This window comes from Danio aesculapii, chromosome 16 (assembly GCF_903798145.1).
Source record: "Danio aesculapii chromosome 16, fDanAes4.1, whole genome shotgun sequence".
Taxonomy (NCBI): Eukaryota; Metazoa; Chordata; class Actinopteri; order Cypriniformes; family Danionidae; genus Danio; species Danio aesculapii.
This window is the reverse complement of record NC_079450.1, coordinates 28,814,483-28,886,571: the sequence shown is the minus strand read 5'-3', so window position 1 is coordinate 28,886,571 and position 72,089 is coordinate 28,814,483. Positions and strand designations below refer to the sequence as shown.

Below are 72,089 nucleotides of genomic sequence, written 5' to 3'. Positions count from 1 at the left end.
TGAATTGTTTCCGTTTTCTCCTCTGAGGCAACAGAACAATTTATAGCATGTACACTAGGAAACAGTATGCATTTATTACATGCATAAAATAGTCATTAAACAGTAGTGCTATACATATTTTTTCAGTCATTTTCTTTTCGCCTTAGTCCCTTTATTAATCAGGGGCCGCCAGAGCAGAATGAACCGCCAACTTATCCAGCATATGTTTTACGCAGAAAATTCCCTTTCAGCCGCAACCCAGCACTAGGAAAGCTATATACAGTTGAAGTCAGAATTATTAGCCCCCTTTGATTTTTATTTTCTTTTTTAAATATTTCCCAAACAATGTTTAACAGAGCAAGGAAATTTTCACAGTATGTCTGATAATATTTTTTCTTCTGGAGAAAGTCTTGTTTTATTTCAGCTAGAATAAAAGCAGTTATACATTTTTTTAAAACCAGTTTAAGGTCAAAATTATTAGCCCCTTTAAGCTAATTTCTTTTCGATAGTCTACAGAGCAGCTGCTGTGGTGGTCTTGGAGGAGTGGAGAGCATGAGACTGATTGCTGTGACACTCCATGGACAAACGAGTCCCACTGACGTCCAGCTTCTCCAGCGCCTAGACTGCAGCTCTGCACAAGACGTTTGGCCATAGGAGAAATGGTCGTCCCCAACTGAGCCTGGTTTCTCTCAAGGTTTTTTAATTCTTTACTTTCGCCAATTGGTGAAGTTTTTTCCTCACAGTTGGCTTGTATGTTTCGGGATCTATAGAGCTGCGTATCGATGAATTTGCTCTTTAGTGTTGGGACTCTCAGCAGTGAATATTAAACCACACTGAACTGAGCTAAACTGAACTGAACTTAAACTCTGAAAACTAAGCTACACTGTTCCAATTTACTATGTCCTTTTATGTGAAGCTGCTTTTACACAATCTACATTGTAAAAGTGCTATACAAATAAAGATGAATGAATAATATTTTACTAGACATTTTTCAAGACACTTCTATACAGCTTAAATTGACATTTAAAGGCTTAACTAGGTTAATTAGGTTAACTAGGCAGGTTAGGGTAATTAGGCAAGTTATTTTATAATGATGATGGTTTGTTCTGTAGACAATCTGAGAAAAATATAGCTTAAAGGAGCTAATTATTTTGACCTTAAATGGGCGTTTAAAAAATTAAAAGCTTTCTCCAGAAGAAAAAATATTATCAGACATACCGTGAAAATTTCCTTGCTCTGTTAAACATCATTTGGGAAATATTTAAAAAAGAAGAAAAGAAAGGAAAAAAAAAATCAAAGGAGGCTAATAATTCTGAATTCAACTATATATATATATATATATATATATATATATATATATATATATATATATATATATATATATAATTTCCTCATGTGGACCAAAGTAATGTCCACACAAGGGAATTTACACAAATGGTACTATATTGTGATATATATCGTTATCAGGATATGAGATGACTTAAATTATGATATGAGATTGTCATATTGGCCAGCCATGTTAACCAGAATGCATATTATACAATACTGTTATCAGCAATACATACTTTAAACTTAAATTAATTTTGGTGAGTACTTTTGGACCAATCAACTAAGCTAATTAGAGCTGGCTCATGGGAAACTAGTTTCAAGTGTGATGTTGATCATGTCTTGATTCTGTTTCCAAGTCCCATGATTTCTGAGATGTGGAAAAAAAAACTAGTCGAATCACTAAATCCTGTCATAAAAAGGGATTTTTATGGAATGGAACAGAATGGAATTTTGGCACATTTTGGATGAACAGATCAAAAGTAAGCCTGTACTCCAAAACACACCCCATGTGCACAAGTGTCTGTGAATATTTAACAAAGCATAATTTAATGTCTGCATGTTACATGTCTGTGTGTTTATAGTGATTTATAGTGGTTTTCAGTGTCTGCAGTCTCATTATTTGTAGTTTTCAAGCATTTTGTCATTTTATATGAAATAATCTATCATCATATCATGCGTTTTTGAAAATGTAATTACTAAAATCACATTTAAACATTAAAATTGAGTCAAAAAAAATCTATGAAAAAGAATTCCACAAAAATTTGTCAATAAAATGGATCTCACAGGGGTCAATATTTCCTTTCTCCTCCTTACTTCCCTGTCTAGAAAAAGGTTTCCAATAAAATAAAGGCAAATCCTAAATAAATTGGGCAATGTTTACATGAGCACATACAGTCCTGTTGTCCGGTGTTCTGATGATTTGTCAGATTTTCCTAGCTCCCATTCAAAAAGGTAACACAGTTTGATGACATTTGCTACCAATCAGACTGTGCTATAAGCGTAAATTTTGATGAAGGGTGGTATGATATGAGGCTTTAATATCGCCCTAACCTACCTCAATGCCTAACCTCAACACCATTCAAATACAGTGTTGATAGCCTAATTTGAAAGGTAGAATAAAATGTCAGGACACCGGCATCTTGTTTTAATTTGTCAAGCTTCCATGCACGCTTGTGAATGACATCACATTTTCACAAAATTGCATTTTTCTCATTAATAAGAAGACAAGTACTGTACAGTTTTCAAAATGCAAAAGTTGAAACCTGTTGACAAGCTGGCATTTGTACACCTGAAATGCTGTTGCTTGTAATCCTTCATGGTCAAAATACAAAAGTTTTCAATTTCTAGTTGAAAACAGGGTCATGAAAGCAACCCGTCAATTTTCATTTAGCATTTGGTGTTTTAATTAAGGGCGACGCAGTGGCGCAGTAGGTAGTGCTGTCGCCTCACAGCAAGAAGGTCGCTGATTCGAGCCTTAGAAGGGTCAGTTGCCGTTTCTGTGTGGAGTTTGCATGTTCTCCCTGCTTTCGCGTGGGTTTCCTCCGGGTGCTCTGGTTTTCCCCACAGTCTAAAAACATGTGGTACAGATGAATTGGGAGGGCTAAATTGTCCGTAGAGTATGAGTGTGGGTGGATGTTTCCCAGAGATGGGTTGCGGCTGGAAGGGCATCCGCTGCGTAAAACATGTGCTGGATAAGTTGCTAGTTCATTCCGCTGTGGCGACCCAGGATTAATAAAGGGACTAAGCCGAAAAGAAAATGAATGAATGAATGTTTTAATTAATAGTTTAAACCAGATTTGTTAGTTTTTTTTCTTTTTATGTTATGTTCCAGTTTATGTAACTTACTGTTTCAGTTAGCATATGTTTGTTTCAGCTAACTGAAACGGGGTAATGAATTTTGGGCTAGACTGTGTATATATTGTCTTGTCTTTGATCCCAATTGTAAGAGCAACAAATAATAACTTAACTTCTAGTTGATCATTTGGAAAAAGTTCAACTGCATCCCAATCATCACAAATACTGCAGAAGAACTATTGGAACCCACATGGACCAAGATTAAAATCAGTCAGATTTGGTGAAGGAAAAATCATGGTTTGCGGTTACATTCAGTATGGGAGTGTGCGAGAGATCTGCAGAGTGGATGGCAACATCAGCCAGCCTGAGGTATCAAGACATTTGTGCTGCCCATTACATTACAAACCACAGAAGAGGGCAAATTCTTTAGCAGGATAGCGCTCCTCATACTTCAGCCTCCACATCAAAGTTCCTGAAAGCAAAGAAGGTCAAAGTGCTTCAGGATTGGCTAGCCCAGTCACCAGACATGAACATTATTGAGCATGTCTGGGGTAAGATAAAGGAGGCATTGAAGATGAATCCAAAGAATCTTTATGAACTCTGTGAGTCCTGCAAGAATGCTGTTTTTGACATTCCAGATGACTTTATTAATAAATTATTTGAGTCATTGCAGAGATGTATGGATGCAGTCCTCCAAGCTCATGGGAGTCATACACAAAATTAATTATTTTCCTCTGCACCATGACTTTATATTCTATACTGTACTATTGTTTCTGTTAAGTGTCAAGACTTTTGTCTAAGCAAAGTCAGACCTTACTGTCCTAATTAAATAATTAAAAATAAAGGCACGATCACATTTTATTTTGATAAAATAAGCGTAATCTAGAGGCCTTTGACTTTCATATAAGCCACTTCTGATGCCAAATGATCAACTAGAAGTCAGATTATTATTTGTTGTTCCTAAAACTTGGATGGGTGACAAGACTTTTGTCAGGTAGTATATGACGGTATGCAAAAACTAAAATTTATGCAGTTTAGCAGATAACTACTAGCAGGTAGTTTACTATATGGACAGTAAATAGCTTAGGGAATCCGTCAGTACATTTACATAGAGCAGTACTCCGATTTTAATATGATTAAGACAATACTCTGATTAAGAGTCTACCACTTAAACAGCAATTGCTGATTACCTTAATCCAAATAAAGTCATAATCGTATTATAAAGTTATAACATAGTGAATGGTGCCATTTCAAAAAGCACACTTTATAGTGCCTGTAAAGTCCACAAGTTTCCAAAAGGTGTTCACCAGAATCCCTTTTGTGGCTGTACACACGTTCGCACAACCCACACATACAAAATCCGACATTTACCCAACAGTCTGTATGCCATTACATCACCAATGTGTGAAGCAAGCGATTAGGGAACCATTTGGGACACATCCAAAAAGCAAGTTAGTATTTGATTCTGAACACAGCAACATGCATCATTACACAAGATCCACTGTGAACTTGTGAGAGGTTAAAAGTCAAAAATGAGAGTGTGTAATAGTTTATTTGTAGCAGCATAGTAAAGATCTAAAAGAGAAGAACCCCTAATACATTCCTCACATTTTTAATTGGTGAAACAGCTCTTAAATACCAAGCTCTCCAGAGTCTCCAAACATCTCTCTCTCACACACACACACACACTCCAGCAAATATAAACAGACCTGCTCCATTTATTCAACTTGTAACAAACATTAAGTCCCTAATATGTATCTGTCGGCAGAGGAACGGAGCATGACTATATTGGTCTGAATGTAAACACTGAGTAGCCAATATTTAGAGTAGCCTGATCCATCACTGTTGCTTATAGTTATGCTGTATTTAAGAGATGACCTCATCTTTCTGTGACGATCCAAGAGGACTCATTTGAATCCAAACTTTGAATGAAATACCATTGCTGTGGTTAAAAATAAAAAAACTCAACAGCAGCGACACAGCTGCTATGACCTAAGGGATGATGAACATTCATAGTATTACCTGGATGATTTGAATACGTTTCTGTTGATAGTGCAGATAGGGCTCTGTTACGTAGGTTGTGGTGTGAGTTTGAGGATCAAAGCACGCTTCTGGCCACTTGACCTGGATATTCAACATAGACAGGCAAATAAATATAGATACTTCCAAATATAGATTCAGAAGTTATTAATGGAATCCTGTTTCCATCTTAAAAAATGTCTAAAAAATAGGTGTGTGTATAGGTAAAGTATGAAAAGCCTTAAAGCAAGTAAGAATTCAAGTTATTGTACTGATGCAGGTAAAAGTTTGAGATTAAAGCAAACCATAACTACAATAAATAAAGTAGCAATTGTGAGTGATATGTGATAAACTTTAATGATAAGATTCGCAATACAGATAACAATATTTTTAAAATGAATCCCATTCATGCAGATCACAAAACAAAAAGACTAAAAAAGTGACGCATGCCAATCCAATAGTTGCTGATATAACTTTGATATAAAAGAAACATCATATTTTTATAGTTTACAGACACAACAACATATCTTTTCAAAAAATTTGAAGCAGTTTTCAAAGGCCTCATAAACTTTTGTCATGTAAATCAATAGCCAAAATGCACAAAAGACCTTTAGTCATTTACTTTTATGAAATGTGTCATCTCACATTGCATATTATAAATAAAATAGAAGGTCATAAATTGAAGGTTTTTAATTTCAATATTTTTGAAATTGTATATATTAGTATTCAGTTGTTAGATGTAGAATTATAGTATATTAATACAATATAAATTCACATTACAAAAAGATTTCCAAAAAGGAGAAAAAAAAGTTATGATTCCATGATTGTTTACTCTGTGGTGGAAACATTCATCCATGAATATCAGCTCTGCTTAATGGAAGAATAATGGGAGTTCAGAGCAGATGAACAGATAAGTGGTTGCGTGGAGTTTTGCAACTAGACACAAGCTCACCCGACCATTTGTTAGAATTTTCCAGTTCACACTACACCTTTAGGTTAGTGGAATGCACCTGCTGCTCATATTTATTCCATTTTCCTTCTCTGACTACGTATAACATTTGATGCCTTATTGTAGGGCTGAACGATGCACATGATTGGTGGCAGACATATTAATGGCCAGGTCGTCAATGTAAATGAGAATTTGTTCTCAATTGACTTCCCTGGTTTAATAAAGGTTATTATTTATTTAATTTTTATGTGATATATATTGCTATTTGAAAACTATTTCACCAAATGACTCGAAAAGATATTGAATATGAACATGAATTTCAGAATGATTAGGAAATGGATTTTATAGAATCTGCATAATGCATAATACAAATTACAAGCAAGGAGAAGTCCACCAAGCAAAGATACACACTATATAAATAAACAGCACTTTAGTCAAATGGTATTCGGGTATAAAAATTACTAATCAAATGTAAAATACCTCTACGAAGTTTTGATTGACTTTTAGGCATCCTGCGATGTGACAATGGATGGGAACAATGCAATGTTGATGCTGAATCGATATATTGTGCAGCCCTACTTCACTGATCTAGTATGACAACAATCTATTTGTCTCCTTTCTTCACCTCTTTTTAACCTCTCAGCAGCATTGAGTGCACATGTGAGAAAGAGAGAGAGAGCATGTAACTGGATCTCTTTCTGGCTCTCTGGCTCGTACTCTCATCCATTTAGGAACTTCCATGACCATCAAAGTACTAAACCTGGGAAAAAGAACATTCTACCCTTGCTTTTCCATTTACACACCCATACAAACTTGAATACAAAAGCACATTGAATACAAGTGTTGATCTACTAACTCAATAGAAAAACAAACATTAGTTAAACCATAGCAGAATTTTGCACTCAAGTGATCTTAATTTTTGCTTTCTAGCCACTGCAAGAATAAAAATAAAAGTGCAAGTAAAGGATTTTGTAATAGAAGAACTATTTTGTCTTCCTCAAAGAACCCTTTAATGAACAGTTCTTAAAAAACATTTATATTTTACTGTAAAGAACATTTCAAAAGTACATTCTACCTTTTTGGAAAACAGTAGCGTTTACCATTTTTGAATCCATTCAGCTGATCTTCGTATCAGGAGGGAGCTCTTTTAGCTTAGCATACATCATCGAATCAGACTAGACCATTAGCACCTTGCTCAAAAACTTCAGAAACTCTTCTGTAGTTACATCATGTACTTATTTTCTAGGTCAATATGGCTAGAAACTACCACCAGATAGAATCTGCATAATATCATTGCACCTGGTGCACAGTACAGCAGAAAAGTTCCCTGATTATTACATTGTAATGAAAGTCAAGCTTTAAATAGGAAAAAATATCTAAACATTTTTCAAATTTTTGAAGGATAAGCTCATAATTTAAAGATTCAATAAAGCTAAGATAAAAGTGATCCCGTCAGAGCAGGAAAATTCAACTGTAAACTCAACTGCAGCAGATGCAATGATATTAAGCAGACTCTAACTGGTGGTACAGGCCTGTAGCCAGCCTGGTAAAAGAGGTGGTTCTTTTTTCTCGAAAAGTGGACCTCATTTAGGCTACTATTTAATTATGAGATTTTAATACTAAGACTTTAGTGACATTTTAAGCACTCCTTTAGCTGAAATAGATTGTCGGATGGTCATCATCACCAAAAAAATACATTTGAAAATTCATGGATAACAACAATAGCCAAAATAGTATTCAAATTCATTTTAATTTTGGTGCTTTTGGTGCTTTTTGGCGCTTCACACATTTTTTGTTCCAAGATTTAAAAAAAGTTACTTGTAAAATATTTTCTCTGTTTAAAAACAATACAGCAGTGAAAGATAACCTCACTTCATCAGATTGTATGTTTTCTTGCACAGCTGGATGTCATGAAAAATAAATGTTAGCATTGACCAAAACTGATTAGCTGAAGTCACACAGAAGCGACAACCGACTGAGGATTCCGCTTGGTCTTAAAACTTTTTTCAATAGGTAATTTTCTCTATTTACGATGGCATAGCAGTCAAAGTAGGACAAATGAGCTCATGTATGGGACAAATTCAGAAACTTTGTCAGTGAGGGGTGGGTCTTTCAAACCACCCAACCCCCCCTGGCTAAGGCCTGTGGTAGTTCCTAGCCATATTGACCTAAAAAATAACAACCTTTTACTTTTTATTGGTCTTGGTACATGATGTAACTACAAAAGAGTTTCTGAAGTTTTTGAGCAAAGTGCTAACGGTCTAATCTGATTCAATGATGTATGCTAAGCTAAGTTGAGAGTGCTGCATCCAGATACAAGGTTTAACTAAATGGATTCAAAAATAGTAAAACTCTACTGTTTAACTCAAGGGAGTTGTAAAATTTGCCTATTTTCAAAAAAAGTAGTGTTCCTTTAATGATCAGGAAAAACTTAGTTAGAAAGACTCTAAACAACTTGCAAAGTACTGTTCTGTGTCTGCTATAATAGGCAGTCTGCATGTGTGGAGAAGACAGTGCCATCTCTATCCTTAATCCATATACTTACTGCTATGCGCAGAATTGATTGAGTGTTTTCATATTGTCACACAAAAGAAACTCAATGGTTGTATCTATTGCTTGTACTGTTAAACATCACGGGCTCTTCATGATTATTTGGATGCTGTGTTGCTTTAATTAGTATTAGTCATTCCAAATAAATTAATCATAAGTGAAAGCATAATATTGTTCTACGCACACTGTCTGACCCATTAGCTATGCATTCAAGCATCCAATATAGACAAAGATTTTTCTCTGACCATTTACCCAGCATCGTCAATTCAACTTGCAACTTAATCCACCCATGGGCTGCACACTCGACTGGCCCACTGTGTTAAATTCATTCATCAGCTGCCAATCAAACCTGACCCTGACCACTGCGACTGGCCAGCAGCGTCTACACTAGCAACAGTCTGCAGGTATTTCACTTTACATGACTAAGGAAACTTAAATTGATAAATAGAAGGGAGATTGACTGCTATAGACAGTTCAATAAAAAGGCAATACATTTGCAGTCAATGAACATGAGATAATGTCTGCAGGCGAATACTGGGGAAAAGAGGTTAGAATGGAGTGAAAGTGAAGGAGTGTTGATAAAGGTGCTCATGCAAGATAGAGCAGCTCTTAGCTCCCTTATACCGTGTTCTAAACCACTGGAGCCAAATCCCAGACAAAAGCCCTACTGTTTTAAACTTCCTGTCCGTGCGTGTATCAGAGCGCCCAGGTTGCATAAGTGTGAGAGTTACACTTAAATTAAGCAGCTTCAAAAAGATATGAAGTGCAACTGACGTACAAAATCATTACTGAGTTTATCTAGTATTTAGATAAGCTTGGTTTGATTATATTTAGCCTATATCTAGTTATAGTTTAACACCTCTGTCAGTTTTCTATAAAAAAAAAAACCCTGCCATCGGCACGTGTTCATGGGCTGACCACAGGAGTGGTGATATGATTTGTCCTCTCAGCCAATCAGGCTGCAGGCTGCAGAATCTCAGGCAATAAGAGATGAGTTTGACTCTGCGTCTGACCTCAAACACCATAAAGGTCTTAAAACGTCACTCTGGCTGTAAGTAGAAGAGGACAACAGACGACTTGCATATACATAAAAGTGTGTCCTTAAATTGACCTGTGTTGAAACAAAAACCATACAGTACATACACACTACACTACACACAAACAAACAAGCATACATGCAGAGATGCCTCAGTAGGTGCTGTTCCCAATGGGTCACTATAAAAAAAACTATGTTTTACGCAGCGGATGCCCTTCCAGCTGCAACCCATCACTGGGAAACAGCCATACACTCTTATTCACACTCATACAATACAGACAATTTTAGCTTACCCAATTCACCCATACCGCATGTCTTGGACTTGTGCAATAAGGCAAAAATACAATCTCGATAATTTATCATTCATTAATTTTCTTTTCGGCTTAGTCACTTTATTAATTTGGGGTCACCACAGCAGAATGAACCACCAACTTATCCAGCATTTGTTTTACACATCAGATTCAGCATTTGTTTTACACATCACTTCTAGATTGCCATTTTTGCACAGTTTTGCTGTGTGATTGGCTCTTTAATCAATATAGAGAGTTAAAAGGTCCAGAACTCATCACAGATATTGACATAAATTTAGGGGTTTAACGAAATATAGTTTATCTGCCCTTACTACTTTGAGTATATGTCAAACATTTAAATATAACTTTTTCCACCTATCTCACAATTTATCCCACAACACCATTTGCGTTTCATAAAAAGCCAATATATTGAGAATTTGACCCTTCTAGAAAAACTAATTTTAGTAGCAAATTCTTAGAAGATTGTACACTCTCAGAAATAAAGGTACGTGAGCTGTCACTGGGGTGGTACCTTTACATAAGGTACAAATTTGTACCTAAAAGGTCCATATTAATAGCTCAGGGGTGCATATTAGCACCTATAAGGTACAAAAGTGTTCCTCTTACAAATTTGTAGGTACTAATATATACTTTTGAGGTACCAATATGGACCCTTCAAGTACAAATGTGTACCTTTTTAAAAGGTACCACTCAGTGACAGCTCGCATACCTTTATTTCTGAGAGTGTAAATGTCTGACAGAAAAGCAAATGAGTGGATGAAAACTTTAACAAGAAGCAACCCAACCTATATGTACCTTAAACAGATAGTAACATTTAAGGTGAGTGACTTTGCATTGAACTCATACATTTTACTTTACACAAAACGGCAGTGTCACTGGTGGCGTGTGCTTTCATTTGAGCTCCAGGAAAGCTTATGTACCATTTTTTCATCAAACAACCTGTAGTCTGGCTTCATCTCAAATGTATCTCTTATCTAAGTGCTTTGAATGAGTATTCAGTGCTGTAATGGAGTCAAATGGGGAAGTCCCACTCTCTCTAGAGTAAAGATCAGCTTGATTCACACTGTAACCACTGTACTGAACACTTGGCGGCCATCCAGCTCTCCGCTGATCCAGCATCATATCACTAAACACAGGAAACATCAGACAGTGTATTAGATTTTTTTGTCCTCTTTTAACCATGTAAATATGAAAGAGTTATGTGTTTGAAAGTGTTTGCAGATAGTATTCTCTGTATTATAAAGATAAAGCTAAAGCTTGACACATAAAGCTAAAATAAAGGGCCTACTGGTTCCCAAAACCTCCAGCAATCACAAGACAGAAGTAGTAACAGTGTGTGTGCGTGGGTCTTCCCACAAAACCCATCTATGACGTTAAGTTGTCAGTCTTATGTAGTGACAAATGTCAGGCCTGAAGGCTAAAAACTAGCTGATAATCAAGCATGCAAAGCAGTATGCTAAGTGTGCCGGCGTGGTCCTTAACCACTTTCATCTCTTGTGTGAAATCAGGAGAGAACTGCAGGTTTTGCTGTAATGTGGTTGACTGGTGAAAACAGGGAACAGTCATGGCGGAGTGGTGCTTAATGCGATTATTTATTATACAAAAATGTCTCTGTCCAAACATTTAGATAAGACCATCCCCATTCTACTCTCAAACCAGCACATCGGAATCATATCCTCTTAGAAACATACAAACACACATACACCCCCATACATTCACCCATCAGATCTATAAATAAAACTGTAAGACTAGCGACAGAGTTCACTCAACAGTCACCACCATTAGTGAACATGCTAACATACTAACTAGTTCTTGTCAGTGATATACAGTGATGTGAAAACGTATTTCAGATAAAAGAAACTGAAAAGAACTGATTTCTCTTTTTTCTTTTGCATATTTGTCACACTTTAATGTTGTTAACCCCCTCCTCCTCCTCCTTAAAACACTTAGAACTCTTAGAACATAACTTCAGTAAGTTTAATCTCTCTAGCCACACCCAGGCCTAATTACTGCCACACCTGTTCGCAATCAAGAAATTGAAAAATGAACCTTCCCATGAGTGGCCACCCAACAACTGACCCAAGCGACAACTTATCCAACCACTCACAAAAGACCCCACAACAACATTTTCACTTGCCTCAGTTAAGGTGAGTGTTCATGACTCCACCATAAGAAATAGGCTGAGCCAATATGGTTTGCATGGCAGAGTTCCAAGAGAAAAACCCTTACTGAGTAAAAAGAACACAAAGACTTGTCTGAGTTTTGCTAGAAAACCTTTTCAAAATCCACAAGACTCTTCTCACAAAATACTCTGTGGACTGACAAGACAAAAGTTTAACTCTTTGGAAGGTGTGTGTCCCATTATGAGTGGTGTAAAAGTAAACAAAACATCATACCAACAGTAAAATGTGGTGGTGTGATGATCTGGGGCTGTTTTGGTGCTTCAGGACCTCGAAGACTAGCTGTGATGAATCGAACCATGGATTCTGCTGTGTAACAAAATATCCTGAAGGACAATGTTCAGCGATCTGTAAGTGACCTCAAGCTAAAACGAACTAGGGTTCTGCAGCAGGACAATGATCCAAAGCACACCAGCAAGTCTACTTCTGAATGGCTGAAGAAAAACAAAATGAAGACTTTGAAGTGGCCTAGTTAAAGTCCTTACTTGAATCCACTTGTGATGCTGTGGCATGACCTTAAAAAGGTGGTTCCTGCTCAAAAACCCTTATACGTGCCTGAATGACTTCAACTCTACAAAGATGAGTGGGCTAAAATTCCTCCACAGTGCTGTAACCGACCTATTGAAAGTTATATAAAACGCTTGCTTGCAGGTATTGCTGTTAAGAATGGTATAACCGGTTATTAGGTTTAAAAATGATGGACTAACCACGGAAATATCCAGACCTAATCTCTATTGAGCATCTGTATGGCATCTGATAAATGGAAGGTAGATGAGCGCAAAATCTATAACATCACCAGTTCTGTGATGTGGTCATGGAGGAGTGGATTAAGACTCGAGTGGCAACCTGTGACGCTCTGGTGAACTCGAACCCCAAGAGAGATGACGGAGTGCTGGAAAATAATGGATGCCACAAAAAATATACTTTTCGGACATTTTTCACTTAGGGGAATACTCACTTTTGTGGCCAGTGGTTTAGACATAGCTGTGTGTTGAGTTATTTTAAGGGGACAGCAAATTTACCCTTTTATATACACTCACTACTTTACATTGTAACAAAGTGTAATCTCTTCAGTGTTGTCACATGAGAAGATATAATAAAATATTTACCAAAATGTGAGGAGTGTAATCACTTTTGTAAGATACTGCATGTTATACACAAACTACAGTAAAATGATCATGTAAAAGACAGCATCTAAAGTTGTTTGTAAACTTCTTTGTAGACTCTGCAATACACAATCTACTAATACTAACATGAAGCTTCGTGATTTTTGGAATGACTTTGCATGAGGATAATAACATCTTTTTTCCACAATAGTTTTTTCCAACAACATTTAGAAAATATTGCTAAGAATTCAAAACTAGCAACTGAGGTGAATCCAGATTTCATTCACTCCGATTGAAAACTGGTCAGTAAAAAAAATGTTTTGAGTGCGTCACAGAGTGTTTTTGTGATGCTGATTTTAAAAGATGTGTGTGAAGCTGTTGACACTTCTGTAATACATGGTGGATGAGTGCTTGAGAAAAGATGTTAAAAGGCTGTGTCATTATTCAAAAGGAAAATAAACTTACCTGACATACGATCTCTTATAATTGAAATTGTGACCAAAAGAATAATAAATAAAGGACAGCTAGGAATGATTTGCATGGCAGTACTATGTTGATTCTATCAATAGCCATTTCCATATGTAATTTAATTAATAGTTTATGTTGTAATTGTGTATTTACCATGGTAAGTATGTTCCTGTATTTTCAAAATGGCAGTTTATTAAACTTTGTTATTTCTATATTTTTTATGTCATTTAATATGTCATACCACATTTTACTGTATCAACAAAAAACAGATTGGGACATCAATTTAATAGTCTTAGAAGTCTTTAAGAGGTAAAATATTAATAAAGGCATGTATATGAGGTTAAAAAAATACAATTCTAAGTTTCTAATTTCACTATCAATATTAATTGTGCCCATAAACATATGCACTATGTATAAAAAGTACACTACATACACAAAGTGTAAAATCAAAGCATTTCAAAAGGTCATGGTCACTCCTCCATCAACCTCTTTCTAATCTCAGAGACTGATTTAGGAAGTTTGAATTAGCACTATAAATTGCTTTATTGTGTGAAAATCTAAAAAGTCAATGTCACCGCAATAAAAAAAACAATGTGTACGTTTGAAGCTTGAAGCTTTGTTGTGTGCCTCATGCCTCAGACGTTCAGTCAGTGGTCTGTGGGCGTCACGTCTTAGACTTAAACTAGCTAAGGTCAAACTATAACTAACTGACATTTTCAGTGATGTGAGAAGACAATCTGAGTCATTCAGATCAAAATGATAAATGCTGGGCACACCCTGTTATGAAATACAAACGATGGAATATGCACAAAATAAAATAAAAATGCAAAACACCAGATTAAATTTCAAATGATTTTAAAGACCAAACCAAAGACTCTAGAATACACAAGGCATGTCATTTGTGGAGTTTTGAATAGGGAGAAATTTGAGGGTCAAAATGGTTGCTTTATCGAAAAATGTCCTGCCTCTTAAATCAGCTTCTTAAATCCTTGAAAGTTTTTAATAATTCGATTTTTTGCTAAATCTATAGTTGTTAATAGGGCTGTGCAATTAACCGAAATTAAATTTTTATTCATATTTTGGGCTTCAACAATTATAAAATACATGAATCAACATAAAACAATTATCGTGTTACATCGTGGCCCATTTCAGCTGTCTGCATTCATTCCTCACCAAAGCTCAGCTGAGTAGTCAGTGCTCTAATCAGGTCGCCAACCATTTTAAATGCTGTCTCAATTGCAAAATGATTCCAGTGCATTGAAACATTCATGCCCTGAAAAGTCCCACAATGCACCCTGAAAATCAGTGTATGCAATGCATTGGCCTTAACAAAAATTCAAAATTGTAAACAAAGAATCACGTGACCCAAATCATCAAACACTATGACAAACAATAAACGTTTTTCTAAAAATAATTAGTTATTTACTTAATTTTCACTAATTTTCCTTCGACTTGGTCCCTTATTTATCAAGAGCCGCCACAACAGAATGAACCTCCTTATTTATTTTAAACACGAACAAACATAGCTAGATAGATTTGACAAAATCTAGCAAACATTTATAATTGTTTAATGGTTACAATGTTGTTGGTATATGAAACAATCAATTTTTTTAGCTATGATGTACTTTTTATTAATTCATATCAAAACTTATTTAAATTAATATTTGACAATGATTAGTTGTTGGTGCTGTTGTTTATAAACTCAAAACAAGTTTTGATTAAGTAAAATGAAGCTCATCAGTGTCCTTACCAGTGCCCAAATTCGTGCACACGACCTACTGATGAACAGGAGCTAGTGCTGATTGATATGCAGCATCAGTCATCATTCATTCATTCATTTTATTTTTGGCATAGTCTCTTTATTAATCTGGGGTCGCCACAGCGGAATGAACCGCCAACTTATTTAGCATATGTTTTACGCAGCGGACGCCCTTCCAGCTGCAACCCATCTCTGGAAAACACCCACACACTCTCATTCACACAAATCCACTACGGACAATTTAGCTTACCCAATTCACCTATACCGCATGTCTTTGAACTTGTGGGGGAAACCGGAGCACCTGGAGAAAACCCATGCAAACACGGGGAGAACATGCAAACTCCACACAGAAACACCAACTGCCCCAGCCGGGACTCGAACCAGCAAACTTCTGACTGTGAGGTGATTGTGCTACCCACTGTACCACCGTGCTGCCCATGCAGCATCAGTTTCATGTGAAAATGCAAGTCTTTAAGTTCTCTAATGCATCCAGCGCAATTGGATGGAACGTTATTCAGAGGATGATATTGTATAACACGCAAGTTATTGATTCTTATGGTAGTTCACGAGTTCACACTTAGCTGATGATTGGTAATAAGCTAGTTTGGCATGCTGTCCCAGGAGAGAGCCCTGAGCTCATGAGATCCTCGAGCCCGGGGCTCCCTCCTGTTTGCAGGGCAAGAGGGGAGTTTGAGCTCAGGTAGATCTCGAGAACCCCTGCTTAAGAATTGTTATGAGGGTGTGTTGCTGGTGGAATTTGACTATGGTGCTGATTTGGTTTAGTCAGTTTACTTATGTCTCATGTTTTTGGACTGTGGGAGGAAACCGGAGGACCCGCGGAAAACCCACGCGAGCACGGGGAGAACATGAACTCCACACAGAAATGCCGACTGACCGGGTAGAGACCCAAACCAGAGGCATTCTTGCTGTGAGGATAAAGTGCTAGCCACTGGGCCGCCGTGCTGCCCTATAGAGGAAAAAGAGGAGGAGAGGGGGTGGAAGGAGGGATTCTTCAAGACGAAGATGATTAAAGATGCTTGGTTATTTATACTGAGTTAGGAATCGTCTGATTGGTGGTTCGTGCATTAGCTTGACTTAGGGCCAGCCATGTCAATCATAAGCACGTGATCCTCTCGAAATTAGTTTATAAATAAACTTCACTTAAAGTTTCCTTGGCATGATGGTGTCGGATCACGTCCTTCAAAAACCATAAATGAGGTTGCTGTCGTGATCTTGATTTCTTCTGATGCACAAAAATATTTTTTTCTGTCATGATTTGAATGTTTAGAATCAAAAACGTATGAGTCATTTGTTGTAAAATTTCATTGGTGATTGCAAATATGAAATGTAATTATAAGCTTACCAAACTGTTTCAGAGAATTTGATGTTACCTCATTGAAAAAGTTAGGCATAAGCAATGTATTTCAAAGATGACCACCAAGTGAAATTACCTTGACCAAACTGCATTTTATTGTTTATATTCTCACTTTGTTACACACACAGGGTTTTTCCTGCAAAGAAAATTACAAGGTGGCTACCTCCATTAAATATTGTACCAACTTTTTGTCTCCATTTTGATACAGCACACTACCTGACAAAAGTCTTGTTGCCTATGCAAATTTTTATGAAGAGAAAATAATAACTTGACTTCTAGTTGATAATTTGCCATCAGAAGTAGCTTATGTGAAAGGTAAAGGCCTCTAGATTACGCTTATTTTACCAAAACTAAATATGTTCATGCCTTGATTTTAAATTATTAAATTAGGACTCTAATGTCTGACTTTGCTTAGACAAAAGTCTTGTCACTTAACAGAAATAATAGTACAGTATAAAATATAGTCATGGACATCCATACATCTCTGCAATGACTCAAATAATTTATTAATAAAGTCATCTGGTATGTCAAAGACAGCCTTCTTGCAGGACTCACAGAGTTCATAAAGATTCTTTGGACTCATCATCAACGCCTCCTCCATCTTACCCCAGACATGCTCAATAATGTTAATTTCTGATGACTGGGCTGGCCAATCCTGGAGCACTTTGACCTTCTTTGCTTTCAGGAATTTTGATATGGAGGCTGAAGTATGAGGGGCGCTATCCTGCTGAAGAATTTGCCCTCTCCTGTGGTTTGTAATGTAATAGGCAGCACAAATGTCTTGATACCTCAGGCTGTTGATGTTGCCATCCACTCTGCAGATCTTTTGCACATCCACATACTGAATGTAACCGCAAACCATGATTTTTCCTTCACCTAACTTGACTGATTTCTGTGAGAATCTTGGGTCAATGTGGGTTCCAATAGGTCTTCTGCAGTATTTGTAATGACTGGGATGCAGTTCAACTTCTGCCACTTTTCCAAATGATCAACTAGAAGTTTAAAGTTATTATTTGTTGCTCTTACAACTGGGATTGACGACAAGACATTTGTCAGGTAGTGTACATGCATACATACGAAAACAGATACATAGGGTCTACTTGAGAGAACCCTACATTGACTGATGACTAACGTCTTGGCCATGCAAAAATAAAAACAATTATCAATCATAGATGTATTTATGTCAATACTAGGCTCCTTAAAAATATATATATATTAAATTAAATCTCACACTGTCCCTCCAATGACTTTTAGTGAAAGCGTGTTAGTGTTTGGGGAATCCCTGTCTGAACATGAGCATGACCCTATGAGTCACTTCGTAAACTAAAAGGATGAAAGTATTTGTTGTTTACCCAAGCACTAGTATGTCACAGCCCCTGTACGTTTTTGTGTGGGTTTATCAGAAAGAAAAAGCATGCGTGTGGGCAGACAATGTCTTAATTACAGTGTCAGTTCTTCATAATGCCTTAAGGAAAACACAGACTTGTGTTCAGAAACAGGAATCCCTTGAATGAAGTTGTATAAATCAAGCAACTGTTACGCAACTTATGACAACATCCCACACATTCACATTGCTTAGCGTTGTGTGTGCCAGAAAGTAGGTGTGGCACAGGTTTGGTGTGAGACCCGGCAAGAAGATTGGGTGATTCTGAAATATGACGAAAACTGGCATAAATTCCTCACCTGAAAAAAATGCAGGGGGCAGTTTTGCCTAAACCTCTTGCTGGGAAATTTACAATTGGAATGACAGTTAGACATTCAAAACCCACACATGTGAACGCGAGATTTCTTTTTATCAAAACTCTTCTTGTAACTGCTCTACGGATAAACCAAAACGGTGAGTAATATGCACTTTGCAAGTGTAACTGTATCATTTCGAGTGACCCCAGATTTAAAGGTCAAGATGCCGCTATGCTGATTCACAATTATGGCGGAAAGTCCGAGGCCGTGAGACAAGTTTTCCACTCAATTTCATGGACTTCAAGCACCTCGTGTATCCTTACATTTACAAAAGTGAAAATGTGGGTGTCTGAAAGTACACCACTCCAAACACTGACATAAACTGTCTGTATCCCTGATTCCAGAAATGGATTGCATTTTGAGAAAAGGACTGCACAATACATGAAAAACTCTTAAAGGTTTCAAATGCCAGCCATGGAAACCACAAAAGGTCAAGTGTTGTTGTGATTTTACAACAGGAAGGGGTGAAGAATGAAGCAGATGCAGAGCTTTTATAAAACATTAGCAACAGGCCAAAAACAAAACAACAATTTCAGTCAATTTTCATAATTCAATCAGCATTTTGAGCCACAATTAATACTTTTATAAACTTTCACAACATGAAACAAATACAAATAAATTAATTAAACAGTTTTATCAAAAAAAAGTCAAATGTAGAAAATAAAAATTCTTATGTGAAAAACATTCTAAATCATTTCAAAAAACAACAAAAAAATTGGAAAGATACACAATGCTCAGCATATACAAGTACAACCCTCACAAATCTATATTTTAAATTCATATTTTTAATAGAAGCTATTATATTTAAGATAACAGTCCAAAAACTAGTACACCCAAATCTATATGTTATAGAAAAATATTAAATACATATTTTTAAAAAAGAAGAAAAATTTAGTAGGTTGTGATGTTTTTTTTTTGTTGTTGTTGTTTTGTTTTGTTAAATTGAATTTAATTGTATTATCTTTCAATTTCTAAATATGTTCAAAGACTAAAATATTTTTTTAATAAATATATCTATTTAATAAATCTGTTTTGTTTAAATGCACCAAAATACATTGCCTATATTCACTGAGAAATGGATTGGAGTGTAGTCAAAATGGAGTGTAGTCAATTACAGTATGCTGAGCATAAGTTAACAACTAGTTTAAGCTTTAATTCTGTGGGAACAAGGAAATATTATCACCAACCAAAGTTTCATAAATCTATGTCTTTAATATAAAGTCAATCCCATTAATAAAAAGGCAATAAAGAACACCAACGCGCTGACATTTTTAACTAATCCTTGCACCACACATTAAAAAGTAATCTGTATCTCATTGTGTGGTGTTTATGAGCGTCTGAGTTACCCTACAAGGTGACAACATTCACCAAAGAGTTGTTATCTTAACACAGATTCTCCTTTCTGTGCACACTCTCTCTCTCTCTCTCTCTCTCTCTCCTTAAACTAAGTCTCACTTAACTTGTCTTTCATGAACTTGTCTTTCACCCAGCCTACAGACAACATGAATGTCATGGTTTGCTCTTGTGAAAAGTTTAAAACAAACTCATACACAAAGAAAACTACTATGCATGCATTCCAAGAGGTTTGCACATGGGTATCCCTTAATATGCTCACCTGTAAAGTACAACAAACAGCAAAGAATCGCAAATCAATCGTCTTCGATGCTTTGTGAAAACTGAAGTCATAATATGTCGGACAATTCAAATTAATTTTAATACTTTTAAAACCTTCCAAACAATGGCATAAGTATAAATTTAAAAAATACATGTCAATAATAATATATAGAATATGTTTGTCTGGTTGTTAGTTGACATTTGTTTGTATTAAATACTTTTACTAGGTTTAATAGGTTCAAATGAATCTCAATGCACTGGCTTTATGTTAGAATTAAAGTATATCTGATTAATTGCTGATCAATAAGGTCAGTCCTCACATGTATGAAGTATGAGTTTCTTTTCTCGTTTATTTGTCTTACTGACACAAAGGCACGCTCACAACAAAAGCAGTCTGCATACTTCACCTCTGAACACCTGATGAACTCACAGTCGGAATTCCTCTACAATTGTTCTGACACCCCACACAGCGGGGGCAACTCAAATACTGAGGAGTGGTAAAAGGACGAGATGCACGCATACACCCACATGCTTCACGCACTGTGAAAATCCTCTCAAATTTACGGTCAAAAATTGACAGGTGTGGTTATCAGACAAACAGTACAGACATTGCAAAGTAGCTTTTAGATTCCTAACATTCTATAATTCATAACCACGTGATAATAAATATTGCCTATTATTATTATTTTAACAAACGTAAACTACGAGAATAGTATTAATAGCTTAAGATTGATTTCAAATCTGTATTCATTAACCGTGGTGCATGCATGTCCATATCTTTTAGCAGTACTGAATATTCCAACTGATTTGTAGGCATGAGGTAAAATTTAGATAGGATTAAATCAAAATAAATAAGTAAAAATCTTGACCTGATTTATTCTTGTTACAAGTTCACAATACAAATAGTCAAAATACAATAGCAATGTTTCACCCGAATTGTTCAGTCAAAGTAGGACTGCTTGCGTCACATTTTGAAAAAAAAATTAAACAAATAAACCTTTAATGGCCAAAAATGTATATTTATAAAAGCTACCTTGTCTAAGTGAGCTGCTCTTTGTTGTTTGCATATTTAAATATTTGAGCTCTTTAACAGATTTTGATTGGCTGTCAGTAATATTTTTAATGTTTGTCAGCTGGGCAGAAAAAAAAACTTTTTAAAGCTGATTATAATCATTTGTGGTCTGGTCTTCTTGAATATTGCTTAACAAAAAAACAGAAAAGGTTGGGACAGTATGGAAAACGCAAATAAAAAAAGAAAATGGTGATTTCCAAATTTACTTTGACTTGTATTCCATTGCAGATAAAATGAACACAAAATATTTCATGTTTTGTCTGGTCAACTTCATTTTATTTGTAAATATATACCCTTTCCTCTCATTCAAACCTGCAACAGATTCCAAAAAATATATATTCCAAAAAAAGTTAGGGCTAGTAATCAAGTAAACTGGTAAAATAATGATGTGATTTGAAACAGTTGATGTTAACAAATGATTGTAATTATAATCTGGTACAAAAGCAACATCCAAAAAAGGTCTAGTCCTTTAGGAGCAAAGATGGGCCGAGGATCGCCAGTTTACCAGTAAATACGTGAGAAATTATTGAAATGTTTAAAAACATTGTTCCTCAAAGAAAGATAGCAAGACATTTGGATATTTTACCTTCATAACATAATTAAAAGATTCAAGGGATCTAGAGGAATTTCAATGTGTAAAGGACAAGTTGAGTGCAAGCTATTCAGTGCAAGCTTAAGCTGAATAACTGTAATCTCCTATCCCTCAGGTGGCATTGCATCTAGAATCGTCAGTCATCTATAAGCAATATTACCACATTGGCTCAGGACTACTTTGTACAAACCGTTGTCAATTATCACAATATGCAGTTACATCCACAAATGGCAGTTAAAACTGTTCTGTGCCAAAACGAAGCCCTATGTTAACAGTGTCCAGAAGTGCCATTGACTTCTCTGGGCTCGAAGGCATCTGAGATGGACCATCACACAGTGGAAACATGTACTGTGGCCAGATGAATCAGTATTTCAGGTATTATTTGGGAGAAATGGACACCGTGTGCTCTGGACCAAAGAAGAAAAGGATTATCCAGACTGTTCTCAGCGACAAGGGTTATGTCAGTGCCTTGGTAACTTGCACTTCTGTGATGGCACTATTAATGCTGAAAAGTACATAAAGATTTTGGAGCACAATATGCTGCCTTCTTTTCCAGAGACACCCATGCGTATTTCAATAAGACAATGCAAAACCATAATCTGCACACATTACAAATCCTGGCTGCAGAGGAAGAGGATACAGGTATTTGACAGGCATGCCTGCAGTCCAGACCTGTCTCCAACAGAGAATGTGTAGCGCATTTTGAAGTGCAAAATGCGACAACTAAGATGGTAACACCCCTATATGGTAACACCTTAAAAAATAATGGTCCATTAGTTAATGCTATCTTAAAAAACAATGAATATATTTATTAATCTTTGTTAACATATATTATAAAGTAATATTAACATAGTTATAAAGTTATTTAAGTTAGTTCTTTTTTAACTCACAGTCCATTAACTAGTGTTAAGTTCACTGAAAAAAGTGTTGCATGCAAAACTGTTGCAAACAATTTATGTGTTGAATTTAAACAAACAAATTAAATTTAATAATGTTTAACTTAATTTGTTTATTTAAATTCAGCCCAAATAAATTGTTTACAACCACTCAACGTAAACAATTTAGTAAATCCAAGGAATCATCTTCGAATAACTTTTTTCAGTGTTGTTAACAAGCACAACTTTGGATTTTAATAATGCATTAGTAAATGCTTATTAATAACTGTTCTACAAGATTTTTCATGTTCATGTTAGTAAATGTTAACGAATGAACCTTTTTTTTAGTGTTACCATATATTTATCTTCATGGTAGTCATTGTCTTTGTAATGGACAGCCATTTGAGCCTATATAACAGAAACATTATATAATCAGCAACAAATATTAGTCAGTGCTGTAAAATCAAATGGTTACAGTAAAGAAAACATTAATCAGCACACAAAAGAGATACGTGAGAGGGCCTGCTCTCCCTTAAACACTGTCTAACAATACAGGAAACGTTTTGTGAATGCATCTTTTTCACTTCTCCTTAATTTCTTACTAACTCATTTTACATGGGTTCATGAAAAAAGTTAAATGACACTTATATTTCCACTCCTAGAAACTGCCCTTTTCTGCTAATACAGTTGATCTTATAGAGTGACTCACGTTTCCTCTTAAAAAAAAAGAGAAAAAAACTCACTGCCGCTCTCGATTTATCCAACATCCTAAGCACATACAGTAGCAACAAATGGATTTAAATCACATTTCATAATTATTCTTAAAAAATAATATGACTTTTAATATAAATACGAATAATTACATGCCGACTTTAAGGATTTCTCTCACATTTAGGTCATCGCTTGAGTGTAATCAACATTCACAAGTACAAACGCCCACTCACAAACACAAGGAAAACTAACAAATAGTTTTTATTGAGTGTGACCTTTCGGCTTGTCAGCCCGTGATACACTTGAATAAACATGTATACAATAAAATATTATTGAATTGATCTGTAGTTACTAGTATTAAGTGTATGAATACTGTATATAACTAACACATTGTATTGTAATGTGTGTTTTTGACATAACTGATCCATCACTACTGGATGGGAATAATATAAGACTACATCATAAATGCAGTTATCATGTGACTGTTATCATGTTCACCTCTGCCCATGCAGAAAGCCAGTTTTCTCATCCCTTTTGATGAGTCAGTGCTGTAAAAGCCATTCGGATATCTGTCAATCATAAATATATCCATTATACAACCATTGCCGGAAAACGTAGGAGTTTAAGTGCAAATTCACAATCTTTTCAATATAAAGAGCAAAGTTCAAGGCCTTAATAAATATCCTTTTATTGTTCATGAAAATAATAGACACTTAGCAAGAATATCCTCTTAATTATATTTTTAGAGTTTAGTGTATTCTTATTAATAACAAGCCTCCGCCACACCAGCCACTTCCACTCAGATTGATAAGAGGCATGCAAGGTGTTTAGGTGTGATTTCAGAATGAAAAAGCATATGAGTTTCTACTTTGATAAATATAACTTGCAGATGTTGTGGTGTTTAGCGCAGGGTCTTAGTGGTTGAAAACATGAAGTCATCATATTGTCATGATGTGCTTACTAGACACAGTGGGAGCCATGCGCTGCATGCATTTTGAATAGTGTGAACGTAATAGTGTGTTTACAATTGTGTTTCAAATCTGTTGGTTCAAGCTTAGCATTCACATTGTCATTTCAAACAGGAAAGCTTAAGAAAACACCTATTGTGATGTATATTGTGTGATATAACTTATTCATTCAAAACAATGCTGAGTATTTTAAAAGTGTGATAGTATTTTATTATTTGAACTTATAAAATGTGCAAAGGAGCCAAAACAGCACTTAGTTTCACCAAACATCAAAAGAATTGTTGTGAAGAGATGTTTCAGACACCCGTTTAACAGTAATGGCCGACATCACAACTATGATGACAAAAACCAGGCTTAAGAATTGAGTACTTTTATAGTCACATCCTATGATATCATGTCCTGTTTTTGGTTTATTAATGTGTTTCTGATATGTGTTGTGTTCATATTTCAGTTGAACTGCACCAGAGTTTGTTTCAGGGTTTCACCAAGTTAAATGTAAGACTTTTTAAAACCATTATGAATGAAATTTTAGACCTATAGAGGGTTATTAGGGCAAGTGAAAGTCTGCTCTATCAAAAAACTATTCAAATTAAATACATTTAAAAATACAACAATAATTTTGCTTAAATATATATTTTATTCATTTTCAAATACATCTATTCACAAACCCTATAAACCTTACCAAGAACAGAACAAAACATAGCCATAATGGGTAGCTTTACATAAACAAAGGAAAATTAAGACCTGTAAAAAAAAGATTTAAGGCCTACAACACAACATTTCAGTAAATTTAAGACTTTATAAGGCCTAAAATTTAGCTTTTGAAATTTAAGACCGCGCAGATACCCTGTTGTTTGAAAATAGATGAGATAAGCAATTTAAGATCACTTATTTGGTGTGCACCAAAGTTTGGGCTCAAAGAATGAGTTCAGTTAAATCACTACAAATATGAGCATATCCCCATTATACCTTCATTTTTGAGACTAAACAATTCTACACATTGACCAATTCTTTTTCATGACTTTTCCATGATGTTTAGTGACTTATAATTTAAAAAGTCAATTTTTATTTGAACTCATTCCATGATTTTAAAACATAAAATTACCTAACGTTTCTCAAATCAGAGGCATTGACAACCACGCTGAGTTTTTTGTTTTTCATTTTCTCCAATTCATTTAAGTTCCCCAGTACTTATGTCTGACTTTAAAATGTGTGTCAAATATTTTCTTACACCTTTAAAAATAAAAGTCTTAAAATAGTAAGTAGTTTTTATCTGTATGGTGCAACAGAAGAACTGTTTTGGGTTTCACAAAGAACTTTTAATTAAAGAGTATTAAAAGAACCATGTTTCATAACTTAAAGAACATCATTCATATTCTTTAAATAATAGTATATATGCTATTAATAGACTGAATATGCGTTTCCCAACATAATAAAACAGTTTGGCATAAAAACGTTTCAAAAACGCTATTTTTTAAAGTGTAGATGTCTCTAACTACACTAAGCAGAACCTGTCTTTTCAGAAACGAAGCTATTATCACTTGACCCGGTTTGCCCGCTAACTCCTTAAGCGTCTAAAGAGGCGGGGGAAGGTCACGGAGAGGGGATTCCCCGTGACGGCAAAGCAGAAGAGCTAAAAAGAGAGAGTTTCCCTCTGCGCGCGCACACCTTTTCCATACCCAAACCCCGAGATCTCGACGCGGAACATGTTCCCCACAACTACAGACCACTCGACCGACCACTGGACCTCTTGAAGTTGGGAAACAATCACAATATAAACGAGTGTTTGTATTCTGGGTAAAACACCAGAAGCAAAAAATAAAGCAATTACCCGCTCCAAAAAGAAGAATAATAGGCAGAGTATTTATCCAGCCATTTATATGCTTTGCCTTCGTGTTGCCTGTGCGTCGTGAGAACAGACTTGTTTACTACTTACTTGCAACAGTTTCTCACGAACTAACGAAGAACAATTACTGGTGATATTTATCGACTAGGCTATTGCTGCTAGCGTTAGCCAAAAGACGGTTGTTGTATAGAGACTCTTAGCAATACTATGTTGCGAGACTCAACTAAGTACGAAGTGTCCCTTCTAAACTACAATCGATGTCCTAAAACAATTAGACAACCGAAACCTGCCCTGTTTAGTGTCCTCGGGACGTCCGCACTATCCTGCTTCTCCGAAAGACCAAGCGTGTTAGACATCAGGGATAAACCTGCGGAGGGAAAAGAGCTTTATTTTGAGCCAACAGGCGAAATTACCACAGGCTATCGGTTCTCTGCTTTCTCCCATTACAGCACGGGATATCATAAGGTTGTTCCCTGGTAAGAGGTAACGGGGACACGCTTCCGCTAAAAATACCTGTCTACGACTATATTTGGATTGGCTGGAACACAATCAAATGTCTAAAATAAACGGACCCGCCCTTTCGCAAAATGAATGAATGATCTGCTATCTCACACAGTCGGGCCGCCCGCTGCTAAATTTAGTAACACCGCTTGCGTCAATCACGCGCCTCAGTGCGTCATGCCCTCACCCCGCCTCCGGGAGCTGATCATTGGCCAGAATTAGAACGTGGCCAAGAAATTACGCGTCCCGTGATTGGCTCTTGTTGATGTTTTTTGTACTACGGGGTACGCAAGCTAAATGTAATAGTTTGTTTAGTGTACACGCCGGAAGCACTTTGGTGTTTCAACTCCACTCAACTTCAAACCCTTATAATTTATATTGGATACATTTGTACTCATTTGTTTGCGTTCAGAGAAAGGGTAATTTTGGGAGATGCCTAACATTAAAACAATAACACAAAGTTGTTTTTTTTTCTAAAGGCTAGCCTGTGCTATGAAAAATTGCTTGCATATATTTGTAGGAAAACACTGACAAACGCACACGTTCATTTATAACGCGTGTACACGCAATGATGAACGTTTGGTTATTAACGGGATCATCAGAGTATTTAATATAGCGTGAAACACTGCGGAAGCCACAACTATATTCATTATGCAATTAACAATCATACGGTTTATTAATTTGATAAAAAAATAAGAGGTTTTAAAATAGCTTCATTAGCTATAGAATTAGTTTGACACATTAGATTTTCATAGCAAGCAACAGACAACACGCCCTACCGCGCGATTTCTGACAACCTCTGACAAAGAGTCAGAAGACCAACTCTATTCCTCTCTCTCTCTCCTGGCAAGGACTGTACGGCTTATGTGTATACTGTACCAGAGAGGCCGGGGACTACAGTGCAGACAGTGCAGGCTCGACGTCACCTCTCCCATGGCGTCACATTGACGTAGCGCATTCCACTCTAGCTATGTAGAAGCCAGGCGCACATAAATGTGCTATTAGACTTTCTCTCGCTCAGCGCGCCACATAAACAAAGGCACATTGCAACTTAAGCTCAGCGCATCCTCTCCGTTACTAACGCCGACACTATTATAGTGGAGCTGACAGAACCACGGAGTACTTTTTTTCTTCTTAGCTAAAAGGAAAATCGGTCAAGTAAATTTTTTAAATGAAAAATCATCAACTTTTTTTACTTTAATACCAACTTTTACTCAACCTCTTTTTCAGTTTTTACAATTTTCTGTTGGATATGCACAAGGAATTATTAGGGCTTTAAAACATATGTAAAGACGGACCGTCAACAGAAATCAAGTAAGTAGTATTTTTTATTTTATCTTATACGCTTTATAGGGCATATAAACACAATTGTACACTTTAAACTAAAATCCCTGACAACATGCTTTAGGTGATTTGTGGTGTTTGTATAGCGGTCTCCATTCATACATTTGTGCATGACATAGAGAACTTTCAGGTACGGACCTGTTGAATGTCCAGCCGCAGCGCGTAAACGAGCTATATTTGTGCTCTGTCTTTGTGGACGGAGGGACCGAATGCGAATTTAATTTGCGAAACGTGGGCTATAATATTCTCTCAGGTTGTCATGGAAATGGGATGCCTCTTCCTCACCCGGGTGAACCGCTGTGAGCTCGCGCGGGGCCGGTAGAGAGTCTCGTGAGATGCGCCAAGACGGAGAGCGCGCTGGGCGCTCCGCAATTCTCAAAAACCTGACTTAACATTGTGCTGATGCTTATTTATTCGTTCACAGCAGTATCTAGAATACTTTCTCTTATATGATTTAGTCTTATGAATATCGCTTTTACCACGTTTCAGTGACATGACTACATGCGCTCCATTCATTCCATCTTGAAGCCACGGAAGGACCGCACGCGAACATACACAATGAACACATGTGCAGTTATCAAAAATAAATATACCTACACAAACTGTCAACATGTCGTCTAGTTTTATTCTCATATTTACCACTCTCACTATTCTTCTAGCAGTGTTCTCTTGAGGAGCAAAAGATCAGTGCACTTGTGGTCAGGGAAGCAAGTGTTTGCTTGCTTTCAGAATACTTTTATTTATTTACTTTCTAAAGGAAAGCCTTTAAAATAAAATGTCCTTCACTACAGCGGCCAATGTGGTCTGAATTTCAGATCAAAACATGATGCAGGGCCACTTACTAATACGCACACAAATGAATGACAGTAAGTTACTTTTTATTTCACTGCCTGTAGTCTACAAATACTAATAGTGACAGCTGTGCCAGAACCACCCCCAAGAGGTATGTGATACAACAATATATTGATTTTGACCCAAATGACTTGTTCTACTGCTAAAGTTTTATAACGGAGCACGCGAGATCGGGTCACGGAGTACATAGCCTGGTCTCTTCCCCTCAGGTCTCTGTCCCCGTCGGGTGTCAAATCCCGTTCTCCAAGCTAATTTACTGTACTTGTATTTTTCCATCCCTCTATCTCCACTCTCCCCTTTTCTTTTGTGTGTTTGCTGGAAAGCCTCTATCTCGCGCGCTTATTGAACGGAGAACGGAGCGCCTCTACAAAGCGCGTGCTTCAGTGCTCTCTCGCGGTTCTCTAGGTTACCGGGGCACAAGCGGACCGGCGGCTCCATGCGTACACACTCAATCACGCTCTGTCAAAATCACACATAAGCCCAAACAGACAAGGGTTCAACTCAAACACAAACGTAATAAAGTCCCTAGAAAGCCATCCTATTTTTATCAGCATCTGTTAATATCAGCATTAGTTGTGAGGCAACTCAAAATGATCTAAATGTGTACCCGTGATTTACTTTTCTCACTTCAATTGTAAGTCAAATCATAAATTAGTTCCTGAAGTCTTGATATTGCAAAACCATGAAGGTTTGAATATTATTTCTAGTAGTTTGAGAGGTCGAGAAAGACACTGCCCAGTGCCTAATGTCTGTCGAGGCAGGCTGTATGAGCGCGCTTCTTCTGTCAGGGAGGGGGCGCTAGTCGCTTTTAAAAACTCTTGAGCTCTGCGCGCGTGGGTTTATTTGACCGAAGACGAGGATAGTCGGAGTTCTGTGAGTGCCCAGGTGAATGTTGTCCAGCCGTCACCGAGACTGTCGTTATTCTGAGGTAAAGGAAAACAAATACTGCATGGCAACGTGTTTTATTAGACGCTCGGAGCGGTTTAAACTCTATGGTCGAATGCAGGACCAGAAGGAAAAATCAAATAGTCCTTTATAAATCGTATTAGCAGATTGTGTAATAAAGTTATCTTTGTGCTCAAAAACTGCATGTTACATCTTCGCTTTAATGGATTTTTCAGGGTTTTTTATTTTAGCATTTTCCTTGAATGTGAAAAGTCGGTTATTGTAACATTTTGTTACAAAATGTTTTGTTTGTGCTTGGTTTTTGCATATTTTATTATTGTTAGTTTGTTACCAAAGGCTACGATTGAATCATTGTTGAGGTTAAAGTAAGAATATTTCCGTACAAAAAAGAAAAGATAAAAAATAAAGATTTCTTTTTGTGTTTAAATTATATTTCGGTATTTGTGAATAGAATTGAGAAGTGTTTTACAGTGAACATAATCTGAATATTTCAGTATGTTTTCTGTGCCATATAAAACACACATTAACGAATTATATGAACTCATGCATCTTTTAGCATGCAAATATTTAAGGAGTTCGATTATTATAAAAGAAGATTACTTGCTTATATACTTATAATGGTCGTTGTTTTGGAGCAGACCGCATGCTTCTTTAACCTTGTTTATTCACCTTCACACTTGTATATAAATTAAAGTCATTTAACATTACTCAGATAACGGAGTTTCTATCTAATATTCTTCCAGTTCTAAGACTTTGCCACTACTTTGACCTTATGTCAGATTAGTGAACTAAATCATTGTGTGCCCCCGATTTTAGACACCGGTTCGGAAGAGCGCCTGCAGCCCAGGTCTGAGTCCCGGCTACTGGATACCTCACCCGCCGCGTGTGCTGAAGCAGCCCCGAACCCCAGACGCGTGCAGCCTCCACCCGAAAAACCGACCACGATTCAGCGAGCAAAAGGCCAATCAGGTATACCACAAGTCTATTTAAAAATCTCTCTCACTCCAGAAGGCATTTCCTAAGATATTTCACATACAACTGCGTTTTTAAACATATGAAATTAAGCTGTAGGCTAATACAAATCTAGTTTCAATAACATCAAATTTAGTCATGTAAACGAACTGCTACCAAGGTTTTGTTGCTACTTTTAAAAGCCTTATATACCTGAATAGTATATTTTTGTCTAACTTTGTACACTTGGAAATTTCATATCCCAGATTTACATGTTGTTTCTTTGTACATGTAAAATGTCGAGTAAAAAGTTGTCCTGTTATAATAAAAGCAATAATTAATTCATATGAATTTATTTTTACATTTATAGAAAAAAAATGCTTGAGCTTTGTTTGTGTTTGTTCTGGAAATAAATGCAAAAACAGCACTGTTTTTAAAGACATTGTCGTTGTTCAACATTCCTCAGCAAATTGCATTTAATTCTTTTTAAAACACGAGTTGCGCAGATGGTGGTTGCATGTTTTTTGTCAGATAAGGTAGTCTATGCATTTGTGTTCAAATTCCTGGAACGAGTGGAATTTATATAAGTTATTTTTTCTGTACCTTACCAGTTATGATAATATAATAAGACACTGTCTTCTTTATGGTCACAGCAACCTCGTGTGCTCCTGTCAGAATACTTTGTCCTGTTGTCTTAGTGTATAGAAAGTGAAAGTTTGCGCAAATATATTTGTGCTGCTGCTTTTCTTTGCTTCAAGAGCAAATTTATACTAGTTAGCGTGTCATGCATTTATTTATTTTTTATGTCGTTGATTTATTTATTTTTTTGTTTGTTTGTTAGATCTATGGCACTCTGACAATGAACAAGCGATCACAGTTATTGGAACAGCTGCATTTTGTCCATCTAAAATGCACACCTCGAGGTTAGAAACTGTTTCATCCCTCTAAAGCGCTTTCTATAAGCCTGCGTGTGTATTTGTGTGAGGCTCTCTGTCTTGTGCACGCGCGCACACACACTAGAGCTGTAAAGCATCGTTTCAGTATGACTTTATGTGGTCTAGACCTTCTTAATAATTTGACTTTTTACGTTATGCTGGCTGCGTTTTCATTTTTTATTATCCGTGTCATGGTGAAATGTGGAGCTGATGTAGAGAATCGACGTGCTGTGGAGTTTGCACGTGCACAAACAAGTCATAAACGGATACACACAGGAGATAGAAAGCCAGGTCCCGCTTTTTTGTTTAAGGATTTATCTAGACTTACACAATTTGAGCTGCTCTTAATTGGGACGAAAAGACCTCGACTGGCTGAATGCCATATTTGTGCATAACGCGATTTAGTCTTCAAATTCCAAAACTATTTTAAAGCAAGTTTATCAGCATGTCTGTGCTTATGTGGCTGGCTGACATTGTTTCCCCCCCCCCCCCCCCAGTATTTAGTATTATTTTAATTTATTTGTTTATTCATTTATTTGATCGATTTATGTATTGTAAATTTAAAATAAGAATGACTTGTTATAGAATAAGTCTTGAAGGAAATGTTTTTCAAGTACTCGTTAGGGAGATATTTGTGTGTGTGATGACAGTGATGTAAGAAAGTTTGACTCACTTTTGCAGTTCTCCATTTAGCGAGAGACAGACTGACCTCAAACCTCCATTCCTCCGTCAGTATCTATGACGATGAAAGGGTCGCACCTAATCCCACCCGCCCGCGCTTTGGCACCTCACTCTGACGTAAAACGTCAAGTTGCAAATTATGGCGATGTTATAAGTTCGGTTTTGATCCCCACACCCTCCCCATTTTCGCCACTTAGTCTACAACCAATATATATATATATATATATATATATATATATATATATATATATATATATATATATATATATATATATATATATATATATATATATATATATATATATACACATACACATACACAGGCCCGTAGCCAGCCCACACTGACAGTCCAGAATTTGACCCCAACATGAGCTCAGTTATACCATTTTTGACTGCTATACCATCATCAATTGTGAAAATTATCGATAGAAGAAGGCTTTAAGACAAATAAAATTTAAAATTATTCAAGTAGCCAAATTGTGACTGAGGAAAGTTGAATGAGCTGGCCAGTTTGTTATTTGCCTATAGGCTGCAGTCTTTATTTTAAAGCAAGTTTTATCAAATTCATATTTGGTTTTAAATGATGGATGATAATACATTTGTATTTAAAAAGAAGTATTTTTTCATATTTCTTTATTCATTATTCAAAAGCTAATCTCATTACAATATTTATAAAACTGGATTAATTTACAGTTTAAATCCTAATTTAAATTAATAGTATGGCAAGCGCTTCGACAAAATTGTAGGAAATATTTTATGGTGCATCAAAAAAGTGTGGTTATAATGACCATTCAACAAGCTGTTTCATCAAAGATTAGTTCTTAAAATGTAACTAAAATGCATAATTGAATAAAAAATTAGGCGAATAACTGCAAAAAAGGTCTACTTTTTCAGAAAAAAGAACCACCCCTTTTAATAGGCTGGATACAGGTTTTATATATATATATATATATATATATATATATATATATATATATATATATATATATATATACACACACACACAGGTATACACACTAACACACACACACACACACATACACACACACACTTTGTGCACTTTTTCAGCGCCTCCAAACAACAACCACAAATATTTGAATATTGGATTAAAAATTACCCACAGTGCATTAAACGTATGCTCGCGACCAGTAACCATAGCAACACCTTCTCGATCATTGTCTGTATAGCAGTCAGTACATGCACAATGCATAGGCTTAGTCCTGGGAATTATAATCAAGTTAGTTACAGATTTCACATATATTAATAATAACAACAATAGTTTTATTTAAAGCGGAGACTATTTTTAAAATAGGCCTAGGCTAGTTGTTGGTTAGCTAGGGGAGCTAAAACATTAGTAGGCTACTTATTTGGGTTAAGGAAGACACCAGGAAAACAAGTTATACATTTTAACTGTACACCACTGGAAGTCATTTAATCCCTAATTCGTACATTGAAATATGTACTTTAGTAGCCTATTTTATAAAAAATATTAATAGACTACTACATGTTATCTATATTGCTTTCTTCTATAAATTTAAGATTGAAAAAATGCATTAATAAAAATTCAAAAGTAACATGAGTTGTTATAATCAGCAACATTTATTTTTAAATAAGGTGAATGATAAAGTTTCCAATTGTTTTAGTCCTAAAAATAAAACTTTTTTCAGTTCAATTCTAGTTGTCAAAGTTAAATAGGAAAAAAGTGTATACAAAATATATGTGTAATTTATTATGCTTTAAATCCATTGTCGAGACATGAATTAAATTCTCTTGTTATCCATGATGCTGTGCGATTTGTATGCATAGCCAGTGATGTGCGTAGAAAAAGGAACATGCGCGCACCAGTCTGAGTCATCACAGGTAAAGGGCCGTTCATAATTGATAAGCCTCCTGATTTTACTAAACACACATGACGTGGTGGAGGCACAAGGATTACGGAGTCACTACACGACAGCGTCAAGCCAAAGTCGGGTCTGTGTACACTTCCCCACCTAGGGAAAATAAGCAAACAAAGCACACGCACACACACATTATCTCCTCACGGACTCAGGTAGCTCTGCACAGATGCACTTAAACAGCTGTGTCAAGGCGCACAGTTGTAGGTTTTATAACTCTGAGAGCACGCTGGCAATATGGTTTTTCCTGGAGCACAGAGCTGGCCCAGGATACAGCCTACTAGAAACAACAAGGGACTTCCTAATGGCTTTTAATAAGGTCATTTCTTGGAGCTTGGTGCGAATTTAATTAATAGAGTATCATGAATATTTATCTCAAAGCGTTTAGACTTTATGATTTGATAGTAAGTGAACTCTTGTTTGTGCAGTGTTGCATATTTACACTTATGTGTATTTTTAAGTCATCAAAGAATGATTTGTTAGGTATATAGGGTATGTGTGCTTGTTGGGTTGGACGGTGTTTGCTTGTGAGAAAGTCGCATGAAGTTTAAATCCAGAAACAAAAAACATTCTGCTTACTTGAAGGAGGCATTTCAGTGAATTAGGCTACATAATTATTAATAGGACAGTTCAGCCTGAAATTCCATTTCTGTCGTCATTTATTAGCCCTCATCAAAAAGCGTCAAAGCCTGGAAGACTAATTCAACAGTAGTTCCTTTGAAATCTTCCTAATGAGATTTTTAGATTCGTGCGTAAAATAAGGTCTGTGGTTGATATAGCTTGACCTGCAGCTTAAAATTCACCCAGCAAGCATTTTTTGTTTTTAAAAGATGTCTAATAGACGTCTAAACATAGTCATCTTGGCTAAAACAAAGCAATTAAACAATTTGGGCTGTCAGTGAAAATCTAACAGATGTCTAAGCATAGGCCAAAACTAGACTAGTCATCAAATAAACAGAAATGAAAGACTACACATATAAAGTCTGCCTAATCTGTCTATTTTGATGACTCGTCTAGTTTTGGGCTATTCTTAGATGTCTGTTAAACACAAAATTGTTTGCTGGGCACACACACACACGCATGTTAGGTATAGGCACTTATTACGAATACACCTTTTTTAACATAAAATAAACATGCTTCAGAAATCACATTTTCTTTATGGGTGAATGTAATTTCCCGTTTATAGCCAAGCATAAAAAGTATTGTCCACGGGCCTTGTTTTACCTTGGTATTTATTAGAAAACCCAAATAAATATCTTTAGTAGACCAGCTCTGAATTATTCTACCAGGTTTTGATGTCACGGCTAAATGGAGACGTCAGTCTCAGACGCTTAGAAAATGCGCTGAAAATAACTTTGTTTTCCATTGGAGAATGAAAATCCTGTGTTAGAGTAAATAATGACAGAACTTCATTTGAATCAGATGGGTTTTTTTCCTGTACTTTAAGAGTCCAGGCCAGGAATGAGGAATTGATTTTTTTGCCCACCAGCTTATAGGCTAACCCACGTTTCCTGGTGAATGGTTTATTTACTAACACGCCACTAACAAAATAATACTCAAATGCCATGATTGACAGCACATGCTTTGTACACCTCAAGACAAAATAAAAGCAATGTGATAGTCATTTTCCCATTCTCTCTCCGCATCTCTGCAGACATGCCCTGCGTTCAGGCCCAGTACGGCCCTCCACCCCATGGGTCCAGCTACTCTGCCCAGTCCTTTGGCTACCATGGTGACTACAGCGCTGACCTCATGGCGACAGACTACACAAAGTGTGAGCTCAGTGGGGGAGAGATCTCAGCGGCGGCCGCCACCACTTCCTTACCCAGTTTTAATGTGTTTGTGGAGGGCGGCTTCGAGCCCAAACCTTCCTGTCTGTATCAACTCCCTCCTCAACGCCCTATCATCAAGAAGGAGGAGGAGTCCTTCCCACCCATGGCACCATCTGACGAAGCAATACCTGGGAGCTCCATGTACTTTAAACAGTCGCCCCCTTCGACGCCCCCTACGCCGCTTCACCCCGGCCCACCCAGCAGCTCTTTCTTGTGGGATGAGCACAGTCTTCCCCCAGTGCCCCAACCCTGCCTGATTGAAGGCCCGCTGAAGAGCCCTCGCTTCCCTCATTTCTACGAGCAGACGGTGCCACCCTCCACCAGTGGCTACGACACTGCCATCGGCCTTCCGCTGCGCCCTGAACGCTCTCCTTCGTCCTCCTCTTCGTCTTCACATGTGCCACCCAACATGGACACACACGCACACTCACATGTGCACTCCCATTCGCACTCAAACATGTACCCGCTCAACATGGGTAAGCCAGGAGGCATGGCGTTTCGCTCTCTGGGCATGGGCCACTGTCCACAGCTTCTGGGAGAGAGTTTGCCATCGCCGCCGAGTCGCATCAGCTCTGGAGAAGGAACCTGCGCAGTTTGTGGAGACAACGCGGCCTGCCAGCACTATGGTGTGCGCACCTGTGAGGGCTGCAAAGGCTTCTTCAAGGTAAGAATTCAGCATCCCAGCTGGACAGAGGGCTTTTGTTTTCCTTCGATTGCATCGAATACAGACGCACCCAGAGTTCCATCATTGTCACTATTGCTTGCACAAGTATTCCATTGCAAATGCATAATAATCCTTATTGACACACACTTTCACAGAAAGATTCATACAAGAAGTTCTGTTCAGTGCAAATAGGAGGATCATATGAGAGTTTTAGTTTTAGCTAACATCTTAAGCAGCCTTTCCACTGCACACAGCAAACGACAAGCAACAGACAAGAAGTCATTCATTTCCAATGGAGTAGTCCAGGAGTTACATAAAGCTCCGATCGTCACTGTATGCGGAAAATTCGGTTCCGATTTGAGCTGCGGATTTGTTAAAATATTTGAACTCCTGCAACTAGAGCATATGCAATCGGCTGACCGGATGTGATGTACTCCAGTGTTGTCCAAGCAGATCCATGCGCGCGAGATGAGAAATAGGAGTTTTTCGTTATTTTTTAAATCAGAAATAAGTCTATATTAAAAAAAATATATAATAATCGATTCATAAATGAGTAGTAAAAATCAATATTATTTTTAATCTTGTCTCAACACTCCTTCTAAAATTTTTAGCAGTGATGAGTTTCTAGTATTCATTCAGTCATTCAACCATGGTGAACACATAGAGAATAAAGGCTCTTGCTTTTACACTCCTTTATTTGGGACACCACCGCGAGAATCAGCTTACCATGGTGCACGACAAAACAGAATTTTCTGTATGACTGCCACAAGGAGAAGTATTCCGACAATCGTGTCCAAATTTATACTACTTAATACTAAAACATTCCATGGCAGAAAATATACAAAATAATTTAGTTTTGACAAGTGTTGTTTTCACATTTATTTAATAAATATCCTACATATTTTCATTTCAAGAAAAAAAATGGATTATTATTTGAATACTTAAGTAATTCTGAGGCCCACTAGAAAGTCTGCTGAGGGCCCCTATTTGGCCCAGGGCAACTCTTTCAAATATTGTCTTTTTTTACTGAGCTATTCTTTTAACACTGCACAAAAAGCTAAGCAAGCTGTGGTTAGCTGAAACTGATGGATAATATTTGCCAGTTAGGAAACCTCTCATTTGGATTTCCCATAATGCTTTACACTTTTTCATAGTATTATGTTTGGCTGGAAGCTGATGTGGGCGTTTGCAGTTTATGTTGATTGATATGTATTCCTCAGTGTGTGCTTAATTTGAATAGCATGTCTCATTGTGTATGTGAGTGTGTCTGTCATTAAATGGAGTGTAAGAGGCTTGTACTTGCACACTATTGTGCAGTGTGTGTCGATCAGTGTTTTTTTTGGTCTCTTATGTGGTCAGTGTAGTGTTTGTTGATTGTGTATTCATTAGTGGTCATTAGTTTTGTTCTTGGTTTGAAAGAAGCTTTTGGTTGAAGAGGCTCACACCGCTCTACAGCGATCGCACCTCGTTCTCTGAATGTGACGCTCAGGGTTAACCAACCATTGTAACACACTCCGCGGGCATTTGAACCAAGGGTAAAGCCCACCGTGTGAATAGCGATTCTTTAATGAGCCCTGTGTGTGTTTTTGTTGTTTGGTTTTGAAGAGGGGTTGTGATAAAATCTTAACAACATATAAAAAAAAGCATTTGAGGATATACAGAAAATGATTTGAAAAAATGAAGGATTGTTTAGTTTCAGTTTCAGACCGTGGCAGGTTTGCTAGGCCTTTTCATTGGCTTGTGTGTACTGAGTGTGAATGTGTGTGTGTGTGTCTTTGAGTGCTCTCACAAATCGTCTGAGCGGCGGTTGCCACAGTGTCTGTGAGGGTCGTTTCCCTCGGTGACCAGTGAGAGGTGTGACAGCGGCGCGCACTTAAAATACAGCAGCTTGGAGATGTAGCCAGAAACCAACACACACACACATTTACACACACCGAGACTAAGAAGAGCCTGGAACGTAGGACGACAAAAGGGATTTAATTTCAACAGACTTTAACATATATTTGACAGCTATTTAAAACTTAGGGATTCACGTTTTTAATTTGCTTATGTTTAAATGTTAGAAACAACGAGAAGACTTAAAACACACAGAGACTGTACTGAAAGACTGACAATGAAAGGATGGAGCGAGAGTGGCAGAGCTGAAATAATTGAAAATGGCCTGTGGTCTGGTGCAGAAATAAATTATGCCTCTTTTCAATTAGTTTCACAATTAGTTTTTATTTAGTAATTAATAAAAGCAGGGGTTGGTAAGCCTGAGGCTTTGAAGCCATTACTGCAACGCTGGCACACATGCACACAGACACAAATGACATCCACAAACAATGACATATGCACACTGCCAAGTCTTAGACGATCAGCAGACTTATTTTTATGCATACACACACATTCATTGTCACCCCGAACTCACAAAACACACTCGCCATTTAATTATCTCAGGCAACTCATTAACTCACAATATAAATATTAGCAGGTGAATTTAAATGCAAGCCAGTGTATTGTGAGGCAGTGTATATCCTTTGAAGAATTCTCGTAAATGGGGGTTTTTTGTGATATTTTTTTAATGATTCCTACTACATTAGGTTTTAGAGTAACATTTTTAATGGAGTGTGCATGCATTTATCCTCTAAAATTATTCAGATTTTGCCTCTGCTTTAGTTTTATGTTCATTAACGGGCACTAAATCACTTCACTTATGGCTCTACTTTACATCTGAATACAAACTGTTCTGCTGTTTCACAATGAAAAAATTGTTTTAAACAAAGGAGAATCACTCTGTCTTGCTCATTCGCTACCACCACTTATTTTCACACCATTTATTTGTTTCGTAATTTGCTCTGTGACTCATAACGTGAGAATATTTATTCTGAATATTAACCTAATGGAGGGTTGAGGACAGTCTCGCTCATTCACAAAACCTCCATTGGAATAAAAGTTTAACAGCTCTTAACTGCTCGTAACTGAATGGGAATTCATCTCCAGCACTTTCCTTTAGCTTTACATTGATTAAATGAGTCACAACAAATACAAATGTGCATTTGCAGCTGTATTGTGGCATTTATAGAGTACTGAATAATAAACACATAAAATGTGCTCAATTCGTCTTATCATACAGTCTAAGTGCGCAATACACGCAGACACACACACACTTAACCAATTAACGATGACCCAGTTCCACCTCTCCTATTGAACAGCCATACACACACGTCTAATTACACACCCAGAGGAGAGAGCGAGAGAAGATAGTCTGATCATCTCTGATTAGGGGAGGAGAGGACGAGGAGAGCGGGATATAGCTTCCCTAAGGGGTTTTAATGTGCGACAGGGCCATTAGCACATGTTACATGTCATGAATCCACAACTGCTTGTCTTTACTGACCCTACGGACCCTGCTGTGCACTGGACCGCAACCTTGTGTCTGTGTGTGCGCGCATGAGAGGATGATGGTAGTTAGACAATGAAAGTAGTTTTTTAGATTTTTATTTGACATAGACTCTTAAAATAAAGGTTCTTTATTGACGATTATTGTTTTATTAAACATTTATCATCCATGGAACCTTTTTTAATTAAAAGTGGTTTACATTTATAATGGTTCTTTATCATGGTAAATGATTCTTAAGATTGTAAAATCCTTCTTGCGTTGGTTCTAAGAAGTGAATCTAGAATGGTGTTTCAATAGCATTACTGCAAAAATCCCCATTGGAACTTTTATTTTATCATAAGTTACATTTCTGGGGATGATTTGTAGTTTTTTTTAGAGAGTTATACAATTATTTATAATAATAAGGTAAATACAACAAGCCTCCCACATGAAGGATCCATTTGGATCTGCTGAAAGCATCAATGTAAATGTTAGTTCTCTCAGAGAGTAGTTGAGACCATGACTTAAACCTATTTATTTTGGGTTAGTTTAGATTTTTATTTGACATAGACTCTTAAAATAAAGGTTATTTATTGGCATTTATAATTTTATTGAACATTTATCATCCATGGAACCTTTTATAATTAAAAGTGGTTTACATTTATAATGGTTCTTTACCATGGTAAATGATTATTAAGTTTGTAAAATCTTTCTTGCGTTGGTTCTAACAAGTAAATCTAGAACAGCGTTTCAATGGCATTACTGCAAAAATCCCCATTGGAACTTTTATTTTATTATAAGTTACATTTCTGGGGATGATTTATAGTTTTTTTAGAGAGTTATACAATAATTTATAATAATAAGGTAAATACAACAAGCCTTCTACATGAAGAACCCATTTGGATCTGCTAAAGGCATAAATGTAAATGTTAATACTCTCAGAGAGTAGTTGAGACCCTGTCTTGAAACTTTTTTTATTTTGGATTAGTGCAATTGCCATTGACAATGAAATGGAGGATCAAATTGACCAGTAATTATTCAGTTCATATTCATAATCCACAACAAATCAGTGTGTCAGACCTTGCAGGAATATTCATGTGAAAAATGTAAAATTGTCAATGTTTAAAAGAAATCTTTTCTGTCAACTCCCAGATTTACTCATAAAGTGATTGAAGTTGTTGTTGATTGTACCTTTTTTATGCCTTTAGCCAATTGTTTGTGGAGAAAAAGTGAGAGATATTTGCATAAATGATACCTCAGATATCCTTTTCCTGTTTAAAAAAAAAGTTAGAAACCTGTTGTTACAGTGACGATTGTGCACTGTGACATTGTGTAAACTAGAGCATAAATGTACACAAAAAATGCAGACATTTTAACCACTTAATCATATGTAAAGCAGTTTCTCTCATTTTATGAACATCATGAGACGTCTATTCATGAGCACCAGCAGCAATAAAACCTCTAAAGTTTTTGTGGACGTTACACTAACTGTGACCGACAGACAGAACGTGTCACAGTATGAATCGTGAAGTAGCAGAGCTCATACGTGCAGTGCAGGGGAAACGACGAGGTGCTGTTTCTTTTCTTTTTTTTTTTTCTCTTCAGACTAAGCCCAGGGTGTTTTCAAGATGATGTGCTCCACAGGTTGTATTTTAATCAAGTCATACTGAATCGCTGTGAATTTAGCTGTAACTGAGTAGACTCCCTGTGCTAACAAGTGCATTTGCGTGCCCACTGGGAGATTAGTCCACTCTAGTAGAGCCGCTCTGCTAGTTTTATGTTCGATTTAAGTGAAATTTGAGAAACCGTGCAAATCACATGGATAATGTGGGTGTGGGTGAGAGTTTTAGCTTCACCAATCCAGCTTCCTGCAAAACACGGGAGATTTAATTGATTTCATTTACACCTGTTGGAAACAGCTACAAGCTTGGTATGATTGATTTCTTGATAGTTTGATTTAAAACATTTCGATGGAAATCATTTAAAGGGACAGTTCACACAATTTGGTAGAAACTGGGAGCAATTTTAAGGTTTTTTACTTTTTCCTTCATAGCTGATTACCAGGGCCAGACAGAATCTGCAGACGTTTTTGCTATTTCTGCACAGACTTTTGTAAAAAGAAATCTCCAGATTCATATGGAATGATTTTTGGGAGTATCGTAACTAAAAACGTAATATATTACATTTTAAAAAATACATTTTTAACTTTTATTTAATGTTTACAATGCAAATTCAATTAGATCCACTTATTTGGTACTATCTAAATCTACTAAATGACAAAGTCAAAAGATATTAGTCAATAATATTACTGAAAATAATTTAAAAAACGGAATAAATATAAATTTACACACGTAAATAAACAGATTCAATGATGGGCTAAAAATCTGCGGAATGTGGGCCTACTGATTACAGACTGTTTGGTACCGACTTTAATACAAGATGCCATTATAGGTGCTCTAATTCAGTGGTCACACTTTACAATCAGGTTTCATTAGTTAATCTATTTACTAACATGAACTAAAAATGAACAATACTTGTGCAGCATTTATTAGTCATATTTCAACATTTACTGATGCATTATTGACATCAAAATTCTTGCTTGATATCATGAGTGAATGCACGGCGAGTTAACGAACTAACAATGAACACCTGTTTTTCATTAACTAATGTTAACTAACACGAACAAATACTGTAATATTTCCGAAAAACGACCCAGAAAAATCCCAAAAGTCCCATTGACTTAACATTGGGTCAAACTTTGTGAGCTCATAACTCTGCATCAGACTGTCCTACAGACTTCTAACTGGACTCATTTAACTCAGTCTAGCCAGCAGCCAATAACTGATGACTTTTTAACTTACTAGCCACTCCCTAGCAACCACTTACAGCACCCTAGCAACTGTCCCATAGACTTCCATTGTAAAAGACTCCCATTTACTTAACATTGGATCAACCTTTGTGAGCTCATAACTCTGCATCAGACTGTCCTACAGACTAGAGTCTGGCCTCATTCAACTCAGTCTAGCCAGCAGCCAATCACTGATTACCTTTAAACTTACTAGCCACTCCCTAGCAACCAATTTCAGCACCCTAGCAACTGTCCCAGAGACTGTGACTAGCTTTTCTAACACATGCTAACAGTTTAAACTTCCTACTGACATGCTAATCTTGCTAGAAAGGTGCTAGCAACACGATAGTGACATGCTAGTCATGCTAGTAACATGCTAATTCATGCTAGAATCATGCTAACAACATGCTAATTCATGCTAGAAACAAGCTGATTCATGCTAGAATCATGCTAGTAACATGCTATTACATGCTAATTCATGCTAGAATCATGCTAGTTACATGCTAATTCATGCTAGAAACATGCTAGTAACATGCTAATTCATGCTAGAATCATGCTAGTTACATGCTAATTCATGCTAGAATCATGCTAGTAACATGCTAATTCATGCTAGAATCATGCTAGTAACATGCTAATCCATGCTAGAATCATGCTAGTAACATGCTAATTCATGCTAGAATCATGGTAGTAACATGCTAATCCATGCTAGAATCATGCTAGTAACATGCTAATTCATGCTAGAATGATGCTAAAACATGCTAAATCATGATAGAATCATGCGAACAACATGCTAATTCATGCTAGAAACATGCTAGTAACATGCTAATTCATGCTAGAAACATGCTAGTTACATGCTAATTCATGCTAGAATCATGCTAGTAACATGCTAATTCATGCTAGAAACATGCTAGTAACATGCTAATTCATGCTAGAATCATGCTAGTAACATGCTAATTCATGCTAGAATCATGCTAGTAACATGCTAATTCATGCTAGAATCATGCTAATACATGCTAATTCATGCTAGAAACATGCTAGTAACATGCTAATTCATGCTAGAATCATGCTAGTAACATGCTAATTCATGCTAGAATCATGCTAGTAACATGCTAGATCATGCTAGAAACATGCTAGTAACATGCTAATTCATGCTAGAATCATGCTAGTTACATGCTAATCCATGCTAGAATCATGCTAGTAACATGCTAACTCATGCTAGAATCATGCTAGTAACATGCTAATCATGCTAGAATCATGCTAGTAACATGCTAATTCATGCTAGAATCATGCTAGTAACATGCTAATTCATGCTAGAATCATGCTAGTAACATGCTAATTCATGCTAGAATCATGCTAGTAACATGCTAATTCATGCTAGAATCATGCTAATAACATACCAATTCATGCTAGAAACATGCTAATTCATGCTAGAATCATGCTAATAACATGCTAATTCATGCTAGAAACATGCTAGTAACATGCTAATTAATGCTAGAAACATGCTAGTAACATGCTAATTCATGCTAGAATCATGCTAGTAACATGCTAATAACATGCTAATTCAAGCTAGAAACATGCTAGTAACATGCTAGAATCATGCTAGTTACATGCTAATCCATGCTAGAATCATGCTAGTAACATGCTAATTCATGCTAGAATCATGCTAGTAACATGCTAATTCATGCTAGAATCATGTTAGTAACATGCTAATTCATGCTAGAATCATGCTAGTAACATGCTAATTCATGCTAGAATCATGCTAGTAACATGCTAATTCATGCTAGAATCATGCTAGTAACATGCTAATTTATGCTAGTAACATACTAATTCATGCTAGAATCTTGCTAGTAACATGCTAATTCATGCTAGAATCTTGCAAATAGTAGTAACAGTTAATCTAATAGATCTCTCTGCTAGTCATCTAAATCATGCTAGTAACATGTTAATCATGCTAGAAACATGCTAATTCATGCTAGAATCATGCTAATAACATGCTAAATCATGCTAGAAACATGCTAGTAAATGCTAATTCATGTTAGAAACTTGCTAGAATCATGCTAATTCATGTTAGAAACATGCTAGAATCATGCTAGTAAATGCTAATTCATGCTAGTAACATGCTAATTCATGCTAGAAACATGCTATAACATGCTAACTCATGCTAGAAACATGCTAGTAACATGCTAATTCATGCTAGAATTATGCTAATTCATGCTAGAAACATGCTAGTAACATGCTAATTCATGATAGAATCATGCTAGTTACATGCTAATTTATGTTAGAATCATGCTAGTTACTTGCTAATTCATGCTAGTAACATGCTAATTCAGACTCGGCTTTATCATTGTTTGTTCATGTTAATAAATGCATTAACTAATATACCCTTATTGAAAAGTGCTACCAACTAATTATAAAACTAACATATTATCACTAATAAGGACAAGACAATATTAAGTAAAATGTCAGAAAAGTCAGTGTTACAGATGTTCCCTTGAAGTTTTCGTCAATTTTTTTTAGCTAAATATATATTTTATCCAACATATTTAACCAAACTTTAAAGATTAACATGTTTACAGAATAACCCGATGAGTTCAGGTGAAAATTGACATTGTATTTTTTTTTATTCACTCTAGTTTGTTTTTGATTGGAGGAATTACTTGGGTTACAATTTCCATTTACATTAGCTGCATTTCCACTGCTTGGGCCAGCAATAGGGTATATGTCGAAGCATGCTAATAGGACTCTTAATTTGTCAGTAACCTGGGTTAAGCGTTCCGGTCAACTGTTTGCAATTGCAAAATCGGCGCGTTTAAGGTCTGTTTTCTTTAAAAATCAGCAATCTCCACTGGCTAAGTGATATCAAGGGGGTCTCAGATTGTACAAGAAGCACTGCATTAAATTACATTTTTCCCCGCCATGTCTTTATAATATGAGCATTTATTTTACCCCAGTATATTCAAAAGAGCTTCTGCGCTAGCCTGGCGATTCTGACAGGCGCGTGCTAGCAAACGGCTTTTTGTCTCGTTTTCTGCTTGAGCAACTGAATGAATGCCAAAGTCTATTTAACTAATTGTATTTTAATTACATTACAACATCGATGCTGTAAAAGGAACCGTATAAAATGGAAAAAAAACTCACAATAACCGGTCACCGGAAGTTTATTAGTATGTGAACAACACTAGCTCGGCATATATCCTATAGCCAGGACTTTTATTGGGCTGGGCTGGCTCAATAGTTCGGGAGCTTGAGCAGTAAGTTTTCCACTGTCGGGCCAATAGCTCTCAGGGCAGCACCCAAACCCCGCCCCTAGAACGCCCCCGAATCAAACATCACACAACCTGCCCAGTTCAGCGGGAAAAAGTCAAAATCCGAATCAACATTATCATCACAAAACAATTAAAACAGAGACAACCGAAACATTACATTACATTACAGCATTACATTATATGTCTATACACATAGGCCTTTGTATTTTCATTCATTATATTAGTTTACTCACCGACTGACTGTTGGTATCATGGATCGAGTTGTCTAGCCACAAACAGAGGCATGACCCAGCGGACCATCCATAATATAAAACAACTGAATTTTTCCATTAATAACTCCGTGTAACACGTAGGCTATTTTATAGCATCCTTGGTTTCCAAATCTTTGAGTGTTTTGTTCTGTTGATAACTTCCATTATTAGACTTCCAAGTCTACAGCTACCAGTTTCCAACATTCTTCAAAATACCTTCATTTTGTGTTCAGCAGAACTCAAACAAACTTGCAACAAGTAGAGGATGAGTAAAAAAGTTTACAATGAAAAAAAAGTCTATTAAGTAATGGTCATCGCTAGCCATTAGCTACTTAGCATACTTAAACTTTACCATTTTAAAGATGTTTAATAGGAAAAACAGCAAAAAAGTATTCAAAGTTGTACCAAAGGTGGCCATCCTAAAGATTGTTTCCCGCTTCTGTGTTTTTGAAATTCATTTGAACTACTAGCAGCCTTGCTAATTGAATAACTGCGCAATGAAACCGACATTGTTGATGTATGTTTTAGTGCCACTAAATTGACCGCAGTTGGAGCTTGTTAAAGCATTGTTTTTGTTTGTTTTGGATCTTACCTTAATCACCAAAGAAACTTACTGGTCTCACGCAAGCGCTTAACATCTCTTGGCTCTGCAGTAGCTAGCACGTGCTCTTGATGTCTAAAGCTTAGCGCTGTCATACGCTTCCTCTTTCCTACATTATTTTACTCGCAGATCGTTTTTATTTCATTTTAATAAGGTCAGCAATAATCGCGCATACCCAGTCGAGGAGAAAACAACTCCAGGGGGGTTATTGGAGAGGCACGATCTGCCAAAACCCTGAGGTGCCGTGAGCTGACCCGCGAGTTTCACAAACAATTTTATCACGCGGCGCGGGATGTCTCGCGGGAGCAGCCTCAGCACGCTCTGCACTGATCTTCATTGTCAGTGGCTTTCGCTAATAAAATTGTCCCTCCTGCAGGCAAGGCATGTTGGGAAATTAATTTTATCTAATTATCCTGATGGAGCAGGAGCTTTTTCACATTGTAATTAAAATCTGACCTGCAAGCTTCCTTTTTAATTCTTAGCCCAAAATGGGATCAAATTAATTAAATAAATAAAATGTTTAGACCTGTTGGCTTATTGTTTTGTTTTTTTTCTCTCTTTTTCTTGTCGGTGGCTGCAGAGGACGGTGCAGAAGAATGCAAAGTACGTGTGTTTGGCCAGTAAAAACTGCCCTGTGGACAAAAGGAGAAGAAATCGCTGCCAGTACTGCCGTTTCCAGAAGTGTCTCAGTGTAGGCATGGTGAAAGAAGGTACACACACACACACACAGACACACACACATACCTATAATATGTGTCCAGCCAAGCCACTCAAGCCAATTATCACACAATGGGCTCCGGTGCATATGACCCCAGCTGGACCTCTAGTTAGAGACTGATGCAAAGGAGATAGACACTCTTTACCTTAATGATTTAAAACCCGCAGACGCACCGTGGATTAATACAGTTTGGAGCCGTAGCTGGCTTGGTTGGTTAGAATGAATGCATGAATTAAAGTATAATGGAGGTGTTTACCGGCAATACTTCGCCTCTGCAATCACAGTCTATCAGCGGATTCAGAGCCGGTAATAACACAGCACACAGGATAGTCACAGGCTCACAGGATTTACACAGAATTTAAGCATGAATATCATGTTATTTCGAAATATCACAGCATAAACCACCTTATCTACTGATTAGGACGGACATATTATTATTATGTGCTTGCAACCCATTCCATTCATGTCCTGCAGACATGCTGATTTCAGCTGCCCCCTACTGGTCAGTCAGAAAACATTTTGAATCCCAAAATAAAATAATGAATTTTAAAGGATTGACCGTAACGAACCTAAACATAACTTAACATCCATCACACATATTGAATTGTATTATTGTATTTGTTCAAATATTGGTCCATACTAATATTTAGATGCATGTGGGAGTTCTGTGCATTGTCTAACCTATGTGTTTGGCACAGTGGTGCGCACAGACAACCTGAAGGGCAGGAGAGGTCGATTGCCTTCTAAACCAAAGAGTCCCCTGCAGCCGGAGCCGTCGCCCCCATCGCCTCCTCTCAGCCTGCTGAACGCACTGGTGCGCGCTTATTCCCAGTCCACACCACGAGAGCTAGACTACAGCCAGGTAACTGAGTGTGCTGTTTTCAGTCTAGACTAGGCTTTGGAAATCAACGTTTAACTATTTGGTGCATGAATTTTTTGATTAACTAATGTTTTATTATTTTTCTCATTAATTTGTTTGTTTGTTTATTGATTTTTTACCAAAATAATAAGAGAGAGACACTACAATACAAAATGGTGAACATTCCAATCTAGGATTACAACAATGAACTAAAACTAAAGCTTTAGCCATAAAACTAAAACAATTTTTCTCATTCAAAATTAACAGAATAATTAATGATTAAATAAATGAAATTAATAAATAAAATATGTAAATGTTAAAAATGTTTCTCATTCGTATTTATTTTAAAGATGACGTAATAATAGAATTGCATTTAAATAAATAATATTTAAAATAAAACATATTCTGTTTACACTTTACAATAATGTCTTCTATGTAACACTAGTTAACTAAGTAACTTTAACTAATGATGCGCAATACATTTGGTACAATGTTTATTTATGTTTGTTAAAATTAATAAACACATGAAAGGTTGAATTTGTTAAATTTTAATTATTTAAATTATAAAAATGCCTTTTATGTATTTTTCACGATAAACATAGCTAACTAATGTCTTGTTTATGCAAAGGTTTACCATTATATAAACAGAGATTTTACAAAATTAACTACTGTACATATTTATATAATTAAAAATAAATTTCCAAAAACACACGTAACAACTTTAACCAAAGTTGAATAAGTATTGTCTCGATAAACCAAAACATTCCATATACACTTTTTTTCAGCCATCTTAAATTAATTTAATCGTTTTAAATGTTTAAAAGTGTGACTCTGTAAATGTAAAAATGCCTCCACTTTAGTGAATGTCCAACACCAGAGGATTTCATATCCACAGGTAGTTCCTTCAAATGAGTGATTGTGATTTGTATACTCATCTCTCTCTCTGCAGTTCAGTGCGGTGGAGCCCGTGGGTCTGTCTGAGTCTCAGCAGATCCAGATGTTTTACAGAGTGTTAACCGGCTCTATGGAGGTGACGCGCTGCTGGGCTGAACGGCTGCCTGGATTCTCTGAACTTCACCACGATGACCAGAACATGCTCATCGACTCTGCCTTCCTTGAGCTTTTCGTGCTTCGCCTCGCCAACAGGTAAATAATCACACTGTACGTACTTCCAATGCAGGTCTGAAAAAAATCGAGAAGGGCACAATCTTGACTACATACACTAAAACATTCAATAACAGTAGAACTGGACAATATAGTAAAAAAGAGATTGTATTCTGTAAATATCTCAATATTTATGCATTTTTCTAAAGCTGTATTTATAATTTTTTTTAAGAAAACTGATTGTTTTATCCAAACAGCTTTAATGTGTTTAATGCAAGAACTACAATGCAATAAAAATCTAGTTAATAATGTATCTACAGTTGTTTAGTAAATGAACAGTAATTATATTTACTATACACTCACCGGCCACTTTATTAGGTACGCCTTACTAGTACCGGGTTGAACCTTCTTTTGCCTTCAGAACTGCCTGAATCCTTTGTTGCATAGATTCAACAAGCTATTAGAAGATTCCTAAGAGATTTTGGTCCTTTCTTGGTGAAAATGCTAGTAGATCAGCATTTTGGAACCAGCAACCATGCCACATTCAAAATCACTTAAATCACCTTTCTTCCCCATTCTGATACTTGGTTTCAACTGCAGCAGATCGTCTTGACCATGTCTACATGCCTAAATGCATTGAGCTGCTTCCTTGTGATTGGCTAATTAGACATTTGTGTTAACAAGTGGTTAGACACGTGTACCTAAAAAAGTGGCCAGGTAATAAATACAATAATATTTATTATATTTATTATATTTTAATTCATATATTGTCATATTTAAGATGAAAACATCTTGTTTTTAATAAAATGTAAGGACATTTTTATTATTAAACTATATTAAATCATTTAAAAAATATTTTCTCATATTTTTTTAAACAGAGCTTTAAAAATGTCTTTACTATATTTTGGTTAAATGAACACAATGAATGATATGTAATGCCATTTTCATTTCATTAGAAATATTGGTAGATATTTTACCACGTTAATATATAACAATGTCACAATGAGACTTCAATGAACAATTCAAACACAAGTGAATCATTGAATCAAGGATAAGAATTAGTTTTTTTAAATGAACCGTTTGAAGTGAGACTCCAAAATGTGCATCAAAATCCTCACGATATTCACAACATGTTATCAGCAATATATCAGCCGTATCTGCTATATCACCCAGCCCCACATGCACAAAAATACTCTATATGCATTAAATACTGAGAAAGAGTCTGTAATGATATCGCAATTAGACATTTTCAGCTCTCATCAGAATGGTTACAGCTGTGGGAGGAAACGGTAGTTATAGCAATTACACTCTGACTTTACACTCATAATATCTCATAGCAACTGTCAGATTTTTCGATGACTCGCTATTAGCAATGGCTTATGAGTCTCTTCGGATTTTCTTTCAAGTTTAGAAATTAGCACGAGGTGTAAAGTGTCATTATGACTGTGAAAGGAGTCATTCTCGGGCAGTGTCATGATTTATATTGTGTAATATGGCGCAGTCGCTATTAGTTACTTTGTGACTTCCTATGCAACAATGAGCGTGTGTGTTCTCGCTCTCTATTCAGCACTGTAAGGTCACTATGGACACTGTGTGGAAGATCCTGAGGAATTCACTTATTTAAGTTTATTGGTTAACAGCCCGGACTAACCAGAACCTCCCTCTGCCAAGACCTCATGAGTGGCAGAACGGCTCTGTTTTGATCGTCACTTAGACTAAAAAGATGCAGGGCTGTTTTAGTCTGATTTGAAGCCAAATATGGACAAACATAATTGCCGAGTTTGAATTTAAAGGTGAAAATAAGGCATATAATGGAAATCTGGCTTTTTTCATGTTTAAGTGCTATAACCGAGTCCCTAATGTCCCATCAAACAATTTTGTGTTGAATTAACATCTAATAGACATCTAAACATAGTTGTCTTGGCTAAAAGAAGGCTAAACTTGGGCTGTCATTGAAAATCTAACAGACATCTAAGAATAGCCCAAAACTAGACTAGTCACCAAAATGTACAGATTAGGCAGACTTTATATGTGTGTGGTCATTCATTTCTGTTTATTTAATGACTAGTCTAGTTTTAGGCTATTCTTAGACATCTATTAGATTTTCACTGACAGCCCAAATTTAGCCTCACTTTAGCCAAGATGACCATGTATAGACGTCTATTAGACATCTTTTAAAAACAAAAAATGCTTGCTGGGATGCATGTCACTTCATATTTTAAACATGTTGTGTTCACACAGGTAACAGCTGTCACTAGATTAATACCAAAAACGTCATTTAGAAATGCACATTGTCTAGTCTGCAATATTTTGTCTGACTTTTTATAAGATAATAAAGTTTGATTAATAATGTAATTCATTCATTCATTCATTTTCTTTTTGGCTTAGTCCCTTTTATTAATCTGGGGTCACCACAGCGGAATGAACCCCCGACTTATCCAGCACATGTTTTTTCATGCAGCGGATGCCCTTCCAGCTGCAACCCATCACTGGGAAACACTCATACACTCTCATTCACACACATACACTACGGACAATTTTAGCTTACCCAATTCACCTTTACCGCAAGTCTTTGGACTGTGGGGGAAACCGGAGCACCCGGAGGAAACCCATGCGAACGCGGGGAGACCATGCAAACTCCACACAAAAACACCAACTGACCCAGCCAAGGCTCGAACCAGCAACCTTGTTGCTGTGAGGCGACAGCACTACCTACTGCGCCACCGTGTCACCCCAATAATGTAATGCATAACTATAAAAATGTATCCACTAACCACTCAGAAACAACTTAGTGCAGTCTTTGAGGTTCAATTATGATTATTATGTCCTCAATTCAATATCATGATGCATTGCATCTTCAATTTTCAGTTTTACTTCATGTATACAATTTTGTCATTAAATAGAAGCAGTCAGATATTGTATTCCGCTGCTTAGCAAAAGTTTTTTTTTACAGTATGCCATTAGCACTGACAAAGGGGATCTTGAGCTGTATCTTCAGACTGTCCCAGCAAACTCACAAGCAGCAAAATGTGTCTACACTGTAAAAAAAAAAGTTTCAACTTAAAGGACTCAACTTAAAATTTTAAGGCAACAAACTTCAGGACATTTTTGAGTTGACTCAAATCGAGTCAAGTGCAGTAATTATCTTGAAACTTGAGTCAACTCAAAAATGTCCTGAAGTGTGTTGCCTTAAAATTGTAAGTTTAGTCAACTTTTTTTTCAGTGTAGATGACTGCTATTAAAATAGTTGGCTCATTATGAATTACTCACATCACATCTCTTTTGCGCACGTCTCGCCTCCCTCGCCATTGTATCAATCTATTTGCGCACACATTTTGCTACTTGTGCACACATATCACCTCCCTCACCATAGTATGCTACAGTGACAAACGGAATCAGAAATCCAGCATTACGTAAAAACCGGTTATGCTCAATTACTACACTGATGCTGAATCGTCCACATCTGCATCGTGATGTACCGTAGGAACAATTCATTTTGACGCTGCAACTAGTGATTGTAACTTTTTGGTCAGATTGCAGTTTAAACATGTAAGGCTGCATTAGATTTGCTTGCTTTATTGTTTTTTTTGTCAGAAAAGCATGCAAAAGCTCCACCATCTTCACAATCAGCTAATTCGCATTAAAACGAACACACACAAAAAAGGTGTCTACTCACATCTAATTAGGGGCCAATTTGAAAAACTTTAATTAATCATCTTTGAGGTATTTCAAGCTGAAACTTTAGGCACCTTATGAAAAGATATAATATGCCGCCTTTACTTTCAAAATGTAACCCAACAGTTGGTTTGAAAACAATGCAGGGTTTTTGTTAACTACATTCCCCTACACTTTTGACTCGTCGCATCAGTTTTATTTACAAGTCCGAGTTTGAGTCAAGGCTAGAAGTAACCTGTTGGTTCTTGACTTTAAGTAAACGGGTGCGTGTGTGGATGTGTCTGAGTGACTCAGTGACATTCTGATGTTGCTCTAACAGGAAGTGGATTTTGGTCTCAGCTCAGCTGCTCCCTGTTGAAGCAGCTCTGGTGCTCTTTCTGTGTTTCTCTCTCCCTTTCTGATGGTGGAGGAGCAGGTGCGGGGAGGGAGGGCAGTGGGTGGTGGCGTCACAGCCTCAGTAGGGAGCTGCAGACTTGGGCTCTGACTCATTTAAGTGGGGGATTCATCCGGGCTTACGTCATGGACACTCGACATCTCGCACTGTGTGTGGCGTCTTCATGATATGGGCAAACTTGCACATTTTTCCGCTCACAAACGTTCACAGTTCTCACATGTTTGGAAATAGAATGTTGGCCACTAAAACACTCACCAGAGAGTGGTCTCCGATGTGGCTCACAAACGCGCACACATGCGTATGCATGTATCTTTACGCCATGCGGCCACAGTGAGCTTAATGAATGAATGGGTGGCAGAGAGACTGACTCGCTCTGACGCAGATTTAAAAAGAATGTGTGTGTTTCCATCTTCAAGGGTGCTGTTGCTAATTTCGTTCTGTAATAATGATGAGCTTTCACTCATTCTGTGTTTGCGCCTTGTAGACAGATTGCAAATGGTGTTTATGAACCCTCCATGAAATTCTCCATTAGTTAAGGATGCCATTCATTTATAAAGTAATTAATTTTGCCATTTAGTATCATGTTTATGATCCCTAGTGGTGTAATTGATTTTTTTTAAAACTCAAAAAACCTTTTAAACTCACTTTTCAGAGCTACGCTACCATTCACAAGTTGTGGGGTGCTTGAAAGAAGTCTTTTATTCTCAACAAAAATGCATTTATTTATTCAAAAATATAGAACAGTTCTGTATAGATCATTTCAATGTGGTCATGTCACTGGCCCATGAACATTTCCTGTTTGTTATGAAACTATTTCATAACCAAAACAAGATGCAATTCAATCATAACTTAAAGTTAAAACAGCCATCATAATATTATTTATCAATATGTGGCTCTTATCGGATTCTCAGACGCTATAGAAATGAAAAATGTAAAACGGGAAATACATTGGGACCATTGTTTTTGTTTACATCAATCAAAATGTTTAATTTTCAGCAGCCAATACTCAAGTTTTCAATGTCATATAATCTTTCATAAATACTTCTAATATGCAGATTAGGTTAGTTTTTTTGTGGAAACGGTGGTGTATATTTTAAAGCTAATTTGATGAATGGAAAGTTTGCCTACTTAGCATCTGTAAAATTACTTTAAGTTTGAGTCAAAAAGGAAATGAAAAAATTATTTTTTTAATAATTCTGACTTCAACTGTGTATTTAAAAAAAAAATTGGAAAGTTTTCAAAAATATGAAAGTTTTATGTACACACAACATTGTTAAAACTTTCTGCTTACATAAAATTCTGCTCACATAGAGCTGCAAAAATGACTAAAACCAAATAAATGAGCAAACAGAGTACGAGCATGCCAGACCAGTAAGACATTGGAGATATTCTATGCACATTTTTACATTAGTCTGTGCACATTATTACATTAGTTTGGCTGTCATGTCAGGGCATGTATTATGCACGTCATCACTGATTCACCAAATAACATTTTGTAGTTTACACTTATCTGCATTTTTGAAACCTGATTTATAAGGTTTGTATTTTCAAGCCCTACCTGCTATTGTCCTGTAAATGTATGGCTGAAATACAATTTTTGAAAACCGTGTTTTGCCCCCTCAGACGCAAAAAAGCCACATTTACTCTATTATTTGCTACACCAATCTTAAATGGAAAGTTTACCCAAAAAACACAGTTCTGTCAAAACACATTTTGTGAATAACTGTTACATAAGGATATACATGCTAGGGCTGAGCAATTTGGCCTAAAATCAAAATCTCGATTAATTGAACATTTGAACTCGATTATGATTAATGAATGATTTTTATTTTATTTTTTTATTGCCCTTGCAGTTCACTGACAGGTTTTGTACTGTAAATCTGCTCACATATTACAAGTGAGAGATTTTTGAATGAAGGGTGCATTACTTGATTTTAAAATAAGTGAAGGAAACACACACTATCTACTATCTATGATCATTTATTGAACATCAACACTGAATAAATGAAATTAAAACACCCATTGTCTCAAACAAACAGTGACTTTTTTCTTATAAAAAAGTAAATAAATAAATAACTTGCACTTTTGGAAACAAAATCAATTATTTTAAATGTTTTTCATATTAAAAGTAGAAGGTATAGGGTACCTACTGTATACTATAGTAGGGTATGCGACTGCATCAAGGCTGTGTCAGACCATTTGCATGTGCTAGATGCAGAAATCTAAACCAGCTAGAGCGGGGTCACGTGACTCCACACTCGATAGGGGAAGTAATCAAAAAATGTATCCTGGAAAAACTGTTCGATTATAGGTTCTGAATGTCAATTTCGATTAATTGCCCAGCCCTAATACACGCATTAATTTACCTATCAAATAAGTGACAGTACAGTACATCTTTATGTTTTCTAGAAGCCCACATAAAAGAGCACAAAGCCCTTCATAGTTCTCACTTCAAGTGCCCTACTGGAGTAAATAGAGTAAAGTGATGCTCACTTTCCAACATAACATCACCAGTGCTGTGTTTGTGGGTTCTGTATATATGCATTCATGTGCAGTGGCGTAAAACCATTAGGCTGCATTAATGAAGCACACATTTTGATTATTTACCCCTCTGGGCTTCAAAAGCAGCTCGGAAGATGACTCTCGAATATTCCTCCCCGCCGTATTTCCCTCCGTCCTCTTTCCATTACTCCTCCTCTTCTCGTCTATACGAGTGTGTGTTTTCGTGCAGACTAATGAAGAACAGTTCACGCGGCAGAAACCAGCACTCTATGGGAAAAAAGGGAGGAAGTTTTTCTTCCTAAATTGCAGGGTTGAGAGTGAAGGGCTGAAGACGGACCAAAAGAGAGAAACGATGAGTGGATGGAGAAGAAGAGGGCGATGGATGAGTGGAGAGCGAGTGTTTTGCTGCAATTACACATAAATGATCTTCTTGAAAATACAGTGAGGATAAAAGTTTACTGCTTTGACCCACAACCCTCCAACCCTGAAGGACAGAGCCGAGAGAAAGAGGGAGAGAGCGAGGGAGAGAAATAAAGAGTATAATCTCAGGAATGTTTTAAAAGCTTTAATTGGGAAAGCTTGGCATAATTAGGTCCATTCCTATCTTTGATGTGCTCTTCCCTGTCCTGGCTTTCATTTGTCGCTATGGTAATTGTTTCCGTGCAGTATGCCTTAAACGCAGATTCAGCAGCCAATCAGAGTGCAGATCGTCATCACATGAATCAGAAAGAGGTGATAATCAGCATGTGTGTGTGTGTCACAGTGCAGACTGTGTGTGCTTTCTGATATGTACAGAATTAGAGGCTTGGTAAATTGAAACAGGTACCTGTTCTGAAGGGAATGAGAAGAACAGCGATTAATTAAAAGATGAAAGGAGACGACTGAACTCATGGCTTCAAACGGCACCTTGAAGCAGTATAAATAACAACAGTTCTTCATCTAAACCCCCCTCCCCCCTCTTTCTCTCTCTCGTTTTCTCAGGTCTTTGCTGGTGGATGAGAAGTTTGTGTTTTGTACGGGGCTGGTCCTGCACCGGCTGCAGTGTCTGCGTGGCTTCGGAGAGTGGCTGGACTCCATCCGAGACTTCAGTGCCCACCTGCAGGAACTTAACCTCGACATGCCTGCGTTCTCCTGCTTGTGCGCCCTAGTGTTGCTCACAGGTAACTCATACCCTGATAAATACACCCAGTTGAAATCCCTGTGTAAAGGTCCAGGTTTACTTCATTTTTGGCATTCTACTCTGTCTTGTGTCTGCACAGCGGTTTTGTGCATATTGTTATTCTGAATATACTTATATTCATATTACATAAGAAGTGAAATGTGGTTCAAATTCATAGTATAGGGCTGCACAACTTTGGCTAAAATAAGACTCAAATTTTTTTTTTTGTGCTTAAAATCAAGATCTCGATTTTCTCAGGATTCTGTAGATGTAAATAGAGGTTAATATGAGTAGGCTGTTATTATTGTAAATTCTCAAACACATGGTAAAACAACAATATTAGGCCTATGTGGAGGTCTATTCTTGGTTAAAATGCTACATTTTGTATAGACTTGGAACGGTAGATTTAAACAGACTTTAACGTTGTCCTGTTTGTTAATTCACAGTAAAGTGATGGCATCAGAGTATTTATAACTCTGAAGTTGAATTATGATGTTTGAGACCTATGCTTATCATTGACAAGATTATTAGACCATTTTATTTCACTAGTTAAATGAGACATTTGCCATTATCAGATTGCCTTTTGCATTATATTCAACATTATAAGCTAGAGTAGTTATACTGACCCAGTAAACATTTATTTTCATGCACAACACTGTGTTTGCTATGAAAGACAGAACATGTCAAATGCTTGTTGCAATCATAACTCTAAAATGCCATATGATTATTTAAATGATGTGCTCGCTTTCGGTTTTACTTTTTACTTCCAAGTGCGCTCATGTCATGGCTGCCGTCACTTTATAAAAAAACAAACTTCCCGCACAGAACCCAAACGATCACTCTGTGCAACAAACATTATTTACAACTTTATTAGCTGTTAATCAGCCTATGCAGGTTCTGTTCACTAAAGTAGACATCACTGGCGTCACGCTCGCGTGTTCTTGGTAGTAAACAAACACTGCGTCAGCTCAAGTATGATTTCGCGGCCGCGAATACATCATTACGTTAAGACAGAAATTACATTTTTGGGCGAATTATACCTTATAAATACAATATGTGACTCTTTCAACACCATTTGGAGGTGTCCATGTTGCTGAGCAATGAATATAAAATGTGAAGACTTGTGCGACTGCCTTTATGTTCTCTCCTGACCTTAAAAATATAATTGGCTGAATCGTAGAAAAGCAGAATTAAGATCGTGTGTAGGATCGAATCCAGATCGCGATCTTTTTTCGATTAATTGTGCAGCCCTAATTCATAGTACTCATACAACAGTAAGTTAAGCATACCCGAGTGACCTGCTTCTTAAAGTGAGATTTTGTGCATCCATCCAATCTGGCTAAGGGAGAGGCCTCCCCAAATGCCAAAATGTTCAATGTACCAAATGTAGCACCTTATGTTTCCCTGACTCCCTCCCAGCCCAAAAACATTGGTATAAATCCTGTTCGGTGTAGGGCAAGTAGAAACAGAATATATTTGTTATATTGGTGCCGTGACCCAGATGGGACAGAGGGTTAGTGGGGTGATTGTAGTGAAGGCAGCCTACTAAGAACTGTGCCAGTAAACATCACTCATCTGGCATCAAAAGGCACATTAGTGGCTGTCAGGCTGCAGTCTTTGTTAGTGTGCCCACCTCCCATGAGCCAGAAGGGTTAAATTGGTGCCATGACCCAGATGGGAGTGAGGCTTACAGGGTAAGTGTAGCAGTGCTGCACAGGTAAACCTCACTCCTCGACTGATGATAGATGCTGCAGTTGTAAGTCTGTCTGAGTTGAACCAGAGGGTTTACTCATATGCAACATGCACACAGACGCAAAATGTGCTGCCCATAGATGTCTTTAGACTCTCTGATGACAATAATTACACAAATAAAACCATCACGGAACATGGACCATGGAAGTTTACTTTGAATTAAATGCTTTATTATGCATTTAACATCTTCACTTCCTCCTGGCGTCCTTGTCCTGTTGTCATTCTTGATTTTGTGTATTTAAACCCCCTTTGTCTGACTGCTAGCTGTCGTCACAGTGATCACAGGTGTGGGACAGGTGCTGACAGAGATTAGGTTTACCTGGATATCAGAAATAATCCCCATTAATCGCACACACACACAGAGACGGTGTGAGTTTTGTGTGCATCTCTTCTTTGAGCGCAGGTGGATGGTTGATTACTGGTCAACAAAGTAGGACAGTGTGTGTGTGTGTTTGGGTCAGCAGGTGCTTGAGTCTTACCATGCATTATTAACACAGAGGCTAAACAGCAGGTCGACCTATATACAGACAAACACACCTTCTACCACAGACACAGAAGCACAGGAGCATTCTGGCAAGCATTAAGAGAGACATTAAAAACAGCTGGCTTTTGGTTTCGGACTATTGCATAAAAAGTGCTTTATGGTTTATGGTTTTTTGCAATAACTTGGGATATATTCTTAGATGTGTAAAAAAAACGGTGACTGCTTTAATGTATGATGATAAATTAAATTAAACAAATAATGTGACTAAATTATTTGATCAGAACACGTATAACACATGAGATTTTTTTGTTTTTGTTTTTCCGATGGAAACATGTTAATGTTGGAGGGAATCATTCACAAATTTAGAACGTGCAGTAAGAAAGTAAACAGGAACAGTCACATTGTCTTTGAAGACAGTAAGTGACATTTATCTGTCAATCAGTTTACTCAGTCACCCATCCAGCACCCAGTCTTCACCTCTCTTTTCTCTGCCACAATCTAGAGAGGGAGGTGTGTGCTGTGCGTGTGTGCATGCATGCGTGTTTGGTAGCCCTCACAGTGTAGCACTTAACTCTGTAGAGGAATTGAGCGCTACTCAGCAGAGCCCCAGTCTCTACCTCTCTCACTCGTTCCAGCTCTCTCTCTCTGCCTCTCTCCACTCCTCCACTCAGTCTATCGACCCTCTAAAACTGTCTGCGGTGAAAGAGCGCCATCGATCATCCCCCTGGAGAGAGGGAGAGACACAGAGAGAGCGAGGGGAAAAAAACAGTTAGAGTGAGGGAGGACAGAAGCTGAATGCAGTGACAATGGAGTGGTTCTAGGCACATGGATTTAAAACACACACATTCACACAGTCAGGTATATCCAAAGCAAACCAGCATCCCTTTGCACTTCTGCTCCATGGCTCTTGTAAAGCTATATTGTGAACACATTTGTATGCAGAGTGGTTTGAAATGGTGTAGAGTGTTGCATTTGAATGCTGATTAAGAATGATCTTCACAAAGAGTAATTTAGTTAATTTTAAAAGAAGTATTTGTGAAGATATCATCATATCAGCATTATATTGATGTTTCTGCAAATATTTAATCAGTGGCTAAAGAATTGATATCAGATTGTATTGTGATAAGATGTTTGACATAAAAAATATTTCCCAAATGACATTAAACAGAGCAAGGAAATTTTCACAGTATGTCTGATAATATTTTTTCTTCTAGAGAAAGTCTTATTTGCGTTATTTCGGCTAGAATAAAAGCAGTTTTTCATATTTTAAAAACCATTTTAAGGTAAAAATTATTAGCCCATTAAGCTATATTTTTTTATAGTCTACAGAACAAACCATCATTATTCAATAACTTGCCTAATTAACCTAACCTGCTTAGTTAACCTAATTAACCTAGTTAAGCCTTTAAATGTCACCTTAAGCTGAATTCTAGTGTCTTGAAAAATAGCTAGTCAAATATTATTTACTGTCATCATGACAAAGATAAAATATTTATTAGAAACGAGTTATTAAAACTATTATGTGTACAAATGTGTTGAAAAAAAAAATCTCCGTTAAACAGAAATTAGGGAAAAAATAAACAAGGGGCTAATAATTCTGACTTTAACTGTATAAGTTAGGGAATAATATATACAATTTAAAAAAAAAAAAAAACAGAGATGAGAAACAAAACATATTTAAAAATTTTTTTTAATTTTTATGTTTGAAATATTTGTTTTGCAATATTTCACATGAACTTAGAATGTATTATCTTTCTATTTCTAAAGATGTTTGGTGACTAAAATATTATTTTAATAAATATATCTGTTTAATTATTCTGTTTTTTTTCCACCAAAATATATTACCTATATTGAAAAATCTTATTTATTTTATAAATTGTTAATATTTTATCTGATCAGTGAAAGTTCTGAATGATACCGTGTTTTAACTTATTGTTTTTTTATTCATTCAAAATGTTAACTCAAAGTGGTAAAAATACATCAATATCCATGCATTTCAATCCAAAATAAAATTATATAAATATATAAATATATTTGACAAAAGTTTAATACTGATATACACTTATTTTATACTGATATAAATGATCTACATTATAAATAATGTTTTAACAGAGATAATTTAGTGAAAAGTATTTTCACCACATAAATATACTCCATACAAACCTAGGTCCAAAATAGCCTGATAAAAAAAAAACTGGACTGCAGATATTTAACAGATTGTGAAAGAGCAAGTTTTGTGTGTGTGGTTATTTGAGTGGAGCTATAATGATCTCTTGTATCTTAAACAAAAGCACTTATCCTCTTTCTTACTCTTTCTTCTAATTTCAGAACAATGTCCCGGTCTAAAGGAGCCCAAAAAAGTGGAGGAGCTGCAATCCAAACTGATCTGCTGTCTGCGAGACCACCTGAACTCCATCAATGCTGGAGGTGTGGCTTCCACCGGCAAGGCCCCACCCCCAGTGGGGGCTGTGCTGGGCTTGAGGGCGGAGCTTCGGTCTCAGCGTACGCAAGGCCTACAGAGGATCTTCTACCTGAAACTGGAGGACCTGGTCCCACCGCCACCACTCATCGATAGGTTCTTGGACACTTTGCCCTATTGATGACCACGCCCAGATTTTTTTTTTGCACACTCACTCAGACACGCCCGCAGCGGCTATAAACTCACCCTGGGAGGGACAGAGCCAGTAGCTTACAGTGACACTGAACTCGATTTGCCCCAAATCAAACGTGTCTGAGGAGAAACCAATCATATAAGCGCTTTTAATCTCTGCTCTGCGCCTGATAATGTAGATACAAGCCAGGGTTTGAGCAGTTCTGACGTACAGCCTATAGCTCAGCGAGTCACGTCAGTATTACTGTGTGTGTGTGTGCGTGTGTGTGAAGAAACACCCTTTACGGCTTCATCGCAGGTGGTCCAAATGTTTCCACCACAATCCACCTCAATGACAGCAGTGGTGTTCATCACAAACATACACTCACAGACACACAAGTGCACGCGAACTGTCCTTTCACACATACGCACGGAGCTTCAGATGCCAGATTATGACATATCAACTGTCATTGGCAGAAACGAAGTGGATGTGTGTGTGAAAACGCGTAGGAGGCTTTCGCCACACAGAGTGCATTAATGTCCAGAATCACAGTTGATCGCACCCCGAAAATCCTGCAAACAAGTGCAATTTACTAAGTGCTATTGTAAACGTCGGGAGAGAACGAGAAAGTGTGTTTGTTCCAGTCCTATTTCAAACTCTAAATTATTTTAATACTAAGACTTCGCCTTGTGAGGCTGATGGATTTTGATTGAGAAGATTTAGCCCAGTCTGCGCACTAACTTTTTAAATGACGAAGTTCCACAGACTTGAAATCAAAGTAAGGTTTGTTTTTGTTTTTTATTTTTATTATTGTGAAGAAAAACCAAGGGATTTTAGCCTTAGGATTAAAAAAAAAAAAAAAAAAGTAAAGAGTAGAACTGGGCTTTGAGCACTTAAAAAACAACAGGAAGTGGATCAGGTGAGGTGCAGGTGCAGAGAGAGGATGGAAGGAATGAAACATTCCGCGTTCATGCTCATTTTTGTATGTTTATACTGTCTACGCCATTTATTAATATGGAGGACATTGTTGCAAAAAATGTCTTTTGTATGTACAAAAAAAAAGTAAAAACGGATTATATGCATGGTTTTCTCCTTCTCGCCTCTGCTTGTATTTATTTTGCAAAGACTGCCGGCTCCACAAGGGCTTGAACACACTTACTGACTGGGCGTTCTCGCTTACTTTATCATACGGCAGCAGTTTGAACAGATGAGAAAGTACAAATTATATAAATATATAAATATAAATATATATATATACACAATACAAACTAATATTTTGAAGTGTTTTTATCTGATAGCTTTTTCAAATCTTGTGGTACAAGTTGTGCATTGTTTTTTTTTTGGAAAAGAAACATAAAAAAAGAAAAAAAAACATTTTTCAATGTCTTTTTTTTGGTTTGTTTAGTTTTTTTTTCTCTTTGGTTCACTGGAGGCTCTGTTTAGCACTTTGAAATCATAAAAAAAATCTTCTGATTATTTGAGTCAAAGTGTCGTTTTTCTGTGCACCTCGGTGTAAAAGCATCAGAAGTGTTTTTCTCTTGAAGCTCATGTTTGTTGTTGCGACTGGAGAGGAGGCCGAGGGGCTCCCCCTTTGTCGAGTTCAAAAAGCAGAGACATGCCAGGTGTCTTAGCAGGATAATACCAAGTCAAGAACCCTTGTGTGTGTGTGTGTGTGTGTGTGTGTGTGTGTGTGTGTGTGTGTGTGTGTGTGTGTGTGTGTGTGTGTGTGCGTGTGTGTGTGCGTGTGCATGTGCGTGTGTGTATGAGAGAATTCAGGTCTAGATCCTGTCTGCATTGAGCGACAGGTCTGAGATTGAGCTGGTGGACGGGTTCAGATCATTTTGGGGGATTGTGCCCACATCAGGTCCACGGTCCTCGTTAAGCCCCATCGATCTGCGCTGTGACATTTCAGAACAGACTCTCACACACACATACACACCAACACGCTGCTCTTTCTCTGTCTTCCTCCATCACTCGCCTAATTTGTCTGCGCTTGTCTCGAGCTGAGTTCGCAATGCATGAACATACATGATCAAAGATTTATCTATATATGCGTGTGTGTGTGTATATGTGTGTGTGTCTGCATTATTTTTGACAATAACTTAAGAGATGATTGGAAAAAGATGTGTATACACAGAATATTTGTAATCCATACAGATGTACAGCTACTGAAAACTTGCCATTCTTAGTTTCAATTAGGATTTATGTGTTTGAGAAAAACATGTTTTATAATTATGGTAATTATTTGAGCCAATTTTCATATACTACACTCTCAGAAATAAAGGTACAGGAGCTGTCGCTGGGGCAGTACCTTTTCAAATAATACATATTTGTACCCAAAGAGTCCACAGTGGTACCTCAAAGGTCCATATTAGTGCCCAAATGTAACTAAAAAGTACCTCTGAGGTACCATTATGGACCCTTCAGGTACAAATATGTACCTTTTGAAAGGTTTTTTCTGAGAATTTAGAAAAGATAATAATGGTGATATTTCTTACATGAAATTTAAAATAAATATTTTCAGATTTTTATAAATGAAAAAAATTATTGAATATTTAACAATTTATTTAATCTATACCTAATAAATCCAGAGAAACTGAGAAACTTTTCCAGCCTTTAAAATGGTTTTGTAATCTTCTCCTAACCTGTATCTTTCAACAACTTTATCTTTATCAAAGGTCTTTTGAAAGCAGGGTGTTATGTGAGTAAAGGTATAGATTTTCACAGGGCATGATGCATTTCTATAGGCAGTGCTGTGTGTGTGTGTGTATATGTGGAATATATATATATATATATATATATATATATATATATATATATATATATATATATATATATATATATATATATATATATATATATTATTATATATTATATAAGAAGGTCGCTGGTTCGAGCCTCGGCTGGGTCAGTTGGCATTTCTCTGTTACCCCACAAGTCCAAAGACAAATTCCTCATGCCCTGTAAAAATATCAATCATACATTTTTCATACACTAACTTAGGGTATAATTAAAGAACAATATATTATAAATTTAATAATTATAAATAATTATAAATTATAAATTTATATAAAATATATAACTCCTAACTAAACAAATAATCAGCTATTATACCTAAAATCTTTTTATTTAAATGTAAAGAAATATACACAACTATTCAGATATCTTCAAACTAATTCATAATTCTTTTCATTACTACACACTTATATATACAAAATACATGTATATAAGCTATAATTAGGCCCACATGAAATCTGCGCGCGCAGAATTCCATAGATTTTCCGCAGATTTTTAGCCCATCATTAATTCATTTTTTTTACTTGAGTAAATGTGTGTAAATTTATATTTATTCAGTTTTTTTAATTAATTAAAGTAATATTATTGACTATTATGAAAATGTTCATCTGATTTATGTACAATACAGTTTGTTAAGTAATATTTTCTGTCTTTTAGAAGATATATTATATGAGACACTTGCTTTGTTTACCAAATAAAGTGAATCTAATTGGATTTGCATTTTAAACATTAACTAAAAGTTAAAAAGATATTATTTTTTATTTCACATATTAAGGTTTTAGCTATGATACTCCCAAAATAAAGATTTTTACCTAAATTCTCCGCAGAAATAACAAATCCGCAGATTCCATCTGGCCCTAGCTATAATAGAGCTATAATCATTAATATAATATATACAGTTGAAGTCAGAATTATTAGCCCCCTTTTTAATTTTTTTTTCTTTTTTAAATATTTCTCAAATGATGTTGAACAGAGCAAGAAAATTTTCACAGTATGTCTGATAATATGTTTTCTTCTGGAGAAAGTCTTATTTGTTTTATTTCAGCTAGAATAAAAGCAGTTTTATATTTTTTTAAAAACCATTTTAGGGTTTTTTGATAGTCTACAGAACAGAACCATTGTTATACAATAACTTGCCTAATTACCCTAACCTGCCTAGTTAACCCAATTAACCTAGTTAAGTCTTTAAATGTCACTTTAAGCTGTATAGAAGTGTCTTGAAAAAAATCTAGTAAAATATTATGTACTGTCATTACGGCAAAGATAAAATGAATATGTTATTAAAAATGAGTTATTAAAACTATTTTATTTAGAAATGTGTTAAAAAATTTCCCAGTGATGGTTGCAGCTGGAAAGGCATCCGCTGTGTAAAACGTGCTGGATGAGTTGGCGGTTCATTTCGCTGTTTACTACCCAGATTAAAAAAAGGGAGTAAGCCGAAAAGAAAATGAATGAATGAATGTGTTGAAAAAATCTTCTCTCCTTTAAACAACTATATATATATATATATGTAGTCTAGCATTATGTTTATAAATAAACTTTTTTTTACTACATTATGCTTTCAGAGGATGTTACACTGATGGTGACACACACACGCACTCACAGATAGACAGACAGGTGTATGGTAGGTTGGTGAAGCTGTCAGTCTGGGGGAGGGCAGATCGATTGAGAGTGACAGGTACTCGACCCCCCTCGAGTCTTCATTAAAACACACACACACACACACACACACACACACACACACACACACACACACACACACACACACACACACACACACACACACACACACACACACACACAGCTCATTTCCCTGTAAGTATGGTGGTGTGTTTGTATGGCTCATGATATATTGATTGGCTGTTAGCGAGTGTGTTGAGCGGATCAGCAGGGCTGGACTCACACTGTGTGGACTGGAAACAAAGCTTTAGCGGAAGATAGGCACGCACGCGCACACACACACACACACACACACACACACACACACACACACACACACACACACACACACACACACACACACACACACACTCACTAATGCAAATCAGCTCTAATGCTAAAGTGCTCATTTCCATTAACTGAATAGAATAATGCTATAAAACTTATAAAAAAGCCAAATGTAAAAAAGTAAACATATATTAATAAAATGATGTCAATAAAATAATAAAATAAATATTAAGTTAATAATAAAATGTATAAATGAAGTAAACTGCAATAAAAGTTTTTATATAATATTATTTGTCATATAAAGTTTCAATGCACTTTTAATTTACATGTTTATTAATACTGATTGATGCAGATAACTATTATTAGATTGAAAGAAAAAGTTAATCAAACACTTGACAAAAGCTTTAATCTGACCGCTAAATTAAATCTTAAAACTGCCCCCTAATATTGATTTCAGCCTAAACGTTCACCTCCTGAAACCAGCTTGTTTATATCTAATATATAACGTTGCATAAACGTGATTGCTGGTCAATAAGAAGGAGTTTCCCCTGCCACCAAAATTACCCATCAACCATCAGTTATGAGTTTGCATGTAATGAATGAGTTTGCATGAAATGAATGGCTGGTCAGCAAAGGCTCCAGAGACATAAAAGAAAATAAAAACAGAAAACTAAAAAAAGTTCATTAAATACAAAATTTCCTGACAAATCACCAGTTACGTGTTCCCCCGAAAATAGATTTGATCAACTAAAAAGACTACCTGGTAAAATAAAATAAAATAAAATAACTGACAAACACCAATATGTGTTCACTGAAAATTGATTTGGGGTCAACACAAAAGAGTTCCTGGGAAAATAAAATAAATAAATAAATAAATAAAATAAATAAAACAAAAATAAAATAAAATAAAATAATTACCTAACAAACATCAGTTATTTGTTCACTGAAAATTGATTTGAGGTCAACTGGGAAAATAAAATTTAATGAAATGAAAAAAAATAATAAATAATAAAATAAAATAATAACCTGACAAACAAACATGCTGAAAACATTTATGATTTGGCCTACAGTTGAGTTTAAATAGAAAGGATGATATAATAAAGAATGTTGTCCTTTGTTGAAGGTTGTCCTTTTGCCAACATTCTTCAGGATATATTGTTTTGTGTTCATGAGAAGAAAGTCCATAAAGGTTTTGCACCACTTAAGTGTGAATTAATTAGGAAACTTTCATTTTTGGGTGAGCTATACCTTTAAAACCTCTATACTATAAAAATACTATTACGAATAGGGCTGCACAATATCGTTACAGCATCGATATCGCAATGTACAGTATGCATCCACAATAGTCACATCGCATAGACATTCAATGTTGAGTAGGGATTATATTTGAACCAAAAAACAGTTCAGAACAAGATTTGTAGAGTCACTGCAGAGTTTTAACATAACGAAGTGAAATTTAATTATTTGCATGTTTTTAAGGCCTGAGAGAGACTAAAGTATTCAGGAACAAATGCTTTACAAAGAAGATTTATTGTATTTTCATATAATAAAGACTTTGCAGTGCAATTTTTACATTTATATTTACAAAACCACATTTGTAGTTTGCATTATTACATTTCCTGCATTATTCGTTTCCCTACAGAATTATTCCAATCAATATATATTAATACATCTGACAACACTTTAGGAACCAATGCTCACTATTAATTAATTGCTTATTAGCATGCATGTAATTGAGATATTGTCTGCTTATTAATACTTATAAACTAAATGTTCTGCATGATCTAATTCTACATCCCTAACCTAATACTTAAATTACCTTAAATTCTATTAATAAAGAGCAAATTATGAGTTTATTGAGACAAAAGTCATAGTTAATGGTTTGCTAATAGCGAGAAGCGAACGTTAAAATAAAGCGTGACTATAACTTATTTCCAAATAGTGTTACTCAATCATTTGGTGAAATTGTAGATACAGTACATCGCAATATATATCGCAGAAAAATAAAATATCGCAATGTCAGATTTTTCCAATATCGTGCAGCCCTAATACAGAATAACTAAAAATGTGTCTTGACAGGTACATGCTACATCCATGCATTTATCAACTCTTGCAGTTGACAAATACATGGACTTGCAGCCCATCCTTCACTGTTTGTGCTCAAACTTGGACGATACCTCAAACTGCACATCTTGTTGACACGAGGTGTACTGTATAGACCTAGTAGAAAGATAATGTGGGCGAAATATCATAGATTCATACTGATAGAGAAACCAAAACCATCTCTGAAGACTGCTGAATATCACGCATAGGAACCCTTCTGGCTGCACAACCACAGGAAAACACCATCACAAATGATCTTGAGAAAATGTAAACATTTCACTGCAAAAACCTTTTAAACCGAGTCTCTGTATTAGTCTGGTTTTGGTGGGCGTAGGCTGATCTGTATTAAAGGGGTATTCCAGATTCTAATCTAATCTCAAATAATGTGGTCTGGCCTTTATGGTTTTACCTTTGGGTGATGAAGTTGAAGCTGAAGCTGGTGGTGATTTCATGAAAGCTGGTCGTCCTGAGGAAAGAGGTGGATACGGGACAATCTGGAGAAATTGAGAGCACTGAGGCTCCAATTCGATTCGATGAACAGCTCTGCCAGGTTACTGGGTTCAGCTTCTCCCCTCTGAAGCCCTTTTAGATTCCACCACAAACACTTTCAGTTCTTTCCATCCTCCCACTGCTTCTCTCTTCGTCTTTATGTGTCTCACGCTCTCTTTTTTTGCTTCTGTTTTGCTCAATCAGTGTTTTGATGATTTTTAAGTGCATACACTGTGAAAGAAAAAGAGTACAATTCAATGTTTCAATGCAAATTCAAATCATATATGAATAAACCTAAAAATAGGGTTAAGAGTTTCATGCAAAATCATGAAAAGTTGACTTTTGAAAGCTGTTTGGAGTCTGTTTGGAGTTTGGATACATGGAGAATGTATGTAGATAAAGTGTGTACACAGTCATATTGGAGTGATGTAAACACGTCTTTTTAAACTTTTCCTGACATTAAAATAGGATCCAAACCCCAGTCATTTTTGTGGCCCACTGCATTGTGACGTAGTCGTACGGTTTCCACGTCCACTGATATTGATTGAAATGTCCATAACATCATGACCACTAGCGTTGGGCCATGTCGACCAATTTGGCATTGTATGATGTCTAATGTGAAACATCACGATGGACGATGGCATCGTCATCGCAGGCGGCGGTGAATTAATTGTTTATGAATAATTAATTAATTCTTTAAAAATGTATTATTTGTAGCCTACCGTTTCAACATCCTTGATAAACTGTCCGACGTGCACTGCTCTCTGGGGTTTTGTGCTCAAAGCACCTGTTGGAGCTCAGACATGCGCCTATGCTGCAGTGCATGACAGAGTGTGGGTGTGTTTGTGTGTGTGGTCACATAATGTGCGTTTTCAGCGCTATAGTGTAGACAGAGGGCTTTTCAGAAATGCTAGGTGAAAGGCCAGTTTAGACGTGGATCGTTTTCTTTCTAAAATGCCATTTTAAAACTAAGACGTGTATTAGTATAAGCGGGGTCTGAGTGTGTATATTTCACAAGTGGGTTGCTGCTGCGACGGGGGAAGATCGCGATGCTGGCCCAGCATCGTGATGTCTATCGGTCATCAGCAAAGGACGATGGCATTGTCTATGAACCCAACCCTAATTACCACAAGACAGAATTTGCAAAGAACTGGGATTAAAAAGATCTGTTCCAACTCTCTGTGATCAGCTGCAGTTCAAGAAGTAGTAAGTAGTACACTTTGTATTTTTTACAGCATTTTAAACTATACTTTTTTAGCTACATAATTATTGACCGCTGGAGTCAGCAAAGCTGCATAATTATAAACAAGGATGCAATCAATCACATGACAGGAGTTCCAGTTTGTGGATGTTAAATCAGGTTTACTTTGTACAGAAACTTCACTATACAACAGCATATTTACCCATTTAAAGGGCATTCTGTCACTTTGCAGCAAGTGGATAAGCAAAAACAGCACACATCCATGTGTGTGTGCAGAAAACCTTGTAACAGCAGTTGTGTGTGGGGCTTATTCACCTTATTGTGGTATTTGTGACTGTGGGTCTTTGTTTCATTGTGTCAGAATTGATGTCTGTCATTTTGCTGTGTTTATCTTAACATACAACCTGGATATCCTTCTCTAAAGCGAAATGTTCCAAATGTGGGCGGGAGAACTTCAAGAAATTTAAAGGCACCACAACAATTTCCTCTGAAAACAGACATTTTTATTTAGGTATATTTAATAATATGATGGGTATTTTGACCAAGCTTCACAGGCACAGTCTGGAGACACAAATGTCCTATTTTACTTCTTTTAAAAAGTCCAAAATTGGAGCCCTTTAAAAATTATCTATTAATTTACCCCAACGGTTGGAATATAACATGCATTTTTATTGTTTGTGTCTTTTTCTGAGCCAAAGATAATAATGACATATTTTTTGCACCATGGAGGTTATAAGTTGTTTAAAATAGCTAAGTGTGAAATTTTTAAATAGCAGACAATACAGAAAACAACAGAATGAAAGAAAGACGTTGCTAGGGTGTTGTTTGATGTTTATTAGGGTGTTTTGGGTTTTTTACACCGTTTTTTCTGGGTGGGTGCTAGATGCTGTTGTGCAGTTTGCTAGGGTGTATGGGATTGCTAAATTGTTCTGCAATGCTGCTAAGGTGTTGTAGGTGGTTGAAATTGCCTCTTATACCCTCATTCACTAGTCTCAACATTAGTCCACTATAATAGGCTAGTCCACTGAGTGCACCGGAAGGAATGCCGTTTTGTTTGTGTTTTTCAGACAGATGTTCAATTCACGCATTTCTGCAATAACGTTAGTTATTTAACACCTAACGAGCTGTCTAACTTTATTATTAGTAATAAAACA

The 72,089-nt window shown here is 36.5% G+C and overlaps 1 protein-coding gene across 4 annotated transcripts; it reads left to right on the top strand.

Annotated features, from left to right (window-relative positions):
• The first annotated feature begins 27,702 nt into the window (after nucleotides 1-27,702).
• Nucleotides 27,703-63,720, top strand: nr4a3 (nuclear receptor subfamily 4, group A, member 3). 4 transcript variants are annotated; one of them, XM_056475725.1, is made up of 9 exons: nucleotides 27,703-28,088; nucleotides 30,693-30,845; nucleotides 31,669-31,750; nucleotides 35,993-36,834; nucleotides 47,742-47,871; nucleotides 48,578-48,741; nucleotides 49,688-49,884; nucleotides 57,395-57,573; nucleotides 62,137-63,720. In XM_056475725.1, exons 3-9 carry the CDS (start codon nucleotides 31,687-31,689, stop codon nucleotides 62,406-62,408), a joined length of 1,848 nt encoding a protein of 615 aa, XP_056331700.1. In that variant the 5' UTR covers nucleotides 27,703-28,088; nucleotides 30,693-30,845; nucleotides 31,669-31,686; the 3' UTR covers nucleotides 62,409-63,720. The 4 variants fall into 4 exon arrangements, with proteins under 4 accessions (XP_056331700.1, XP_056331702.1, XP_056331703.1 ...); XM_056475724.1 differs by lacking the exon at nucleotides 27,703-28,088 and adding an exon at nucleotides 29,821-29,898; XM_056475727.1 differs by lacking the exon at nucleotides 31,669-31,750.
• Nucleotides 63,721-72,089: the final 8,369 nt, after the last annotated feature.

Bases quoted from the DNA above. Each gene is read 5' to 3' on its own strand.
- nr4a3 (XM_056475724.1), top strand. From the start codon at position 29,860: ATGTTGTCCAGCCGTCACCGAGACTGTCGTTATTCTGAG. The intron at 36,835-47,741 runs GTAAGAATTCAG...CGGTGGCTGCAG, and splicing joins GCTGCAAAGGCTTCTTCAAG to AGGACGGTGCAGAAGAATGC. The intron at 57,574-62,136 runs GTAACTCATACC...TTCTAATTTCAG, and splicing joins CGCCCTAGTGTTGCTCACAG to AACAATGTCCCGGTCTAAAG.